Below are 52,476 nucleotides of genomic sequence, written 5' to 3' on the forward strand. Positions count from 1 at the left end.
ATCAGACTGATAACATCATGCTGGAAATTTTTTACCAAAAAGGTCAAATGTCACAGCAGCTGACGTTTTTCGCAATACATTGCAGACCATGTGAAAAGTGCCACAGGGTTGAGCCATGATTCGGACATGAAGCGTGGGGTTAGGGTTAGGGTCAGAGTTGAGCTGGGAGTAGACATGACGCTTGGGGTTAGGGCCTCAACACTAGACATAACCCTAACCTCAATCCAATAAACAAATGAATGAACATGCCCCTCCTCCCATTAGATGGCAGAAAGGTAGGCCTCACTTGCAGTCTGGCCTAGAGTTAATGTGCTTTTGAGTGACATCGGCAGGACGGCTGAGGCTGGTTCCACCTGAAGGCCACAATCAGCTCCTTTTGTTTTTCTGACGTTGAGGGAGAGGTTGTTTACCTGGCACCACGCCTTCAGAGTGCCTACCTCCTCCCTGCAGGTCGTCTTGTCTTTGTTGGCAATCAGGCCTACTACTATCTAGTCGGGGAACTGTGTGAGGCCACGCAGTCGTGGGTATACAGGGACTTCAGGAGGGGACTGAGGACGCAGCCTTGTGGAACCCCCGTGTTGAGAATCAGTGTAGAGGATAGAATTGTTGCCTACCTTCACCACCTAGGTGCATAGGAAGGAGTTCAGATCCCGGGGCCGTGAGCTTTGTTGGGAGCTTAGAGGACACTATGGTATTGAAGGCCGAGCTGTAGTTGATGAACAACATCCTCACATATGTAATCCTCTTGTCCAGGTGGGTGAGGGCAGTGTGCAATGTAATGGCGATTGGCAGTGGATCTGTCAGGGCGGTATGCGAGTTGGAGAGGGTCTCTCGCGCTCTCATGACGACCCCCGTTAACTGGGATTGAGTTAGCTAACCGGGCCTTGCTCACAACCGATCGTGACCTTATAGGGATAGACCCTGTGTTGAGGTTGAGCTTCCTGTGGCAACAGGATGTGTTTTTAATTCATCCTCAACGTGGTGCTTCATTCTCTCCCTGCAGTTACACAAAAACACCGTCTTCCATCCTCTGTGAAAAAAAGTACATTTTTAAACATTGAAACTCAGGACATCATTAAAGAGTGTCCCCTGGAGGCTATATGTGGGATTTCATTTTCCTTCCATTTCAGGAACTGACTTAAATGGGGGGTTTTGAAGGGTTTAAAAGGTGTTCCCAAATTGTACATATTTGTGACCTGGGGACCGTCATGACCTGGCATATGTGATTTGAATCAGTCAACCTAAAAGCAGTTTTGACCCCCCATTGAACACAATGGTCTTGCAGTTTTGACCCCCCATTGAACACAATGGTCTTGCAGTTTTGACCCCCCATTGGAACACAATGGTCTTGCAGTTTTGACCCCCATTGAACACAATGGTCTTGCAGTTTTGACCCCCATTGAACACAATGGTCTTGCAGTTTTGACCCCCATTGAACACAATGGTCTTGCAGTTTTGACCCCTCCCATTGAACACAATGGTCTTGCAGTTTTGACCCCCCCATTGAACACAATGGTCTTGCAGTTTTGACCCCCATTGAACACAATGGTCTTGCAGTTTTGACCCCCATTGAACCCAATGGTCTTGCAGTTTTGACCCCCCCATTGAACACAATGGTCTTGCAGTTTTGACCCCCATTGGTCTTGCAGTTTTGACCCCCATTGAACACAATGGTCTTGCAGTTTTGACCCCCATTGAACACAATGGTCTTGCAGTTTTGACCCCCCCATTGAACACAATGGTCTTGCAGTTTTGACCCCCCCCATTGAACACAATGGTCTTGCAGTTTTGACCCCCATTGAACACAATGGTCTTGGTTTTGACCCCCCATTGAACACTTGCAGTTTTGACCCCCATTGAACACAATGGTCTTGCAGTTTTGACCCCCATTGAACCCAATGGTCTTGCAGTTTTGACCCCCATTGAACACAAATGGTCTTGCAGTTTTGACCCCCATTGAACACAATGGTCTTGCAGTTTTGACCCCCATTGAACACAATGGTCTTGCAGTTTTGACCCCCATTGAACACAATGGTCTTGCAGTTTTGACCCCCATTGAACCCAATGGTCTTGCAGTTTTGACCCCCATTGAACACAATGGTCTTGCAGTTTTGACCCCCATTGAACACAATGGTCTTCAGTTTTGACCCCCATTGAACACAATGGTCTTGCAGTTTTGACCCCCATTGAACACAATGGTCTTGCAGTTTTGACCCCCATTGAACACAATGGTCTTGCAGTTTTAGATATTAAGAGCCTTGTTATGAATTCTTGAATGAATTCTGAAGAGGATAGAAAACCACATTTCTTTATATTGACTTGAAACTGACAGGCAGACAGACAGAGGTGAGAGAGAAGAGGGAGAGAGGGAGAGAGAGGAGGGAGAGAGAGGAGGGAGAGAGAAGGGAGGGAGGAGAGGGAGAGAGAGATTAGAGGAGGGAGAGGAGGGAGAGAGAAGAGGGAGGGAGGAGAGGGAGAGAGCGATTAGAGGAGGGAGAGGAGAGAGAAGAGGGAGGGGGAGGAGGGAGAGAGAGAGGGAGAGAGATTAGAGGAGGGAGAGAGAGATTAGAGGAGGGAGAGGAGGGAGAGAGAGAGGAAGATGAGATAAATGAGAAAAAGGTCTGTGACATCTTTTCCCATTGAATACAATGTATTAATAATCGTCAACCCTGTGACATATATATTTTCCCATTGTATATAATCAATTGAGAAAACGTCAGCTACTTTGACAAACACCTTTTAGCAAAAACGTGCCATGAGGACGTTTTCCTATGATATCATGTTGGATCACCACACAGCTCCTTCAGCCTTCAACGGTCTAGGAAACACACTGTACAGTTTTCCCTTGCTCTATTTCTCGTGTTTCTATGTGTGGTCCTTTAGAAGTTGTGAGGAGACGTCCTGTTGTCTCCTTGACAACAGGGCGTTGCGTAATGTTAACCACTTTACAAATGGTGTTGTTGCTACGTCCTGAAAGCTGACCTCCGACCCCTCGCAGGGATACCCACATGTTTACAGAGAACCCTCGATAGTAGAAACAGGATTGGTCCTGAATACCATTAGATTCTTTATATAGTGCACTACATCTGATCAGATTCCCGGGTCTAAAGTAGTGCACTACATCTGATCAGATTCCCGGGTCTAAAGTAGTGCACTACATCTGATCAGATTCCCGGGTCTAAAGTAGTGCACTACATCTGATCAGATTCCCGGGTCTAAAGTAGTGCACTACATCTGATCAGATTCCCGGGTCTAAAGTAGTGCACTACATCTGATCAGATTCCCGGGTCTAAAGTAGTGCACTACATCTGATCAGATTCCCGGGTCTAAAGTAGTGCACTACATCTGATCAGATTCGGTCTAAAGTAGTGCACTACATCTGATCAGATTCCCTGGGTCTAAAGTAGTGCACTACATCTGATCAGATTCCCGGGTCTAAAGTAGTGCACTACATCTGATCAGATTCCCGGGTCTAAAGTAGTGCACTACATCTGATCAGATTCCCGGGTCTAAAGTAGTGCACTACATCTGATCAGATTCCCGGGTCTAAAGTAGTGCACTACATCTGATCAGATTCCCGGGTCTAAAGTAGTGCACTACATCTGATCAGATTCCCGGGTCTAAAGTAGTGCACTACATCTGATCAGATTCCCGGGTCTAAAGTAGAGCACTACATCTGATCAGATTCCCAGGTCTAAAGTAGTGCACTACATCTGATCAGATTCCCGGGTCTAAAGTAGTGCACTACATCTGATCAGATTCCCGGGTCTAAAGTAGTGCACTACATCTGTTCAGATTCCGGGTCTAAAGTAGTGCACTACATCTGATCAGATTCCCCGGGTCTAAAGTAGTGCACTACATCTGATCAGATTCCTGGGTCTAAAGTAGTGCACTACATCTGATCAGATTCCCGGGTCTAAAGTAGTGCACTACATCTGATCAGATTCCCGGGTCTAAAGTAGTGCACTACATCTGATCAGATTCCCGGGTCTAAAGTAGTGGAATAGGCTGCAGTTTAGGACACACGGACAGTCTGGCCAACATAACTACTAACTATCTCTGCTCATAATGCATGTTGCAGTACATTTTCCATCTGATGTGTTCCTGACAGTTGACCGCTGGGAAACGCTATGTTCCCTCAATCAGAAAGGAGGACAAATAACAGACTTCAAGAAGAGGTACTGAGAATCAGACGTTCCTGGAAATCCTTGTGGTCTTGGATCTATCCAGGATAAGTGAACATGACAGATGTTTAAGTCATTATTTTTCCATCAACTCAAACACTTTCAAAGTTTTCTAGACGTCATTTGTTCAGATGAGCTGAGCCTGTAAACGCTAGCAGCCCCTTCACGTCTCCTCAGTCTATTTATACCAGTTTGTATTCCATCTCTTTGCCTACTACACTAAGCTGTATCCGAGAAGAGAGAGAAAAAGAAAGAGAGAGTGAGAGAGTGAGAGAGAGAGAGAAAGAGAGACAGAGACAGAGAGACAGAGAGAGAGAGAGAGAGAGAGAGAGAGAAAGAGTGAGAGAAAGAGAGAGCTGAGCAAAGAAAAGAGTCCCCTCATCCAGCTGGTCCTGGGGCTGAGTTCACAAACATGTTCTACTAACACACTGAAGCTTCAGGACCAGAACATCCAATCAACCAGAATAAAACAAATTACAACACAGTCAAAACAAAACTACATTACCTTTGGGGAAACACAAGCACAAAGCAAAAGGCTGTGCTATCTGGCCCTAAATTGACAGTACACTGTGGCTAACTATTTGGCCATGATTACTGATCAAAACCTTAGAAAACCTTTACAAAGTACAGGCTCAGTGAGCACAGCCTTGCCATTGAGAAGGGTAGATACAGTAAAACCTGGCTCCCTGTAGAGGAAAGGCTGTGCAACCACGGCACCACAGCAGAACCTGAGACGGAGCTGCATTTCCTGACAAAATGTAAAAAATATAAAACAATTAGAGAGTGTCATTTCCCCAAATTTGAAACCCTTATTCAAGGTTTCAAAGACCTCTCTGATGAGGATAGGCTACCCGTCCTGTTGGGGGAGGACGCAAAGAGCTGTGGGTTGCAGCGCACTACAGTATATAGCGGGTAAGATATTTAGTGAACAGGATAATATAATCACATCACCTCCACCCTACCTGACACCCTAGACCCACTCCAATTTGCCTACCACCCAAATAGGTCCACAGACGACCCAATCTCAACCACACTGCACACTGCCCTATCCCATCTGGACAAGAGGAATACCTATGTAAGAATGCTGTTCATCGACTACAGCTCAGCATTTAACACCATAGTACCCTCCAAACCCTGGGTCTCGACCCCGCCCTGTGCAACTGGGTCCTGGACTTTCGGACGGGGCGCCCCCAGGTGGTGAAGGTAGGAAACAACATCTCCACCCCGCTGATCCTCAACACTGGTGCCCCACAAGGGTGCGTTCTGAGCCCTCTCCTGTTACTCCCTGTTCACCCATGACTGCGTGGCCACGCACGTCTCCAAATCAATCATCAAGTTTGCAGACGACACAACAGTGGTAGGCTTGATTACCAACATCGACGAGACGGCCTACAGGGAGGAGGTGAGGGCCCTCGGAGTGTGGTGTCAGGAAAATAACCTCACACTCAACGTCAACAAATCAAAGGAGGTGATCGTGGACTTCAGCAGAGGGAGCAGCCCCCCCCCCTTATCCACATCGACGGGACAGTAGTGGAAATGGTAGTAAGTTTTAATTTCCTCGGCGTACACGTCACGGACAAACTGAATTGGTCCACCCACACAGAGAGTTTTGTAATATACTAGTATATATATAAACTCAGCAAAAAAATAAATGCCCCTTTTTCAGTACCCTGTCTTTCAAAGATCATTCGGAAAAATCCAAATAACTTCACAGATCTTCATTGTAAAGGATTTAAACACTGTTTTCCCTGCTTGTTCAATGAACCATAAACAATTAATGAACATGTACCTGTGGAACGGTCTTTAAGACACTAACAGCTCACAGACGGCAGGCAATTAAGGTCACAGTCATGAAAGCTTAGGACACTAAAGAGGCCTTTCTACACCAAAATAAAGATTCCCAGGGTCCCTGATCATCTGTGTGAACATGCTGCAAGGAGGCATGAGGACTGCAGATGTGACCAGGGCAATAAATTCCCAATGTCCGTACTCTGAGACGCCTAAGACAGCTCTACAGGGAGACAGGATGGACAGCTGATCGTCCTTGCAGTGGCAGACCACGTGTAACAACACCTGCACAGGATCGGTACATCTGAACATCACACCTGCGGGACAGGTACAGGATGGGAACAACTGCCCGAGTTACACCAGGAACGCACCATCCCTCCATCAGTGCTCAGACTGTCCGCAATAGGCTGAGAGAGGCTGGACTGAGGGCTTGTAGGCCTGTTGTAAGGCAGGTCCTCACCAGACATCACCGGCAACAACGGCAACAACTATGGGCACGAACCCACCGTCGCTGGACCAGACAGGACTGGCAAAAGTGCTCTTCACTGACGAGTTGCGGTTTTGTCTCACCAGGGGTGATGGTCGGATTCGGTCGGGTTCGGTCGGATTCGTTAAATCTCGTTTTTCAACCACTCCACAAATGTCTTGTTAACAAACTATAGTTTTGGCAAGTCGGTTAGGACATCTACTTTGTGCATGACTCAAGTCATTTTTCCAGTAATTGTTTACAGACTATTATTTACAGACAGATTATTTCACTTATAATTCACTGTATCACAATTCCAGTGGGTCAGAAGTTTACATACACTAAGTTGACTGTGCCTTTAAACAGCTTGGAAAATTCCAAAAAATGATGTCATGGCTTTAGAAGCTACTGACTTTGAGAGAATTTGAGTCAATTAGAGGTGTACCTGTGGATGTATTTCATTACCTTCAAACTCAGTGCCTCTTTGCTTGACATCATGGAAAAATCAAAAGAAATCAGCCAAGAACTCAGAAAAAACATTGGAGACCTCCACAAGTCTGGTTCATCCTTGGGAGCAATTTCCAAACGCCTGAAGGTACTACGTTCATCTGTACAAACACTAGTATGCAAGTATAAACACCATGGGACCACACAGCCGTCACACCACTTAGGAAGGAGATACGTTCTGTCTCCTAGAGATGAACGTACTTTGGTGCGAAAAGTGCAAATCAATCCCAGAACAACAGCAAAGGACCTTGTGAAGATGGGGTGAGGGTTAGGGTGAGGGTGAGGGCAAGGGTTAGGGTAAAGGTGAGGGTGAGGGTTAGGGTGAGGGTTAGGGTGAGTGTTAGGGTGAGGATTAGGGTGAAGGTTAGGGTGAGGGTGAAGGTTAGGGTGAGGGTTACTGTCTGTCTGTCTGTCTGCCTGTCTGTCTGTCTGTCTATATGCCTGTCTGTCTGTCTGTCTGTCTGTCTGTCTGTCTGTCTGTCTGTCTGTCTGTCTGTCTGTCTGTCTGTCTGTCTGTCTGTCTGTCTGTCTGTCTGTCTGTCTGTCTGTCTGTCTGTCTGTCTGTCTGTCTGTCTGTCTGTCTGTCTGTCTGTCTGTCTGTCTGCCTGTCTGCCTGTCTGTCTGTCTGTCTGTCTGCCTGCCTGCCTGTCTGTGTTGATGTTCTTGTTTATGTAAGTGGCCACACCACAAGAGGTTACATGAAAAAGCGTGATTCAGTCAAGTGAAGAAACTCTCTGTCAATGTTTGGCCAGCAGCTGTGTGGTCAGATGGATGCCGTAACAAAGACACTATAAACACCAAGCCTCTGTCCTGTCTCAGTTAATCAACGTGAGTTCAAACCAACAGCGTTTTCATCGCTGATCACTCACCAAAACAATCAGTGGTCGCTGTTGTCTGGACACACTCTTTCATCTCTCCCCTCCTCTCCCCCCCTCCCTCTCATCTCCTCCCCTCTCCTCTCTCCCCTCTCCCATCTCCTCTCCCCTTTCTTCTCTCTCCTCTCCCTTCTCTTCTCCTCTCCGCTCTCCCCTCTCCCCTCTCCTATATTGGTCCCCACTGGCTTCAAAGAATACACAGAATCTCTGACGGTTCTTGGAAGACTGGCATCTAGGAAGAGGGGACCCAGACCTGGGTCGATTTAGGGGGCGGAGCTCTATAGCGTGGGGGTTATTTATTTGAATGGGCATACAGAGTAAACTCATTCTCATGAGTCCCAAATGGCAAACGATTCACTAGTTAGTGGCACCTATTTTCCTATGGGCCCTGGTCAAAAGTAGTGCATTTTATAGGGAAAAGGGTCAAATTTGAGACGTGTACATTTTGCCAAAGTTCTACTTTTTATTTTCTTTGAACCTTTATTAAACGAGGCAAGTCAGTTAAGAACAAATTATTATTTACAATGACGGCAAAGGAACAGTGGGTTAACTGGCCTAGGAACAGTGGGTTAACTGGCCTAGGAACAGTGGGTTAACTGGTCTAGGAACAGTGGGTTAACTGGCCTAGGAACAGTGGGTTAACTGGCCTAGGAACAGTGGGTTAACTGGTCTAGGAACAGTGGGTTAACTGGTCTAGGAACAGTGGGTTAACTGGTCTAGGAACAGTGGGTTAACTGGTCTAGGCACAGTGGGTTAACTGGTCTAGGAACAGTGGGTTAACTGGTCTAGGAACAGTGGGTTAACTGGTCTAGGAACAGTGGGTTAACTGGTCTAGGAACAGTGGGTTAACTGGTCTAGGAACAGTGGGTTAACTGGCCTAGGAACAGTGGGTTAACTGGCCTAGGAACAGTGGAACAGTGGGTTAACTGGTCTAGGAACAGTGGGTTAACTGGTCTAGGAACAGTGGGTTAACTGGTCTAGGAACAGTGGGTTAACTGGTCTAGGAACAGTGGGTTAACTGGCCAAGGAACAGTGGGTTAACTGGTCTAGGAACAGTGGGTTAACTGGTCTAGGAACAGTGGGTTAACTGGCCAAGGAACAGTGGGTTAACTGGTCTAGGAACAGTGGGTTAACTGGTCTAGGAACAGTGGTTTAACTGCTCTAGGAACAGTGGGTTAACTGGTCTAGGAACAGTGGGTTAACTGGTCTAGGAACAGTGGGTTAACTGGCCTAGGAACAGTGGGTTAACTGGTCTAGGAACAGTGGGTTAACTGGTCTAGGAACAGTGGGTTAACTGGTCTAGGAACAGTGGGTTAACTGGTCTAGGAACAGTGGGTTAACTGGTCTAGGAACAGTGGGTTAACTGGTCTAGGAACAGTGGGTTAACTGGTCTAGGAACAGTGGGTTAACTGGTCTAGGAACAGTGGGTTAACTGGTCTAGGAACAGTGGGTTAACTGGTCTAGGAACAGTGGGTTAACTGGCCCTAGGAACAGTGGGTTAACTGGCCCTAGGAACAGTGGGTTAACTGGCCTAGGAACAGTGGGTTAACTGGCCTAGGAACAGTGGGTTAACTGGCCTAGGAACAGTGGGTTAACTTGCCTGTTCAGGGGCAGAACGACAGATGTCAGCTCGGGGGTTTGAACTTGCAAGCTTCTGTTTACAAGTCCAACACTCTAACCACTAGGCTACCCTGCCGCCCCTCCACTCTAACCACTAGGCTACCCTGCCGCCCCTCCACTCTAACCACTAGACTACCTGCCGCCCCTCCACTCTAACCACTAGGCTACGCTGCCGCCCCTCCACTCTAACCACTAGGCTACGCTGCCGCCCCTCCACTCTAACCACTAGGCTACGCTGCCGCCCCTCCACTCTAACCACTAGGCTACGCTGCCGCCCCTCCGCTCTAACCACTAGGCTACGCTCCTGCCCCTCCACTCTAACCACTAGGCTACCTACCGCCCCTCCCCTCCCCTCTAACCACTAGGCTACCCTGCCGCCCCTCCACTCTAACCACTAGGCTACCTACCGCCCCGCCCCTCCACTCTAACCACTAGGCTACCCTGCCGCCCCTCCACTCTAACCACTAGGCTACCCTGCCGCCCCTCTACTCGAACCACTAGGCTACCTACCGCCCCTCCCCTCCCCTCTAACCACTAGGCTACGCTGCCGCCCCTCCACTCTAACCACTAGGCTACGCTGCCGCCCCTCCACTCTAACCACTAGGCTACGCTGCCGCCCCTCCACTCTAACCACTAGGCTCCACTCTAACCACTAGGCTAAGCTGCCGCCCCTCCACTCTAACCACTAGGCTCCACTCTAACCACTAGGCTACCTACCGCCCCTCCCCTCCCCTCTAACCACTAGGCTACGCTGCCGCCCCTCCACTCTAACCACTAGGCTACGCTGCCGCCCCTCCACTCTAACCACTAGGCTAAGCTGCCGCCCCTCCACTCTAACCACTATGCTACGCTCCCGCCCCTCCGCTCTAACCACTAGGCTACCCTGCCGCCCCTCCACTCTAACCACTAGGCTACGCTCCCGCCCCTTCACTCTAACCACTAGGCTACGCTGCCGCCCTCCACTCTAACCACTAGGCTACCCTGCCGCCCCTCCACTCTAACCACTAGGCTACCCTGCCGCCCCTGCTGAGCGAAGCAAAGTAGGGTCAAACCATTCCCTCCCAACCTCGCCCCCGATCTTTCTTCAGTTATACAATGTTATGAGGCTTAATTAAGTGAACTCAGCTATGGAATTAGCACACCATGCTCCAAATACTAACTGACGGATTAGAAATGGGTGGTTAGGTTTGAGTATAAAGGTCAAAGATGGGCTCCTGGCATGTCAACAAACTGTCCCACCACTCCAGGACAGAAGGAGAGCTGTGTTTGGTGTTGGCTCCTCTCTCCTCTCCTCTCCTCTCCTCTCCTCTCCTCTCCTCTCCTCTCCTCTCCTCTCCTCTCCTCTCCTCTCCTCTCCTCTCCTCTCCTCTCCTCTCCTCTCCTCTCCTCTCCTCTCCTCTCCTCCCTCTCTCTCCCTCTCCTCTCCTATCCTCCCTCTCTCTTCTCTCCTCTCCTCTCCTCTCCTCTCCTCTCCTCTCCTCCCTCTCTCTCCTCTCCTCTCCTATCCTCCCTCTCTCTCCTCTCCTCTCCTATCCTCCCTCTCTCTTCTCTCCTCTCCTCCCTCTCCCATCTCTTTCTCCTCTCTCCTCTCTCCTCTCCCATGCCCTCTCTTCTCCTCTCTCCTCTGATTGCTGAGGCAAGAGATAACAAAAAGATTTTTAAAAAGTCAACTTTTAATATTACCAAAGTTAGGTGAACAACGAGTTAAAAAAAATACATTTTTTTTAACAATATTTTTAAGAATATTTTGTTATTGTAAAATTCACAGTTTTCAGTGATTGATGAAATAAAACTGGCATAGCTGATCTGATTGAAGAAGAACATTCAGTGGAGTGAAAAACAAAATACAAAGAACCGAACAACGACAAACTGTTTCAATTAAAAATAACAAATATAATTGAACATCTATAAGGTCCTTGAATTCAGGTGCTCCATGGGGATGTGACAGAATGGTGTATTTACAGAGCTCTGTGGTGCCAGCCGTGTTGGTGTCAGCCGTGTTGGTGCCAGCCGTGTTGGTGCCAGACGTGTTGGTGCTAGCCGTGTTGTGGCCAGACGTGTTGGTGCTGTTGGTGCCAGCCGTGTTGGTGCCAGCCGTGTTGGTGCCAGCCGTGTTGGTGCCATCGTGTTGGTGCCAGCCGTGTTGGTGCCAGACGTGTTGGTGCTAGCCGTGTTGTGGCCAGACGTGTTGGTGCCAGCCGTGTTGGTGCCATCCGTGTTGGTGCCATCGTGTTGGTGCCAGCCGTGTTGGTGCCATCGTGTTGGTGCCAGCTGTGTTGGTGCCAGCCGTGTTGGTGCCATCGTGTTGGTGCCATTGTGTTGGTGCCATCGTGTTGGTGTCTGCCATGTTGGTGCCAGCCGTGTTGGTGCCATCGTGTTGGTGCCATCGTGTTGGTGCCAGCCGTGTTGGTGCCATCGTGTTGGTGCCAGGCGTGTTGGTGCCATCGTGTTGGTGCCATCGTGTTGGTGCCAGGCGTGTTGGTGCCAGACGTGTTGGTGCCAGCGAAACCATACAGCATATTAAGGTGCTAACATGTCGTCCGTTCTAAAAGTTGGGACAAACTCTCTAAATATATGTTTCTGTGTGCCAGCTATGTTGGTGTCTGCCGTCTACTGGGAGGGGAAGCCACTCAAATACTCATCTTCAATGACCCCCTTCAATATGAACACCAATATAATGAGCCCTTCAATATGAACACCAATATAATGAGCCCTTCAATATGAACACCAATATAATGAGCCCTTCAATATGAACACCAATATAATGAGCCCTTCAATATGGACACCAATATAATGAGCCCTTCAATATGAACACCAATATAATGAGCCCTTCAATATGAACACCAATATAATGAGCCCTTCAATATGAACACCAATATAATGAGCCCTTCAATATGAACACCAATATAATGAGCCCTTCAATATGGACACCAATATAATGAGCCCTTCAATATGAACACCAACACAAAAACCACAATATTCAAACAACAATAGACAACAACACGATGAGCGTGTTTTACCTGACGTAAGTGGGTCCTACAGCTACCACTTTTTACCTAAAAAAACAAACACACATCTCATTGTTTTACTTCTTTATCTTCTCCACGTTGTTGTTGCTGTTGATGTTGTTGTTGTTGTTGTTGTTCTCTTTCCTCAGCGCTCGTGGGATGATCTTCTTCTGGACAAATAGTCTCTGGAGGAACTTGTCTGAGAGTCTCAGAGGGAAATAGCTATAAACGAAGTACATGAGGCCCACGCCGGGCCCAGCGTAGTATCGGACCAGGGGCCGGGGGAGAGCAGCGCCTCGCTGATGGTGTTGATGACTGGTGACAGGTCCTCGTTAGCCGACTGGGCGAAATGTTGGAAGAGCTCCTTGGTCTCGTGCGTGTAGTCTTCCCGTACTCCTCCAGCAGGCCTGCGGACAGGTTGTGGATCAGGCTCTTGTACTGACTCTCCCAGTACTCCTGGTTACCGGACTGACCTGGGATCAGAGGATATAGAGGGTTTGAGTTAACAGGGAGTTTCCTTTACACCGTAGGTTCGATATCTTATTCCAGTACTCCTGGTTAATGGACTGACCTGGGATCAGAATATATAAAGGACTGAGTTAACAGGGAGTTTCCTTTACACCGTAGGTTCTCTCCCAGTACTCCTGGTTAATGGACTGACCTGGGATCAGAATATATAAAGGACTGAGTTAACAGGGAGTTTCCTTTACACCGTAGGTTCTCTCCCAGTACTCCTGGTTAATGGACTGACCTGGGATCAGAATATATAAAGGACTGAGTTCTATATCTTATCCCAGTACTCCTGGTTAATGGACTGACCTGGGATCAGAATATATAAAGGACTGAGTTCTATATCTTATTCCAGTACTCCTGGTTAATGGACTGACCTGGGATCAGAATATATAAAGGACTGAGTTCTATATCTTATTCCAGTACTCCTGGTTAATGGACTGACCTGGGATCAGAATATATAAAGGACTGAGTTCTATATCTTATTCCAGTACTCCTGGTTAATGGACTGACCTGGGATCAGAATATATAAAGGACAGAGTTCTATATCTTATTCCAGTACTCCTGGTTAATGGACTGACCTGGGATCAGAATATATAAAGGACTGAGTTCTATATCTTATCCCAGTACTCCTGGTTAATGGACTGACCTGGGATCAGAATATATAAAGGACTGAGTTAGTTTAAATTTAGAGAATGATTTAATACGTAGGTAAGAGCAATACATCATTCTTGCTAATAAGGTGCTAATAACACGCTAATAAGGTGCTAATAACATGCTAATAAGGTGCTAATAACATGCTAATAAGGTGCTAATAACACGCTAATAAGGTGCTAATGAGACGCTAATAAGGTGCTAATAACATGCGAATAAGGTGCTAATAACATGCTAATAGGGTGCTAATAACATGCTAATAAGGTGCTAATAACACGCTAATAAGGTGCTAATAACACGCTAATAAGGTGCTAATAACATGCTAATAAGGTGCTAATAACACGCTAATAAGGTGCTAATAACATGCTAATAGGGTGCTAATAACACGCTAATAAGGTGCTAATAACACGCAAATAAGGTGCTAAAACATTCTAATAAGGTACCAATAACATGCTAATGAGACGCTAATAAGGTGCTAATAGCATGCTAATAAGGTGCTAATAACATGCTAATAAGGTGCTAATAACATGCTAATAAGGTGCTAATAACACGCTAATAAGGTGCTAATAACATGCTAATAAGGTGCTAATAACACGCTAATAAGGTGCTAATAACACGCTAATAAGGTGCTAATAACACGCTAATAAGGTGCTAATGACATGCTAATAAGGTGCTAATAACACGCTAATAAGGTGCTAATAACACGCTAATAAGGTGCTAATAACATGCTAATAAGGGGCTAATAACACGCTAATAAGGTGCTAAAAACATTCTAATAAGGTACCAATAACATGCTAATATGGTGCTAATAACATGCTAATGAGATGCTAATACGGTGCTAATAACACGCTAAAAAGGTGCTAAAAACATTCTAATAAGGTACCAATAACATGCTAATGAGACGCTAATAAGGTGCTAATAGCATGCTAATAAGGTGCTAATAGCATGCTAATAAGGTGCTAATAACATGCTAATAATGTGCCAATAACATGCGAATACGGTGCTAATAACATGCTAATAACATGCTAATAATGTGCTAATAACATGCTAATAAGGTGCTCATAACATGATAATAAGGCGCTAATAACATGATAATATGGTGCTAGTAACATGCTAATACGGTGCTAGTAACATGCTAATAAGATGTAAATATGTTAGTCTAGTTCCACACATGGCGAGCCAATCAGAAGAGACAGATTGAGGTACACCATGTGGTCACTACAATAAACGGCATCTCTCTAGCTCTCTGGCATTAGTCCCCATCCCTTCTAGCATCTCTCTGGCGTTAGTCCCCATCCCATCTAGCATCTCTCTGGCGTTAGTCCCCATCCCATCTAGCATCTCTCTGGCATTAGTCCCCATACCTTCTAGCATCTCTCTAGCGTTAGTCCCCATCCCATCTATTATCTCTCTGGCGTTAATCTCCATCCCATCTAGCATCTCTCTAGTGTTAGTCCCCATCCCATCTATTATCTCTCTGGCGTTAGTCCCCATCCCATCTAGCATCTCTCTAGCGTTAGTCCCGATCCCATTTATTATCTCTCTGGCGTTAGTCCCCATCCCATCTAGCATCTCTCTGGCGTTAGTCCCCATCCCATCTAGCATCTCTCTGGCATTAGTCCCCATCCCATCTAGCATCTCTCTGGCGTTAGTCCCCATCCCATCTAGCATCTCCCTGGCATTAGTCCCCATCCCATCTAGCATCTCTCTGGCGTTAGTCCCCATCCCATCTAGCATCTCTCTGGCGTTAGTCCCCATCCCATCTAGCATCTCTCTGGCGTTAGTCCCCATCCCATCTAGCATCTCTCTGGCGTTAGTCCCCATCCCATCTAGCATCTCTCTGGTGTTAGTCCCCATCCCATCTAGCATCTCTCTGGCGTTAGTCCCCATCCCATCTAGCATCTCTCTGGCATTAGTCCCCATCCCATCTAGCATCTCTCTGGTGTTAGTCCCCATCCCATCTAGCATCTCTCTGGCGTTAGTCCCCATCCCATCTAGCATCTCTCTGGCGTTAGTCCCCATCCCATCTAGCATCTCTCTGGCATTAGTCCCCATCCCATCTAGCATCTCTCTGGCATTAGTCCCCATCCCATCTAGCATCTCTCTGGCGTTAGTCCCCATCCCATCTAGCATCTCTCTGGCGTTAGTCCCCATCCCATCTAGCATCTCTCTGGCGTTAGTCCCCATCCCATCTAGCATCTCTCTGGCATTAGTCCCCATCCCATCTAGCATCTCTCTGGCATTAGTCCCCATCCCATCTAGCATCTCTCTGGTGTAGTCCCCATCCCATCTAGCATCTCTCTGGCGTTAGTCCCCATCCCATCTAGCATCTCTCTGGCGTTAGTCCCCATCCCATCTAGCATCTCTCTGGTGTTAGTCCCCATCCCATCTAGCATCTCTCTGGCATTAGTCCCCATCCCGTCTAGCATCTCTCTGGCATTAGTCCCCATCCCATCTAGCATCTCTCTGGCGTTAGTCCCCATCCCATCTAGCATCTCTCTGGCGTTAGTCCCCATCCCATCTAGCATCTCTCTGGCATTAGTCCCCATCCCATCTAGCATCTCTCTGGCGTTAGTCCCCATCCCATCTAGCATCTCTCTGGCGTTAGTCCCCATCCCGTCTAGCATCTCTCTGGTGTAGTCCCCATCCCATCTAGCATCTCTCTGGCGTTAGTCCCCATCCCATCTAGCATCTCTCTGGCGTTAGTCCCCATCCCATCTAGCATCTCTCTGGCGTTAGTCCCCATCTAGCATCTCTCTGGCATTAGTCCCCATCCCATCTAGCATCTCTCTGGCATTAGTCCCCATCCCATCTAGCATCTCTCTGGCATTAGTCCCCATCCCATCTAGCATCTCTCTGGCATTAGTCCCCATCCCATCTAGCATCTCTCTGGCATTAGTCCCCATCCCATCTAGCATCTCTCTGGCATTAGTCCCCATCCCATCTAGCATCTCTCTGGCATTAGTCCCCATCCCATCTAGCATCTCTCTGGCATTAGTCCCCATCCCATCTAGCATCTCTCTGGCATTAGTCCCCATCCCATGTGTTGGATGTGACAACTTTTGCATATTCCCCTGCCACTGTGTGTTACACCCAAACCCTTCCCCCTGCTCGCCCAGGTTCCCCTCACCTATCTAGTATGAGAAGAGTAGAATGGTGGCTGCAAGAACCCTGACCCCTGACCCTAACTTCTGACCTCTAACCTTTAACCCTTACCTGTCTTGTATGAGGATGGCAGTATGGTGGACACTTTGACCCCCAGGGTTCCATTTCGTGGCGCAGTGTGTTGATGAACAGGTTGAGAGCTGCCTTGGAGGCTCCGTACGCTGCTAGACAGGGGAACGGCTGCTCTCCTGGAGGGACACAGAGGGAGAGAGAGAGAGTGAGAGAGACAGAGAGAGAGATACAGAGATAGAGAGAGAGATACAGAGATAGAGAGAGAGAGAGAGAGACAGAGAGAGAGAGAGTGAGATACAGAGAGACAGAGAGAGAGAGAGAGACAGAGAGAGAGAGAAAGAGACAGAGAGAGGGAGACAGAGCGAGACAGGGAGAGACAGAGGGAGACAGAGAGAGACAGAGACAGAGAGAGAGAGAGACAGAGAGAGACAGAGACAGAGAGAGACAGAGAGACCACAACGTCAGTATTTAATATATCTAAATAGATATTTGTTTCAGAGGGTTGAAGGGACTGGGACGTTCTAGTCATATCACGTTCTATTATCTTAAAAGAACTGATAAAATGTAATTTACACACTTTGCCCTTCGATTAATGCTTATTTATATGGACAACATTAAAAGACGTCAGTAAAGATAAGAAAAGAACACTGGTTCATACATATGAAGGTGGAGGAGGAGATGGAGGAGGAGATGGAGGAGGAGATGGAGGAGGAGGAGGAGGAGGTGGAGGAGGAGAAGGTGGAGGAGAAGGTGGAGGAGGAGATGGAGGAGGAGATGGAGGAGGAGGAGGTGGAGGAGGAGGAGGAGGAGGAGGAGGAGATGGAGGAGGAGATGGAGGAGGAGATGGAGGAGGAGGAGGAGGAGGGGGAGGAGGAGGAGGAGGTGGAGGAGGAGGAGGAGGAGGAGGAGAAGGTGGAGGAGGAGATGGAGGAGGAGATGGAGGAGGAGGAGGTGGAGGAGGAGGAGGAGGAGGGAGGGAGGAGGGGGAGGAGGAGGAGGAGGAGGTGGAGGAGGAGGAGGAGGAGGAGAAGGTGGAGGAGGAGATGGAGGAGGAGATGGAGGAGGAGATGGAGGAGGAGGAGGAGGTGGAGGAGGAGGAGGAGGAGGAGGTGGAGGAGGAGGAGGAGGTGGAGGAGGAGGAGGTGGAGGAGGAGGTGGTGGAGGTGGGAGGAGGTGGAGGAGGGAGGTGGAGGAGGAGGTGGAGGTGGAGGTGGTGGAGGAGGAGGAGGAGGAGGTGGAGGAAAAGGAGGCAGGGGAAAAGGAGGAAAAGGAGGTGGAGGAGGAGGTATAGGATGAGGAGGAGGAGGAGGAAGAGGTGGAGGAGGAGGTAGAGGAGGTGGGGGGTGGAGGAGGTGGTGGAAGAGGTGGAGGAGGAGGAGGTGTAGGAGGAGGAGGAGGAGGTGGAGGAGGTGGGGTGGAGGTGGAGGAGGTGGAGGAGGAGTAGGTGGAGGAAAAGGAGGTGGAGGAGGCTGAGGAAAAGGATGAGGTGGAGGAGGTGGAGGAAGAGGTGGAGTTGGTGGAGGTAGAGGTGGAAGAGGTGGTGCAGAAGGAGGTGGAGTTGGAGGGGGTGTGGAAGAGGTGGTGGAGGAGGGGGTGGAGAAGGTGGAGGAGGAGGAGGTGGAGGTGGGAGGTGGAGGTGGAGGAGGAGGAGGTGGAGGTGGAGGTGGAGGAGGTGGAGGAGGAGGAGGAGTAGGTGCAGAAAAAGAGGCGGAGGAAAAGGAGGAAAATGAGGTGGAGGAGGAGGTGGAGGTGGAAGAGAAGGAGAGGGGTGGAGGAGGTGGAGGAGGAGGTGGAGGAGGAGGTGGAGGTGGAAGGAGGAGGAAGAAAAGGAGAGGGGGGAGGAGGTGGAGGTGGAGGAAGAGGATAGTATCCTGGCCTACAGGATAGTATCTCTCCAGGAACAGGGTTGGAGAGCCCTGCCCTACAGGACAGTATCTCTCCAGGAACAGGGTTGGAGAGCCCTGGTGTAGGGATACTCTCCAGGAACAGGGTTGGAGAGCCCTGCCCTACAGGACAGTATCTCTCCAGGAACAGGGTTGGAGAGCCCTGCCCTACAGGACAGTATCTCTCCAGGAACAGAGTTGGAGGTGGAGGAGGAGGTGGAGGAAGTGGAGGTGGAGGAGGAAGAGGTGGTGGAGGAGGAAGAGGAGGTGGTGGAGGAGGTGGAGGAGGAGGTGGAGGAAGTGGAGGTGGAGGTGGAGGTGGAGGTGGAGGAGGCGGACGTGGTTGAGGAAGTGGAGGTGGGAGGAGGGGGAGGTGGTGGAGGAGGTGAAGGAGGGGGTGGAGGAAGTGGAGGTGGAGGAGGAGGTGGAGGAGGAGGTGGAGGAAGTGGAGGTGGAGGAAGTGGAGGTGGAGGAGGAGGAGGTGGAGGAAATGGAGGTGGAGGAGGAGGTGGAAGAAGTGGAGGTGGAGGAGGAGGAGGTGGTGGAGGAAATGGAGGTGGAGGAGGAGGTGGAGGAAGTGGAGGTGGAGGAGGAGGAGGTGGTGGAGGTGGTGAAGGAGGGGTTGGAGGAAGTGGAGGTGGAGGAGGAGCTGGAGGAGGAGGAGGTGGAGGAGGTGGTGGAGGAGGAGGTGGTGGAGGTGGAGGAGGTGGAGGAGGAGGAGGAGGTGGTGGAGGTGGAGGAAGTGGAGGTGGAGGTGGAGGTGGAGGTGGAGGAGGCGGACGTGGTTGAGGAAGTGGAGGTGGAGGAGGGGGAGGTGGTGGAGGAGGTGAAGGAGGGGGTGGAGGAAGTGGAGGTGGAGGAGGAGGTGGAGGAGGAGGTGGAGGAAGTGGAGGTGGAGGAAGTGGAGGTGGAGGAGGAGGAGGTGGAGGAAATGGAGGTGGAGGAGGAGGTGGAAGAAGTGGAGGTGGAGGAGGAGGAGGTGGTGGAGGAAATGGAGGTGGAGGAGGAGGTGGAGGAAGTGGAGGTGGAGGAGGAGGAGGTGGTGGAGGTGGTGAAGGAGGGGTTGGAGGAAGTGGAGGTGGAGGAGGAGCTGGAGGAGGAGGAGGTGGAGGAGGTGGTGGAGGAGGAGGTGGTGGAGGTGGAGGAGGTGGAGGAGGAGGAGGAGGTGGTGGAGGTGGAGGAGGTGGTGGAGGTGGAGGAGGAGGAGGAGGAGGTGGAGGAGGAGGTGGAGGAGGAGATGGAGGAGGAGGAGGTGGAGGAGGAGGAGGAGGAGGAGGAGATGGAGGAGGAGGGGGAGGAGGAGGAGGAGGTGGAGGAGGAGGAGGAGGAGGAGGACGAGGAGAAGGTGGAGGAGGAGATGGAGGAGGAGATGGAGGAGGAGGTGGAGGAGGAGGAGGAGGAGGGAGGAGGAGGTGGAGGAGGTGGAGGAGGAGGTGGTGGAGGTGGAGGAGGTGGAGGAGGAGGAGGTGGAGGAGGAGGTGGAGGTGGAGGAGGAGGAGGAGGAGGTGGAGGAAAAGGAGGCAGGGGAAAAGGAGGAAAAGGAGGTGGAGGAGGAGGTATAGGATGAGGAGGAGGAGGAGGAAGAGGTGGAGGAGGTAGAGGAGGTGGGGGTGGAGGAGGTGGTGGAAGAGGTGGAGGAGGAGGAGGTGTAGGAGGAGGAGTTGGAGGAGGGGGGTGGAGGTGGAGGAGGTGGAGGAGGAGTAGGTGGAGGAAAAGGAGGTGGAGGAGGCTGAGGAAAAGGATGAGGTGGAGGAGGTGGAGGAAGAGGTGGAGTAGGTGGAGGTAGAGGTGGAAGAGGTGGTGCAGAAGGAGGTGGAGTTGGAGGGGGTGTGGAGGAGGTGGTGGAGGAGGGGGTGGAGAAGGTGGAGGAGGAGGAGGTGGAGGTGGAGGTGGAGGTGGAGGAGGAGGTGGAGGTGGAGGAGGTGGAGGAGGTGGAGGAGGTGGAGGAGGAGGAGGTGGAGATGTAGGATGAGGTGGAGGAGGTGGAGGAGGTGGAAGGAGGAGGAAGAAAAGGAGAGGGGGAGGAGGTGGAGGTGGAGGAAGACGAGGTGGAGGAAGTGGAGGTGGAGGAGGAGGTGGAGGTGGAAGAGAAGGAGAGGGGGTGGAGGAGGTGGAGGAGGAGGTGGAGGAGGAGGTGGAGATGTAGGATGAGGTGGAGGAGGTGGAGGAGGTGGAAGGAGGAGGAAGAAAAGGAGAGGGGGAGGAGGTGGAGGTGGAGGAAGACGAGGTGGAGGAAGTAGAGGTGGAGGAGGAGGAGGTGGTGGAAGAGGTGGAGGAGGAGGTGGAGGAGGAGGTGGAGGGAGACAGGGGGAGACAGAGGGAGACAGGCAGAGAGCGACAGAGAGACAGACAGAGATACAGAGAGAGACAGACAGAGATACAGAGAGAGACAGACAGAGATACAGAGAGACAGAGAGAGAGAGAGAGACAGAGAGAGAGAGAAAGAGACAGAGCGAGAGGGAGACAGAGAGAGAGAGACAGGGGAGAGAGAGAGAGAGAGACAGATACAGAGAGAGACAGAGAGACCACAAAGTCAGTATTTAATATATCTAAATAGATATTTGTTTCAGAGGGTTGAAGGGACTGGGACGTTCTAGTCATATCACGTTCTATTATCTTAAAAGAACTGATAAAATGTAATTTACACACTTTGCCCTTCGATTAATGCGTATTTATATGGACAACATTAAAAGACGTCAGTAAAGATAAGAAAAGAACACTGGTTCATACATATGAAGGTGGAGGAGGAGATGGAGGAGGAGGAGGAGGAGGAGATGGAGGAGGAGGAGGAGGAGGAGGGGGGAGGAGGAGGAGGAGGTGGAGGAGGAGAAGGTGGAGGAGAAGGTGGAGGAGGAGATGGAGGAGGAGATGGAGGAGGAGGAGGTGGAGGAGGAGGAGATGGAGGAGGAGATGGAGGAGGAGATGGAGGAGGAGGAGGAGGAGGAGGAGGGGGAGGAGGAGGAGGAGGTGGAGGAGGAGGAGGAGGAGGAGAAGGTGGAGGAGGAGATGGAGGAGGAGATGGAGGAGGAGGAGGTGGAGGAGGAGGAGGAGGAGGAGGAGGAGGAGGAGGAGGGGGAGGAGGAGGAGGAGGTGGAGGAGGAGGAGGAGGAGGAGAAGGTGGAGGAGGAGATGGAGGAGGGAGATGGAGGAGGAGATGGAGGAGGAGGAGGAGGTGGAGGAGGAGGAGGAGGAGGAGGTGGAGGAGGAGGAGGAGGTGGAGGAGGAGGAGGTGGAGGAGGAGGTGGTGGAGGTGGAGGAGGTGGAGGAGGAGGTGGAGGAGGAGGTGGAGGTGGAGGAGGAGGAGGAGGAGGTGGAGGAAAAGGAGGCAGGGGAAAAGGAGGAAAAGGAGGTGGAGGAGGAGGTATAGGATGAGGAGGAGGAGGAGGAAGAGGTGGAGGAGGAGGTAGAGGAGGTGGGGGTGGAGGAGGTGGTGGAAGAGGTGGAGGAGGAGGAGGTGTAGGAGGAGGAGGAGGAGGTGGGAGGAGGTGGGGTGGAGGTGGAGGAGGTGGAGGAGGAGTAGGTGGAGGAAAAGGAGGTGGAGGAGGCTGAGGAAAAGGATGAGGTGGAGGAGGTGGAGGAAGAGGTGGAGTAGGTGGAGGTAGAGGTGGAAGAGGTGGTGCAGAAGGAGGTGGAGTTGGAGGGGGTGTGGAAGAGGTGGTGGAGGAGGGGGTGGAGAAGGTGGAGGAGGAGGAGGTGGAGGTGGAGGTGGAGGAGGAGGAGGTGGAGGTGGAGGTGGAGGAGGTGGAGGAGGAGGAGGAGTAGGTGCAGAAAAAAGAGGCGGAGGAAAAGGAGGAAAATGAGGTGGAGGAGGAGGTGGAGGTGGAAGAGAAGGAGAGGGGGTGGAGGAGGTGGAGGAGGAGGTGGAGGAGGAGGTGGAGGTGGAAGGAGGAGGAAGAAAAGGAGAGGGGGAGGAGGTGGAGGTGGAGGAAGAGGATAGTATCCTGGCCTACAGGATAGTATCTCTCCAGGAACAGGGTTGGAGAGCCCTGCCCTACAGGACAGTATCTCTCCAGGAACAGGGTTGGAGAGCCCTGGTATAGGGATACTCTCCAGGAACAGGGTTGGAGAGCCCTGCCCTACAGGACAGTATCTCTCCAGGAACAGGGTTGGAGAGCCCTGCCCTACAGGACAGTATCTCTCCAGGAACAGAGTTGGAGGTGGAGGAGGAGGTGGAGGAAGTGGAGGTGGAGGAGGAAGAGGTGGTGGAGGAGGAAGAGGAGGTGGTGGAGGAGGTGGAGGAGGAGGTGGAGGAAGTGGAGGTGGAGGTGGAGGTGGAGGAGGCGGACGTGGTTGAGGAAGTGGAGGTGGAGGAGGGGGAGGTGGTGGAGGAGGTGAAGGAGGGGGTGGGAGGAAGTGGAGGTGGAGGAGGAGGTGGAGGAGGAGGTGGAGGAAGTGGAGGTGGAGGAAGTGGAGGTGGAGGAGGAGGAGGTGGAGGAAATGGAGGTGGGAGGAGGAGGTGGAAGAAGTGGAGGTGGAGGAGGAGGTGGTGGAGGAAATGGAGGTGGAGGAGGAGGTGGAGGAAGTGGAGGTGGAGGAGGAGGAGGTGGTGGAGGTGGTGAAGGAGGGGTTGGAGGAAGTGGAGGTGGAGGAGGAGCTGGAGGAGGAGGAGGTGGTGGAGGAGGGGTGGAGAAGGTGGAGGAGGAGGAGGTGGAGGAGGTGGTGGAGGAGGAGGTGGAGGAAAAGGAGGCAGGGGAAAAGGAGGAAAAGGAGGTGGAGGAGGAGGTATAGGATGAGGAGGAGGAGGTGGAAGAGGTGGAGGAGGAGGAGGTGTAGGAGGAGGAGGAGGAGGAGGAGGTGGAGGAGGGGGTGGAGGTGGAGGAGGTGGAGGAGGAGTAGGTGGAGGAAAAGGAGGTGGAGGAGGCTGAGGAAAAGGATGAGGTGGAGGAGGTGGAGGAAGAGGTGGAGTAGGTGGAGGTAGAGGTGGAAGAGGTGGTGCAGAAGGAGGTGGAGTTGGAGGGGGGGTGGAGGAGGTGGTGGAGGAGGGGGGTGGAGAAGGTGGAGGAGGAGGAGGTGGAGGTGGAGGTGGAGGTGGAGGAGGAGGAGGTGGAGGTGGAGGTGGAGGAGGTGGAGGAGGAGGAGTAGGTGCAGGAAAAAGAGGCGGAGGAAAAGGACGAAAATGAGGTGGAGGAGGAGGTGGAGGTGGAAGAGAAGGAGAGGGGGTGGAGGAGGTGGAGGAGGAGGTGGAGGAGGAGGTGGAGATGTAGGATGAGGTGGAGGAGGTGGAGGAGGTGGAGGAGGTGGAAGGAGGAGGAAGAAAAGGAGAGGGGAGGAGGTGGAGGTGGAGGAAGAGGATAGTATCCTGCCCTACAGGACAGTATCTTGTTAGCACTATTATTTAGCTTCGCGTTTAGTTTGGTATTTTGTTGTTTTTGTTCGGTGATCATTTAATAAAGGAAGGAAAATGTATACCTATCACACTGCACCATGGTCCACTCACAACTGGTTTAAACCCCTGAACGGTGCGATCAGACAATATGGAAGGGTGTGTATGAGTATGTGGTGAATTGTATTTCTGAGTGTGTGTATGTGTCATTCACCCCACCTGCAGGGCTGGAGATTGTGACGATGCGTCCCTTGGCCTGACGCAGCAGAGGCAGGAATGTCTTGGTGACGTTCAGAGTCCCAAAGAAGTTCACCTCCATACAGCCACGGTAGTTAGACATCAGAGACAACTCTGCATCCCCGAAGTTAACACATACTCCTGCATTATTCACCAAGCCCCACAGGCCTAGAGAGAGAGAGACAGAGAGACAGAGAGAAAGAGAGTCAGAGAGACAGAGAGGCAGAGAGGCAGAGAGGCAGAGAGACAGAGAGTCAGAGAGACAGAGAGACAGAGAGAAAGAGAGTCAGAGAGACAGAGAGGCAGAGAGGCAGAGAGTCAGAGAGGCAGAGAGTCAGAGAGACAGAGAGTCAGAGAGAGAGAGACAGAGAGAGAGAGAGAGAGAGAGAGTCAGAGAGACAGAGAGACAGAGAGTTGAACCCGGAGAAGAGTCCCCTAAGCAAGCTGGTCCTGGGGCTCTGTTCTCAAACACGAACAGACCCCACAGAGCCAACACAATTAGACCCAACCAAATCAGGAGAAAACAAAAAGATAATTACTTGACACATTGGAAAGAATGAACAAAAAAACAGAGCAAACTAGAATGCTATTTGGCCCTAAACAGAGAGTACACAGCGGCAGAATACCTGACCACTGTGACTGACCCTAAACAGAGAGTACACAGCGGCAGAATACCTGACCACTGTGACTGACCCAAAACAGAGAGTACACAGCGGCAGAATACCTGACCACTGTGACTGACCCTAAACAGAGAGTACACAGCGGCAGAATACCTGACCACTGTGACTGACCCAAAACAGAGAGTACACAGCGGCAGAATACCTGACCACTGTGACTGACCCAAAATTAAGGAAAGCTTTGACTATGTACAGACTCAGTGAGCATAGCCTTGCTATTGAGAAAGGCTGCCGTAGGCAGACATGGCTCTAGATACCTCTGCCTAAACAAATGTAAATCCCAGAGGCTAGAGCATCTTGTTTAATCCTCTTCATTACTCGTAGTGCTAACAGCACCTGGCTCTGTGGTGAGTGTGCTGTTTGCAGCCAAGTGAAACATGAAGCTGACCCTTGATTGCCAGCCAGCCCCCCACACAGCCCACCCAGGAGATAGAATGTAGGAGAGTGTTTGACCTTAAATTCAAGTTCTTTGATTACTTCCTCCTCTGATACACTCCCACTAGTGGTCTCTCTCTCTCTCTCTCTCTCTCTCTCTCTCTCTCTCTCTCTCTCTCTCTCTCTCTCTGTCTCTCTCTCTGTCTCTGTCTCTGTCTCTCTCTCTCTCTCTCTCTCTCTCTCTCTCTCTCTCTCTCTCTGTCTCTCTGTCTCTCTCTGTCTCTCTGTCTCTCTCTCTCTCTCTGTCTCTCTGTCTCTCTGTCTCTCTCTCTCTGTCTCTCTGTCTCTCTCTCTGTCTCTCTCTCTCTCTGTCTCTCTCTCTCTCTCTCTGTCTCTCTCTCTCTGTCTCTATCTCTCTCTCTGTCTCTATCTCTCTCAATTCAATTCAATTCAATTCAAGGGCTTTATTGGCATGGGAAACATGTGTTAACATTGCCAAAGCAAGTGAGGTAGACAACATACAAAGTGAATATATAAAGTGAAAAACAACAAAAATTAACAGTAAACATTACACATACAGAAGTTTCAAAACAGTAAAGACATTACAAATGTCATATTATATATATATACAGTGTTCTAACAATGTACAAATGGCTAAAGGACACAAGATAAAATAAATAAGCATAAATATGGGTTGTATTTACAATGGTGTTTGTTCTTCACTGGTTGCCCTTTTCTCGTGGCAACAGGTCACAAATCTTGCTGCTGTGATGGCACACTGTGGAATTTCACCCAGTAGATATGGGAGTTTTTCAAAATTGGATTTGTTTTCGAATTCTTTGTGGATCTGTGTAATCTGAGGGAAATATGTCTCTCTAATATGGTCATACATTGGGCAGGAGGTTAGGAAGTGCAGCTCAGTTTCCACCTCATTTTGTGGGCAGTGAGCACATAGCCTGTCTTCTCTTGAGAGCCATGTCTGCCTACGGCGGCCTTTCTCAATAGCAAGGCTATGCTCACTGAGTCTGTACATAGTCAAAGCTTTCCTTAATTTTGGGTCAGTCACAGTGGTCAGGTATTCTGCCGCTGTGTACTCTCTGTGTAGGGCCAAATAGCATTCTAGTTTGCTCTGTTTTTTTGTTAATTCTTTCCAATGTGTTAAGTAGTTATCTTTTTGTTTTCTCATGATTTGGTTGGGTCTAATTGTGCTGCTGTCCTGGGGCTCTGTAGTGTGTGTTTGTGTTTGTGAACAGAGCCCCAGGACCAGCTTGCTTAGGGACTCTTCTCCAGGTTCATCTCTCTGTAGGTGATGGCTTTGTTATGGAAGGTTTGTGAATCGCTTCCTTTTAGGTGGTTGTAGAATTTAACAGCTCTTTTCTGGATTTTGATAATTAGTGGGTATCGGCCTAATTCTGCTCTGCATGCATTATTTGGTGTTCTACGTTGTACACGGAGGATATTTTTGCAGAATTCTGCGTGCAGAGTCTCAATTTGGTGTTTGTCCCATTTTGTGAAGTCTTGGTTGGTGAGCGGACCCCAGACCTCACAACCATAAAGGGCAATGGGCTCTATGACTGATTCAAGTATTTTTAGCCAAATCCTAATTGGTATGTTGAAATTTATGTTTCTTTTGATGGCATAGAATGCCCTTCTTGCCTTGTCTCTCAGATCGTTCACAGCTTTGTGGAAGTTACCTGTGGTGCTGATGTTTAGGCCAAGGTATGTATAGTTTTTTGTGTGCTCTAGGGCAACAGTGTCTAGATGGAATTTGTATTTGTGGTCCTGGTGACTGGACCTTTTTGGAACACCATTATTTTGGTCTTACTGAGATTTACTGTCAGGGCCCAGGTCTGACAGAATCTGTGCATAAGATCTAGGTGCTGCTGTAGGCCCTCCTTGGTTGGTGACAGAAGCACCAGATCATCAGCAAACAGCAGACATTTGACTTCGGATTCTAGCAGGGGAGGCCGGGTGCTGCAGACTTTTCTAGTGCCCTCGCCAATTCGTTGATATATATGTTGAAGAGGGTGGGGCTTAAGCTGCATCCCTGTCTAACCCCACGACCCTGTGTGAAGAAATGTGTGTGTTTTTGCCAATTTTAACCGCACACTTGTTGTTTGTGTACATGGATTTTATAATGTCGTATGTTTTACCCCCAACACCACTTTCCATCAGTTTGTATAGCAGACCCTCATGCCAGATTGAGTCGAAGGCTTTTTGAAATCAACAAAGCATGAGAAGACTTTGCCTTTGTTTTGGTTTGTTTGATTGTCAATTAGGGTGTGCAGGGTGAATACATGGTCTGTTGTACGGTAATTTGGTAAAAAGCCAATTTGACATTTGCTCAGTACATTGTTTTCATTGAGGAAATGTACGAGTCTGCTGTTAATAATAATGCAGAGGATTTTCCCAAGGTTACTGTTGACACATATTCCACGGTAGTTATTGGGGTCAAATTTGTCTCCACTTTTGTGGATTGGGGTGATCAGTCCTTGGTTCCAAATATTGGGGAAGATGCCAGAGCTAAGTATGATGTTAAAGAGTTTTAGTATAGCCAATTGGAATTTGTTGTCTGTATATTTGATCATTTCATTGAGGATACCATCAACACCACAGGCCTTTTTGGGTTGGAGGGTTTTTATTTTGTCCTGTAACTCTTTCAATGTAATTGGAGAATCCAGTGGGTTCTGGTAGTCTTTAATAGTTGATTCTAAGATCTGTATTTGATCATGTATATGTTTTTGCTCTTTATTCTTTGTTATAGAGCCAAAAAGATTGGAGAAGTGGTTTACCCATACATCTCCATTTTGGATAGATAATTCTTCGTGTTGTTGTTTGTTTAGTGTGTTACGCACGCCTCTAAGAAGAGGGAACGCAACACCCTGCTACAACTAAACTCTCTGTGAAGCGAAAAAGGTATGGACTGTAGGTGCGAGTAAAAATGACAACAGGCAGAATGTGGTACCGTTTACAAGGACTTTATTCCTTTACACGAATATGGGGAAAAGGGGCTGGACGGAACCAAAGCAAAGAAAGTAAATCTCAAAGCCCCCCTCTCCTATCTTACCTGCCTACCCACTACTTACCTAATTTAGCACCACCTGGTGCCCTAACCAAAATACAAGGGGTGGTCCGCCCAGGTCTTACCTAGTGTGTCTAGACAGCGAATATGCTACGGGTATATGTATGCCCGCGGGCCTCTTGCCTAAGCACTCCCTAGGTGCCTTCCCCTTCCCCCTGGGAACAAATGAAACAGAATATTAAACAATTTTAAACAAACTAAGAAACAAAAGGATGTCAAATAAGCTCTATCTGAGCAACAAACTCACAGAACATACCACTTTCCAACAAAATCAACCTCTATCACAATCAATCTCAGCAATCCCTACCTCCAGCAAAATCTCTACCTCCAAAAAGAAGAGATCTCCCCCTGAACAGAACACTGGCTTTTCGCCCAGGTCTTACCTCTCTCTCTCTCTCTCTCTCTCTCTCTCTCGCTCTGTATACCATATAGGAGATAGGGTGTCATTAGGTCAGGACTCCATATAGGAGATAGGGTGTCATTAGGTCAGGACTCCATATAGGAGATAGGGTGTCATTAGGTCAGGACTCCATATAGGAGATAGGGTGTCATTAGGTCAGGACTCCATATAGGAGATAGGGTGTCATTAGGTCAGGACTCCATATAGGAGATAGGGTGTCATTAGGTCAGGACTCCATATAGGAGATAGGGTGTCATTAGGTCAGGACTCCATATAGGAGATAGGGTGTCATTAGGTCAGGACTCCATATAGGAGATAGGGTGTCATTAGGTCAGGACTCCATATAGGAGATAGGGTGTCATTAGGTCAGGACTCCATATAGGAGATAGGGTGTCATTAGGTCAGGACTCCATATAGGAGATAGGGTGTCATTAGGTCAGGACTCCATATAGGAGATAGGGTGTCATTAGGTCAGGACTCCATATAGGAGATAGGGTGTCATTAGGTCAGGACTCCATATAGGAGATAGGGTGTCATTAGGTCAGGACTCCATATAGGAGATAGGGTGACATTAGGTCAGGACTCCATATAGGAGATAGGGTGTCATTAGGTCAGGACTCCATATAGGAGATAGGGTGTCATTAGGTCAGGTGTTCCACTGGTTCCACTGGCTGTTTGGCTGTGTGTGTGTGTGTTCCACTGTTCCACTGGCTGTTTGGCTGTGTGTGTGTGTGTGTGTGTGTGTGTGTGTGTGTGTTCCAGCGTCCTTGTGTGTGTGTGTGTGTGTGTTCCAGCGTCCTTGTGTGTGTGTGTGTGTGTGTGTGTATGTGTTCCAGCGTCCTTGTGTGTGTGTGTGTGTTCCAGCGTCCTTTGTGTGTGTGTGTTGTGTGTTCCAGCGTCCTTGTGTGTGTGTGTCCAGCGTCCTGTGTGTGTGTGTGTGTGTGTTCCAGCGTCCTTGTGTGTGTGTGTGTGTGTGTTCCAGCGTCCTTGTGTGTGTGTGTGTGTGTTCCAGCGTCCTTGTGTGTGTGTGTTTGTGTGTGAATACCTGCACGTATGTGTATCTGTGTGTATGGGGCCCTATGTCTCTTACCTCTGAGGCCCAGTTTGGCCTTGGTGTCTAGAAGAGCCTGTTGGACCTGCTCTGGCTGGGTGATGTCCACCTGTAGCAGGGTGAGACGAGAGGAGCAGGTCTTCTGGAGCTCCCTGGCTCCCTCCCCACACAGATCCAACACCGTAGCAAACACCTCAAAACCCTGGGCGTCCAGACGCCGCACTGCAGCCTTCCCGAAGCCTGTGTCACAGCCTGGGAAGAAAGGGAGGGAGGGAAGGGCAGGTCGGTGACTGTGATACTGCTAATCCAAGTCTGGATCATCAACAGAGATAATCAAAGGGTACTGAAGAGGAAGAGAGAGAGAGAGAGAGAGAGAGAGAGAGAGAGAGAGAGAGAGAGAGAGGGGGGGAGAGAGAGAGAGAGAGAGAGAGAGAGAGAGAGAGAGAGAGAGAAAGTGAAGGGAGAGGAGAGAGAGAGAGAAGGGAGAGGAGAGAGAGAGAGAGAGAAGGGAGAGGAGAGAGAGAGAGAAGGGAGAGGAGAGAGAGAGTGAGAAGGAGAGGAGAGAGAGAGAAGGGAGAGGAGAGAGAGAGAGAGAGAGAGAGAGGAGGTAGAGGAGAGAGAGAGTGACAGAGAGAGAGAGAGAGAGAGAAGGGAGAGGTGAGAGGAGAGAGAGAGAGAGAGGAGAGAGAGAGAGAGAGAGAGAGAGAGAGAGAGAAGGGAGAGGTGAGAGGAGAGAGAGAGAAGTGAGAGGAGAGAGAGAGAGAGAGAGAGAGAGAGAGAGAGAAGGGAGAGGTGAGAGGAGAGAGAGAGAGAGAGAGAGAGAGAGAGAGAAGGGAGAGAGAGAGAGAGAGAGAAGGGAGAGGAGAGAGAGAGAAGTGAGAGGAGAGAGAGAGAGGAGAGAGAGAGAGAGAGAGAGAAGGAGAGGTGAGAGGGAGAGGAGAGAGAGAGAGAGAGAGAAGGGAGAGGAGAGAGAGAGGAGAGGAGAGGAGAGAGAGAGAGAAGGGAGAGGAGAGAGAGAGAGAGAGTGAGAGAAGGGAGAGGAGAGAGAGAGAGAGAGAGAGAGGAGGGAGAGAGAGGACTGTCACTTTTTAGCATACATTATGAAATTCTGAAAAGGTGAAATGGCTTTGTCTTTGCTCTTTGTTTTGGGGTTAATGAACTGAACGACTAGAGAGTAGTACGTGGGGTCACAGTCATTCTGTAAACTATGGAAGAACAGGAAAGGTGTCCTTCACATCTCATTCTACAGTACAACTCAAGCCATGACCTGTGGACCCTAGGCAGCCGTCCTCTCACCATAGAATCAGGGAATCAGATCAGGCAGTAGAACCTCTATGCTCTCCACACTATCTACGTTCTACAACAACAAAAATTGTCAATGTTAATGTTTCCCGCTGACCTTTACAAAGATCCACAAATGCCAGATATTCCCAAGAATGAAATATCATGCCAAGTTACCAAACCAAACATTTGGTGAATCACTTAATAACTACTATAAAACCACAACTCAATACAGAGGTAGAGTTGACAAGCTTCTGGGACCTTTCTACTCAAAATGTTTTTTTTTTTAAATCACAGATTGATGGGTTTAGGATTGTGCTCCGTTTATCTGTCTGAAAAAGGGGTCAGTCAGTCGGTGAAATGTCACGGGGGATACGAATCTCCTCCCGGCTTCAGTCGCGGTAACAGCCACCGTTTTGACATCAACTGTCTATCGTGGTCTATAAAACACATTTAATGATCTCTGTTGTTGTTGTTGTTGTTGTTGTTTTACAAACTTCCTGAAATATCTAAACAGAAGATGGCGTGAGGACGCAGGAATGTAGGAATGCAACGGAACATGTGGAGTAGAGAGAGAGAGAGGGGAGACGGCATGGAGGGGAGACGGCGTGGAGGGGAGAGAGAGAGAGGGGAGACAGCGTGGAGGGGAGACGGCGTGGAGGAGAGAGAGGGGAGACGGCGTGGAGGGAGAGAGAGGGAGACAGCGTGGAGGGAGACGGCGTGGAGGGGAGACGGCGTGGAGGGGAGAGAGAGAGGGGAGACGGCGTGGAGGGGAGACGGCGTGGAGGAGAGAGAGGGGAGAGGCGTGGAGGGAGACAGCGTGGAGGGGAGACGGCGTGGAGGAGAGGGGAGACGGCGTGGGGAGAGAGAGAGAGAGAGGGAGACGGCGTGGAGGGGGAGACGGCGTGGAGGAGAGAGAGGGGAGACGGCGTGGAGGAGAGAGAGCGTGGAGGGGAGACGGCGTGGAGGGGAGACGGCGTGGAGGGAGAGAGAGAGAGGGGAGACAGCGAGAGGGGAGACAGCGTGGAGGGAGAGAGCGTGAGAGGGGAGACGGCGTGGGGAGGGAGAGAGAGAGAGGGAGACGGCGTGGAGGGGAGACGGCGTGGAGAGGCGGCGTGGAGGAGAGAGAGAGAGAGGGGAGACGGCGAGGAGGGAGACGGTGTGGAGGGGAGATGGCGTGGAGGGGGAGAGCGAGAGAGGGGGAGACAGCGTGGAGTGGAGAGAGAGGAGAGGGGAGCGTGGAGGAGAGAGAGAGAGAGGGGAGACAGCGTGGAGGGGAGAGCGTGGAGGAGAGACGGTGTGGAGGGAGAGCGTGGGGAGACGGCGTGGAGGGAGAGAGAGGAGAGAGCAGCGTGGGGAGACGGCGTGGAGGGGAGACGGCGTGGAGCAGAGACGGAGTGGAGGGGAGACGGCGTGGAGGGGAGACAGCGTGGAGGGGAGAGAGAGGGGAGACGGCGTGGAGGGAGATGGCGTGGAGGGGAGAAAGCGTGGGGGAGACAGCGTGGAGGAGAGAGAGAGAGGGGAGACGGCGTGGAGGGGGAGAGAGAGAGGGGAGACGGCGTGGGGGGGAGAGAGAGAGGGGAGACGGCGTGGAGGGGAGACAGCGTGGAGGGAGAGAGAGAGGGAGATGGCGTGGAGGGGAGAGAGAGAGAGGGGAGACGGCGTGGAGGGGAGAGAGAGAGAGAGAGAGGGAGACGGCGGGAGGGGAGGGGAGACGGCGTGGAGGGGAGAGAGAGAGGGGAGACGGCGGGGAGATGGCGAGGGGAGGGGAGACGGCGTGGAGGGGAGAGAGAGAGGGGAGACGGCATGGAGGGGAGACGGCGTGGAGGGGAGAGAGAGAGGGGAGACGGCGTGGATGGGAGATGGCGTGGAGGGAGACGGCGTGGAGGGGAGACGGCGTGGAGGAGAGACGGGTGGAGGGGAGACGGCGTGGAGCAGAGACGGCGTGGAGGGGAGACGGCGTGGAGGAGAGAGCGTGGAGGGGAGACGGCGTGGAGGGGAGACGGTGTGGAGGGGAGATGGAGTGGAGGGGAGAGAAAGGCGTGGGGGGAGACAGCGAGAGGGAGGCGTGGAGAGAGAGAGAGAGGGGAGACGGCGTGGAGGAGAGACGGCGTGGAGGAGAGAGCGGGGGAGACGGTGTGGAGGAGAGAGAGAGAGGGGAGACGGCGGAGGGAGACGGCGTGGGAGGAGAGAGCGTGGAGGGAGACGGCGTGGAGGGGAGAGACAGTGTGGAGGGGAGACGGCGTGGAGGGGAGACGGCGTGGAGGGGAGACGTGTGGAGGGGAGAGAGAGAGGGGAGACGGCGTGGAGGGAGGGGAGACGTGGAGGGAGACGGTGGAGGGGAGAGAGAGAGAGGGGAGACGGCGGAGGGGAGAGAGAGAGATGGGAGAGGGAGCGTGGAGGAGAGAGAGAGAGGGGAGACGGGGTGGAGGGGAGACGGCGTGGAGGGGAGACGGCGTGGAGGAGAGAGAGAGAGGGGAGACGGCGTGGAGGGGAGACGGCGTGGAGGGGAGAGAGAGGAGAGGGGAGAGGTGGAGGAGGGGGGGAGAGAGATGGAGGGGAGACGGCGTGGGAGGAGAGAGAGAGAGGGGAGACGGCGTGGAGGGGAGACGGTGGGGAGACGGCGTGGAGGGGAGACGGCGTGGAGGGGAGACGGCGTGGAGGGGAGAGAGAGAGAGGGAGACGGCATGGAGGGGAGACGGCGTGGAGGGGAGAGAGAGAGAGGGGAGACGGCATGGAGGGGAGACGGCGTGGAGGGAGAGAGAGAGGGGAGACGGCATGGAGGGGAGACGGCGTGGGGGGAGACGGCGTGGAGGGGAGAGAGAGAGAGGGAGACGAGCATGGAGGGGAGACAGCGTGGAGGGGAGAGAGTGTGGAGGAGAGAGAGCGTGAGGGGAGACGGCGTGGTGGAGGGGAGAGGGGAGACGTGGAGGGGAGACGGCGTGGAGGGGAGACGGCGTGGAGGGGAGGCGTGGGAGGGGAGAGAGAGGGGAGACAGCGTGGAGGGGAGACGTGGCGGGAGGGGAGAGACGGCGTGGAGGGGAGACGTGTGGAGGGGAGGAGTGGAGGGTGGAGGGGAGAGAGAGAGAGGGGGAGACGGCGTGGAGGGTGGAGGAGACGGCGTGGAGGGGAGACAGAGAGAGGGAGACGGTGGAGGGGAGACGGCGTGGAGGGGAGACGGTGTGGAGGGGAGAGAGAGAGAGGGGAGACGGCATGGAGGGGAGACGGCGTGGAGGGGAGACGGCGTGGAGGGTGGAGGGGAGAGAGAGAGAGGGAGACGGCATGGAGGGGAGACGGCGTGGAGGGGAGAGAGAGAGGGGGAGACGGCATGGAGGGGAGACGGCGTGGAGGGGAGAGAGAGAGAGGGGAGACGGTGTGGAGGGGAGACGGCGTGGAGGGGAGACGGCGTGGAGGGGAGACGGCGTGGAGGGGAGACGGCGTGGAGGGGAGAGAGAGGAGGGGAGACGGTGTGGAGGGGAGACGGCGTGGAGGGGTGGGGAGGGAGACGGCGTGGAGGGGAGAGCGTGGAGGGGAGACGGCGTGGAGGGGGAGACGGTGTGGAGGGGAGACGGCGTGGAGGGGAGACGCGTGGAGGAGGTGTGGAGGGGAGAGACGGCGAGGGGAGTGGGGAGACGGCGTGGAGGGTGGAGGAGAGAGAGCGTGGAGGGGAGACGGCGTGGAGGGGGAGAGAGTGTGGAGGGGGAGACGCGTGGAGGGGAGACGGCGTGGAGGGGAGACGGTGGAGGGGAGACGGTGTGGAGGGGAGACGGCGTGGAGAGAGAGAGAGAGAGGGGAGACAGCGTGGAGGGGAGACGGCGGAGGGGAGACGGCTTGGAGGGGAGACGGCGTGGAGGGGAGACGGCGTGGAGGGGGAGACGGCGTGGAGGGGAATTGAACTGTCTTTACAGCGGTTCTTTTCATTACTGACTGATTACTGGTTAAACTAGTGAACCTTTAACCCGAGGAAGTTGACCAATCACTTAGCACGCCTCCCAAATGGCACCCTATTTCAGATTTAGTGCACTACTTTTAACCGGAGCCCTATATACCCTGGTCCAAAGTAGTGCACTATATAGGGAACAGGGCTCTGGTCTATAGTAGTACCACTATATAGGAATAGGGCTCTGGTCTATAGTAGTACCACTATATAGGGAATAGGGCTCTGGTCCATAGTAGTACCACTATATAGGAATAGGGCTCTGGTCTATAGTAGTACCACTATATAGGGAATAGGGCTCTGGTCTATAGTAGTACCAATATAGGGAATAGGGCTCTGGTCTATAGTAGTGTACTATATAGGAATAGGGCTCTGGTCTATAGTAGTACCACTATATAGGAATAGGGCTCTGGTCTATAGTAGTACCACTATATAGGAATAGGGCTCTGGTCTATAGTAGTCTACTATATAGGGAATAGGGCTCTGGTCTATAGTAGTACCACTACAATGGGAATAGGGCTCTGGTCTATAGTAGTACCACTATATAGGGAATAGGGCTCTGGTCTATAGTAGTACCATATATAGGAATAGGGCTCTGGTCTATAGTAGTACCACTAAATAGGGAATAGGGCTCTGGTCTATAGTAATACCACTATATAGGGAATAGGGCTCTGGTCTATAGTAGTACCACTATATAGGAATAGGGCTCTGGTCTATAGTAGTACCACTATATAGGAATAGGGCTCTGGTCTATAGTAGTACCACTATATAGGAATAGGGCTCTGGTCTATAGTAGTGTACTATATAGGGAATAGGGCTCTGGTCTATAGTAGTACCACTATATAGGGAATAGGGCTCTGGTCTATAGTAGTACCACTATATAGGGAATAGGGCTCTGGTCTATAGTAGTACCACTATATAGGGAATAGGGCTCTGGTCTATAGTAGTACCACTATATAGGGAATAGGGCTCTGGTCTATAGTAGTACCACTATATAGGGAATAGGGCTCTGGTCTATAGTAGTACCACTATATAGGGAATAGGGCTCTGGTCTATAGTAGTACCACTATATAGGGAATAGGGTGCCATTTTGAGAAGCCTCAGTGATTGGCTCAGCTCTCATGCAGAATGGTGAAAACGAGACGCCTTGTGAACTCAGCCAACCCACATGGTGTGAAGCAATAGACAGTCCGAGGTTTTCGTCAAAAAACATACAAGAAAAATATATATATATTTCCCGAAACAAATCACAGCCATTCGGGACACATTTTGTAATAAATATGCACGCGTGTAATTTCTGATACTCACAGAGGGACATTTTCGATCGATTTCAGCAACAACAAGACTTTAAACATTGGACTGGCAGACAGACAGAAACACATTGGATCCATCTGTGAGACAGTGTAAGGGTCCCAAATTACACCCTATTCCCTATTTGGTGCACTACTTTGGACCAGAGCCCTATGGCACCGTATTCCCTATTTGGTGCACTACTTTGGACCAGAGCCCTATGGAGATAGGGAGCCATCTGAGAGGCAGACGAGGTCTCCTGGTAACAGTTACTGCAGCACTAACAAAGCTGTTGTAAGAGACGCCAAGCCGCACAGCTTGCCTCGCCTTGGCCACAGGGCACACCCCTCCTCTTTCAGCTTCATCTCCCTCTCTCCCTGTCTTCCTCTGTCCCACTCTCCCTGTCTTCCTCTGTCACTCCTCCTCTTTCAGCTTCATCTCCCTCTCTCCCTGTCTTCCTCTGTCCCTCTCTCCCTGTCTTCCTCTGTCCCTCTCTCCCTGTCTTCCTCTGTCCCTCTCTCCCTCTTCCTCTGTCCCTCTCTCCCTGTCTTCCTCTGTCACTCCTCCTCTTTCAGCTTCATCTCCCTCTCTCCCTGTCTTCCTCTGTCCCTCCTCTCCTTTCCCTTCATCTCCCTCTGTCTTCCTCTGTCCCTCCCTTTCACCTTCATCTCCCTCTCTCCCTGTCTTCCTCTGTCCCTCCTCCTCTTTCACCTTCATCTCCCTCTCTCCCTGTCTTCCTCTGTCCCTCCTCCTCTTTCACCTTCATCTCCCTCTCTGCCTGTTGTCCTCTGTCCCTCCTCTCTCCTTTCACCTGCATCTCCCTCTCTCCCTGTTGTCCTCTGTCCCTCCTCTCCTTCCACCTGCATCTCCCTCTCTCCCTGTCTTGCTCTGTCCCTCCTCCCTTCCTCCTCCCCTTTCACCTGCATCTTGAGTGAGGAGAGGCACTGAACCGACACACACAGTCTCTGGTGTTAATGACACTTCCATGATCTCCCCTTTCCTCCTCCTTCCTCTCTCCTATCTCCTCCCTCCTCTCTCCTCTCTCCTCTCTCCATCTCCTCCCTCCTCCCTACTCATTCCTCCCACCTCCCTCTTCCTCCCTCCCTTCATCTCCCTCCCTTCTCCGCCCTTCATCCCTCGGATGCTCCTACAAACCTGTTATCTCAGTCGAAGGGGGGGGGAGATTTATGTCGTGCTGCTTTAAAAACCCTTCTTCCTCTCTTAAAAACAAACAGGTGTTTTGAGGCTGAGTTCCTCTATAAAGCACCTTGTGAAAACGGCTGATGTAAAAAGGGCTTTAGAAATACATGTGATTGATTGATCTTAGAACAGATCGTAGAACAGATCTTAGAACAGATCTTAGAACAGATCTTAGAACAGATCTTAGAACAGATAGTAGAACAGATCTTAGAACAGATCGTAGAACAGATCATAGAACAGATCGTAGAACAGATCGTAGAACAGATCGTAGAACAGATCTTAGAACAGATCTTAGAACAGATCTTAGAACAGATCTTAGAACAGATCTTAGAACAGATAGTAGAACAGATCTTAGAACAGATCATAGAACAGATCAGTAGAACAGATTGTAGAACAGATAGAACAGATCTTAGAACAGATCTTAGAACAGATAATGTAGAACAGATCTTAGAACAGATCTAGAACTGATTAGAACAGATCATAGAACAGATCGTAGAACAGATCTTAGAACAGATCGTAGAACAGATCTTAGAACAGATCTTAGAACAGATCTTAGAACAGATCATAGAACAGATCATAGAACAGATCGTAGAACAGATCATGTAAACTCATTTAAATCCCACCTCTTTCTCTCTTACGTCATGTGTCTTGTCCTGCATGTAGGATATATCTCTAATGGTACCCTATTCCCTATGTAGTGCACTACTTTAGACCAGGGCCCTATGGTAGTGCACTACTTTAGACCAGGGCCCTATGGTAGTGCACTACTTTAGACCAGGGCCCTATGTTAGTGCACTACTTTAGACCAGGGCCCTATGGTAGTGCACTACTTTAGACCAGGGCCCTATGGTAGTGCACTACTTTAGACCAGGGCCCTATGGTAGTGCACTACTTTAGACCAGGGCCCTATGGTAGTGCACTACTTTAGACCAGGGCCCTATGGTAGTGCACTACTTTAGACCAGGGCCCTATGGTAGTGCACTACTTTAGACCAGGGCCCTATGGTAGTGCACTACTTTAGACCAGGGCCCTATGGTAGTGCACTACTTTAGACCAGGGCCCTATGGTAGTGCACTACTTTAGACCAGGGCCCTATGGTAGTGCACTACTTTAGACCAGAGCCCATTTGGGATGCAACTTTTTTACTTATTTATGTTTATTGTTTTGCATAAAATCTAAATCTGTGTCCTATTCCGTGTCCTGGCCGTGTCCTGGTCGTGTCCTGGCCGTGTCCTACCCCGTGTCCTGGCTGTGTCCTGGCCGTGTCCTATCCTGTGTCCTGGCCGTGTCCTGGCCGTGTCCTATCCTGTGTCCTGGCCGTGTCCTGGCCGTGTCCTATCCTGTGTCCTGGCCGTGTCCTGGCCGTGTCCTGGCCGTGTCCTACCCCGTGTCCTGGTCGTGTCCTGGCCGTGTCCTACCCCGTGTCCTGGCTGTGTCCTGGCCGTGTCCTATCCTGTGTCCCTGGCCGTGTCCTATCCCGTGTCCTATCCCGTGTCCTGGCCGTGTCCTGGCCGTGTCCTATCCCTTGTCCATCCCGTGTCCTATCCCGTGTCCTATCCCGTGTCCTGGCCGTGTCCTGGCCGTGTCCTATCCCGTGTCCTGGCCGTGTCCTGGCCGTGTCCTATCCCGTGTCCTATCCCGTGTCCTGGCCGTGTCCTGGCCGTGTCCTATCCCGTGTCCTATCCCGTGTCCTATCCCGTGTCCTATCCCGTGTCCTGGCCGTGTCCTGGCCGTGTCCTCCCGTGTCCTCCCGTGTCCTATCCCGTGTCCTGGCCGTGTCCTGGCCGTGTCCTGGCCGTGTCCTATCCCGTGTCCTACCGTGTCCTGGTCCCGTGTCCTATCCCTTGTCCTGACCGTGTCCTGGTCGTGTCCTGACCGTGTCCTATTCCTGTGTCCTGGCCGTGTCCTGGCTGTGTCCTGGCCGTGTCCTATCCCTTGTCCTATCCCGTGTCCTATCCCGTGTCCTATCCCGTGTCCTATCCTGACCGTGTCCTCCGTGTCCTATGGCCGTGTGTCCTATCCCGTGTCCTGGCCGTGTCCTATCCCTGTGTCCTATCCCGTGTCCTATCCCGTGTCCTGGCCGTGTCCTATCCTGTGTCCTGGCCGTGTCCTATCCCGTGTCCTATCCCGTGTCCTGGCCGTGTCCTCCCGTGTCCTGGCTGTGTCCTATCCCGTGTCCTATCCCGTGTCCTATCCCGTGTCCTGGCTGTGTCCTGACCGTGTCCTGGCTGTGTCCTATCCCGTGTCCTACACCCCTTGTCCTGTCCTGTCCTGGCTGTGTCCTGACCGTGTCCTGGCTGTGTCCTGGCCGTGTCCTGGCCGTGTCCTGACCGTGTCCTATTTCCGTGTCCTAACTAACACCACCTGGCTGTGTCCTATCCCGTGTCCTGACCGTGTCCTGGCTGTGTCCTGACCGTGTCCTGGCTGTGTCCTGACCGTGTCCTGTCGTATCCTGGCTGTGTCCTATCCCGTGTCCTATCCCGTGTCCTGGCCGTGACCGTGTCCTGGCTGTGTCCTGACCGTGTCCTGGCTGTGTCCTGACCGTGTCCTGGCCGTGTCCTGACCGTGTCCTGGCGTGTCCTGGCCGTGTCCTGGTGAGTGTCCTGGCTGTGTCCTGACCGTGTCCTGGCTGTGTCCTGACCGTGTCCTGGCTGTGTCCTGACCGTGTCCTGGCCGTGTCCTGACCGTGTCCTGGCTGTGTCCTGGCCGTGTCCTGGCTGTGTCCTGATCCCGTGTCCTGGCCGTGTCCTGACCGTGTCCTGGCTGTGTCCTGACCGTGTCCTGGCCGTGTCCTGACCGTGTCCTGGCTGTGTCCTGACCGTGTCCTGGCTGTGTCCTGACCGTGTCCTGGCCGTGTCCTGACCGTGTCCTGGCTGTGTCCTGACCGTGTCCTGGCCGTGTCCTGACCGTGTCCTGGCTGTGTCCTGACCGTGTCCTGGCTGTGTCCTGACCGTGTCCTGGCCGTGTCCTGACCGTGTCCTGGCTGTGTCCTGACCGTGTCCTGGCCGTGTCCTGGCTGGCCGTGTGTCCTGCAGGTACGTAGGTGTGTATTTCTTGTAACTAACACCACCTGGCAGTGAACAGTGATTATATAAAGAGAATGTACTATTGTGGTGTGTGTGTGTGTGTGTGTGTGTGTGTGTGTGTGTGTGTGTGTGTGTGTGTGTGTGTGTGTGTGTGTGTGTGTATGTGTGTGTGTGTGGATATTTATGTTATATTTCTGGAAGCAGGTTTCTCTGTATCTCTCTTCTTGGGACTCGGCAACACTGGACCTCCTCCAAGGACAGGAGGGAAGGAGGGAGTCAACAGCCCAGAGCCCAGCCGACTGATGGAGCAGGGAAGGAGGGAGTCAACAGCCCAGAGCCGAGCTGACTGACGGAGCAGAGAAGGAGAGAGTCAACAGCCCAGAGCCGAGCTGACTGATGGAGCAGAGAAGGAGAGAGTCAACAGCCCAGAGCCCAGCCGACTGACGGAGCAGGAAGAGGGAAGGAGGGAGTCAACAGCCCAGAGCCGAGAGCCAGAGAAGGACTGAGTCAACAGCCCAGAGCCCAGAGCTGATGGAGGAGGAGAGGAGAGAGAAGGAGGGAGAGTCAACAGCCCAGAGCCGACTGATGGAGCAGGAAGGAGGGAAGGAGGGAGTCAACAGCCCAGAGCCCAGCCGACTGATGGAGCAGGAAGGAGGGAAGGAGGGAGTCAACAGCCCAGAGCCACTGACTGGAGCAGGAAGGAGGGAAGGAGGGAGTCAACAGCCCAGAGCCCAGCCGACTGATGGAGCAGGAAGGAGGGAAGGAGGGAGTCAACAGCCCAGAGCCCAGCCGACTGATGGAGCAGGAAGGAGGGAAGGAGGGAGTCAACAGCCCAGAGCCCAGCCGACTGATGGAGCAGGGAAGGAGGGAAGGAGGGAGTCAACAGCCCAGAGCCCAGCCGACTGACGGTGCAGGAAGGTGGGAAGGAGGAGGAGTCAACAGCCCAGAGCCCAGCCGACTGATGGAGCAGGAAGGAGGGAAGGAGAGAGTCAACAGCCCAGAGCCCAGCCGACTGATGGAGCAGAGAAGGAGGGAAGGAGAGAGTCAACAGCCCAGAGCCCAGCCGACTGATGGAGCAGGAAGGAGGGAAGGAGAGAGTCAACAGCCCAGAGCCCAGCCGACTGATGGAGCAGGAAGGAGGAAGGAGAGAGTCAACAGCCCAGAGCCCAGCCGACTGATGGAGCAGGAAGGAGGGAAGGAGAGAGTCAACAGCCCAGAGCCCAGCCGACTGATGGAGCAGCCCAGAAGATGGAAGAGAGGAGTCAACAGCCCAGAGCCCAGCCGACTGATGGAGCAGGAAGGAGGGGACAGGAGCCCAGAGTCAACAGCCCAGAGCCCAGAGCCGACTGATGGAGCAGGAAGGAGGGAAGGAGAGAGTCAACAGCCCAGAGCCCAGCCGACTGATGGAGCAGGAAGGAGGGAAGGAGGAGTCAACAGCCCAGAGCCCAGCTGACCGGAGCAGGAAGGAGGGAAGGAGGGAGTCAACAGCCCAGAGCCCAGCCGACTGACGGAGCAGGAAGGAGGGAAGGAGGGAGTCAACAGCCCAGAGCCCAGCCGACTGATGGAGCAGAGAAGGAGGGAAGGAGAGAGTCAACAGCCCAGAGCCCAGCCGACTGATGGAGCAGGAAGGAGGGAAGGAGAGAGTCAACAGCCCAGAGCCCAGCCGACTGATGGAGCAGGAAGGAGGGAAGGAGAGAGTCAACAGCCCAGAGCCCAGCCGACTGATGGAGCAGGAAGGAGGGAAGGAGAGAGTCAACAGCCCAGAGCCCAGCCGACTGATGGAGCAGAGAAGGAGGAAGGAGAGAGTCAACAGCCCAGAGCCCAGCCGACTGATGGAGCAGGAAGGAGGGAAGGAGAGAGTCAACAGCCCAGAGCCCAGCCGACTGATGGAGCAGGAAGGAGGGAAGGAGAGAGTCAACAGCCCAGAGCCCAGCCGACTGATGGAGCAGAGAAGGAGGGAGTCAACAGCCCAGAGCCCAGCTGACTGGAGCAGGAAGGAGGGAAGGAGGAGTCAACAGCCCAGAGCCCAGCCGACTGATGGAGCAGAGAAGGAAGAGGAGGGAGTCAACAGCCCAGAGCCCTGAGCAGGAAGGACTGAAGAGCAGAGAAGGAGGGAAGGGAGAGAGTCAACAGCCCAGAGCCCAGCCGACTGATGGAGCAGAGAAGGAGGGAAGGAGAGAGTCAACAGCCCAGAGCCCAGCCGACTGATGGAGCAGGAAGGAGGGAAGGAGGAGTCAACAGCCCAGAGCCCAGCCGACTGATGGAGCAGAGAAGGAGCAGGAAGGAGAGAGTCAACAGCCCAGAGCCCAGCCGACTGATGGAGCAGGAAGGAGGGAAGGAGAGAGTCAACAGCCCAGAGCCCAGCCGACTGATGGAGCAGGAAGGAGGGAAGGAGAGAGTCAACAGCCCAGAGCCCAGCCGACTGATGGAGCAGAGAAGGAGGGAGTCAACAGCCCAGAGCCCAGCTGACTGATGGAGCAGGAAGGAGGGAAGGAGGGAGTCAACAGCCCAGAGCCCAGCCGACTGATGGAGCAGAGAAGGAGGGAAGGGGAGTCAACAGCCCAGAGCCCAGCCGACTGACAGAGCAGAGAAGGAGTGAAGGAGAGAGTCAACAGCCCAGAGCCCAGCCGACTGATGGAGCAGAGGAAGGAGGGAGTCAACAGCCCAGAGCCCAGCTGACTGATGGAGCAGGAAGGAGGGAAGGAGGGAGTCAACAGCCCAGAGCCCAGCCGACTGATGGAGCAGAAGAAGGAGGGAGTCAACAGCCCAGAGCCCAGCTGACTGATGGAGCAGGAAGGAGGGAAGGAGGGAGTCAACAGCCCAGAGCCCAGCCGACTGATGGAGCAGGAAGGAGGGAAGGAGAGAGTCAACAGCCCAGAGCCCAGCCGACTGATGGAGCAGGAAGGAGTGAAGGAGAGAGTCAACAGCCCAGAGCCCAGCCGACTGATGGAGCAGAGAAGGAGGGAAGGAGAGAGTCAACAGCCCAGAGCCCAGCCGACTGATGGAGCAGGAAGGAGGGAAGGAGAGAGTCAACAGCCCAGAGCCCAGCCGACTGATGGAGCAGAGAAGGAGGGAGTCAACAGCCCAGAAGGAGGAAGGGAGAGTCAACAGCCCAGAGCCCAGCCGACTGATGGAGCAGGAAGGAGGGAAGGAGAGAGTCAACAGCCCAGAGCCCAGCCGACTGATGGAGCAGAGAAGGAGCTGGAAGGAGAGAGTCAACAGCCCAGAGCCCAGCCGACTGATGGAGCAGGAAGGAGGGAAGGAGAGAGTCAACAGCCCAGAGCCCAGCCGACTGATGGAGCAGGAAGGAGGGAAGGAGAGAGTCAACAGCCCAGAGCCCAGCCGACTGATGGAGCAGGAAGGAGGGAAGGAGAGAGTCAACAGCCCAGAGCCCAGCCGACTGATGGAGCAGGAAGGAGGGAAGGAGAGAGTCAACAGCCCAGAGCCCAGCCGACTGATGGAGCAGGGGAAGGAGGGAGTCAACAGCCCAGAGCCCAGCTGACTGATGGAGCAGAAGGAAGGAAGGAGAGTCAACAGCCCAGAGCCCAGCCGACTGATGGAGCAGGAAGGAGGAAGGAGAGAGTCAACAGCCCAGAGCCCAGCCGACTGATGGAGCAGGAAGGAGGGAAGGAGAGAGTCAACAGCCCAGAGCCCAGCCGACTGATGGAGCAGGAAGGAGGAAGGAGAGAGTCAACAGCCCAGAGCCCAGCCGACTGATGGAGCAGGAAGGGGAAGGAGGAGTCAACAGCCCAGAGCCCAGCTGACTGATGGAGGGAAGGAGAGAGTCAACAGCCCAGAGCCCAGCTGACTGACGGAGCAGGGAAGGAGGGAGTCAACAGCCCAGAGCCCAGCTGACTGACGGAGCAGGGAAGGAGAGAGTCAACAGCCCAGGGCCCAGCTGACTGATGGAGCAGAGAAGGAGTGAAGGAGAGAGTCAACAGCCCAGAGCCCAGCCGACTGATGGAGCAGGAAGGAGGGAAGGAGAGAGTCAACAGCCCAGAGCCCAGCCGACTGATGGAGCAGAGAAGGAGTGAAGGAGAGAGTCAACAGCCCAGAGCCCAGCCGACTGACGGAGCAGGGAAGGAGGGAGTCAACAGCCCAGAGCCCAGCTGACTGACGGAGCAGGGAAGGAGAGAGTCAACAGCCCAGGGCCCAGCTGACTGATGGAGCAGAGAAGGAGTGAAGGAGAGAGTCAGCAGCCCAGAGCCCAGCTGACTGATGGAGCAGGAAGGAGGGAAGGAGAGAGTCAACAGCCCAGAGCCCAGCCGACTGATGGAGCAGAGAAGGAGTGAAGGAGAGAGTCAACAGCCCAGAGCCCAGCCGACTGACGGAGCAGGGAAGGAGGGAGTCAACAGCCCAGAGCCCAGCTGACTGACGGAGCAGGGAAGGAGAGAGTCAACAGCCCAGGGCCCAGCTGACTGACGGAGCAGGAAGGAGTGAAGGAGGGAGTCAACAGCCCAGAGCCCAGCTGACTGACGGAGCAGAGAAGGAGGGAGTCAACAGCCCAGAGCCCAGCTGACTGACGGAGCAGAGAAGGAGGGAGTCAACAGCCCAGAGCCCAGCTGACTGACGGAGCAGGAAGGAGTGAAGGAGGGGGTCAACATCCCCAGAGCCCAGCTGACTGACGGAGCAGGGAAGGAGAGAGTCAACAACAGTGTCTGACCTCTAACAGTGAACGTGCTGCACTATATAAGGAATAAGGTGTAATTTGGGATCAGATTTTAGTGAGAGCTTTAAACCACAGATCCCTGATCAGCTTTAGGAATAAGGTGTAATTTGGGATCAGATTTTAGTGAGAGCTTTAAACCACAGATCCCAGATCCCAGATCAGCTTTAAATGTTCAGAGTTCAAAGAAGCAGGGTGGTGAGTCAGAAACGTTGGCAATCTCATATCTGCTAGCTGAAGCTGACACATTGTTGGCATGCGAGCGCCGCTGGTAACAGGAACTCCAGAGCCTCCTCCCTGCTTCACCTTGTCAACCCTGAGCTTGAGGCGTTCGCGATCCATGTAGATCTACTACAGCTGAAACTAGAGTGATTCACCTCAGCCCAATCCTTAGAGTGATTCACCTCAGCCCAATCCTTAGAGTGAATCACCTCAGCCCAATCCTTAGAGTGATTCACCTCAGCCCAATCCTTAGAGTGATTCACCTCAGCCCAATCCTTAGAGTGATTCACCTCAGCCCAATCCTTAGAGTGATTCACCTCAGCCCAATCCTTAGAGTGATTCACACCAGTCCTGTCCTTAGAGTGATTCACCTCAGCCCAATCTCAGCCTTAGAGTGATTCACCTCAGCCCAATCCTTAGAGTGATTCACCTCAGCCCAATCCTTAGAGTGATTCACCTCAGCCCAATCCTTAGAGTGATTCACCACAGCCCAATCCTTAGAGTGATTCACCTCAGCCCAATCCTTAGAGTGATTCACACCAGCCCTGTCCTTAGAGTGATTCACCACAGCCCAATCCTTAGAGTGATTCACCCCAGGTTCTCCCCTCCCCACCCCAGCCCTGTCCTTAGAGTGATTCACCACAGGTTCCCCCCTCCCCCCTCTGACCAGGGCCCATAGGGAATAGGGAGTCTTCTGACCAGGGCCCATAGGGAATAGGGAGTCTTCAGACCAGGGCCCATAGGGAATAGGGAGTCTTCAGACCAGGGCCCCATCAGACCAGGGCCCATAGGGAATAGGGAGTCTTCAGACCAGGGCCCATAGGGAATAGGGAGTCTTCAGACCAGGGCCCATAGGGAATAGGGAGTCTTCAGACCAGGGCCCATAGGGAATAGGGAGTCTTCAGACCAGGGCCCATAGGGAATAGGGAGTCTTCAGACCAGGGCCCATAGGGAATAGGGAGTCTTCAGACCAGGGCCCATAGGGAATAGGGAGTCTTCAGACCAGGGCCCATAGGGAATAGGGAGTCTTCAGACCAGGGCCCATAGGAAATAGGGAGTCTTCAGACCAGGGCCCATAGGGAGTCTTCAGACCAGGGCCCATAGGGAATAGGGAGTCTTCAGACCAGGGCCCATAGGGAATAGGGAGTCTTCAGACCAGGGCCCATAGGAAATAGGGAGTCTTCAGACCAGGGCCCATAGGGAATAGGGAGTCTTCAGACCAGGGCCCATAGGGAATAGGGAGTCTTCAGACCAGGGCCCCAGACCAGGGCCCATAGGGAATAGGGAGTCTTCAGACCAGGGCCCATAGGGAATAGGGAGTCTTCAGACCAGGGCCCATAGGGAATAGGGAGTCTTCAGACCAGGGCCCATAGGGAATAGGGAGTCTTCAGACCAGGGCCCATAGGGAATAGGGAGTCTTCAGACCAGGGCCCATAGGGAATAGGGAGTCTTCAGACCAGGGCCCATAGGGAATAGGGAGTCTTCAGACCAGGGCCCATAGGGAATAGGGAGTCTTCAGACCAGGGCCCATAGGGAATAGGGAGTCTTCAGACCAGGGCCCATAGGGAATAGGGAGTCTTCAGACCAGGGCCCATAGGGAATAGGGAGTCTTCAGACCAGGGCCCATAGGGAATAGGGAGTCTTCAGACCAAAGGGAGGCACCATCTCACAGGGCCCCTCAGACCAGGAGGACCAGGGCCCATAGGGAATAGGGAGTCTTCAGACCTAGGGAATAGGGAGTCTTCAAGGAGGCACCAGGCACCATCCAGACCACCCTTCAGATCAATGGAGGCACCATCTCACACCCCTCAGACCAAAGGAGGCACCATCTCACACCCCTCAGACCAAAGGAGGAACCATCCCACACTCCTCAGACCAATGGAGGCACCATCCCATACCCCTCAGACCCCACGCTGGTCCGTCCTGAGCCCACTGGACCGCAGCCACCACATAACTACAGGTGTGTGTTGACCCAGCTGGTTCCCCGCCCCCACACACACGCACGCACACACACACACACACACACACACACACACACACACACACACACACACACACACACACACACACACACACACACACACACACACACACACACACACACACACACACACACACACACACACACACACACACACACACACACACATGGCCTGGCTGATCGGTCCTTGTTAATCTCTGTTAGTGTTTCTCGTGGCGAGCGGTTGGCAGTTGCGTAACAACATTCCCAGCGCTCACCTCATCGTCTTCCATTGGAACGGCCGTTCCCTTTTGGACCCCCCCCCCGTGTCCGATAATGTGTCCCAGGAAAAGTAGGTTGCAACTGAACACCGTTCCCCATCAGCTCATTTACGCTGAAGCCTCCATTGAAGCTCTGGTTTCCTGAGGGATCCATAAGAAATGGGTCACGGCCAACAGCAAGGGGTTGAGCCCTATTGGTCAACACAGGGCATTCTGGAAAGGATTCAGACCCCTTCATTTTTCCCCCACATTTTTTAAAAGTTACAGCCTTATTCTCAAAGGCCTTAAACATTTGTTTTCTCATCAATCTACACATAATAAGGCATAATGACAAAGCAAAAACTGTTTTTTTTTTAAATGTTTGCAAACGTCTTCAAAATAAAAAAAAACTGAAATACCTCATTTACATAAGTATTCAGACCCCACCTTATTTACATAAGTATTCAGACCCCACCTTATTTACATAAGTATTCAGACCCCACCTTATTTACATAAGTATTCAGACCCCACCTTATTTACATAAGACCCCACCTTATTCAGACCCCACCTTATTTACATAAGTATTCAGACCCCACCTTATTTACATAAGTATTCAGACCCCACCTTATTTACATAAGTATTCAGACCCCACCTTATTTACATAAGTATTCAGACCCCACCTCATTTACATAAGTATTCAGACCCCACCTTATTTACATAAGTATTCAGACCTCACCTTATTTACATAAGTATTCAGACCCCACCTTATTTAGTTAACCAGTGGGTAACTTATCCAATTAACCCACTGTTCCTAGGCCAGTTAACCCACTGTTCCTAGACCAGTTAACCCACTGTTCCTAGGTTAACCCACTGTTAACCCACTGTTCCTAGGCCAGTTAACCCACTGTTCCTAGGCCAGTTAACCCACTGTTCCTAGGCCAGTTAACCCACTGTTCCTAGGCCAGTTAACCCACTGTTCCTAGGCCAGTTAACCCACTGTTCCTAGACCAGTTAACCCACTGGCCAGTTAACCCACTGTTCCTAGGCCAGTTAACCCACTGTTCCTAGACCAGTTAACCCACTGTTCCTAACCCACTGTTCCTAGGCCAGTTAACCCACTGTTCCTAGACCAGTTAACCCACTGTTCCTAGGCCAGTTAACCCACTGTTCCTAGGCCAGTTAACCCACTGTTCCTAGGCCAGTTAACCCACTGTTCCTAGACCAGTTAACCCACTGTTCCTAGACCAGTTAACCCACTGTTCCTAGACCAGTTAACCCACTGTTCCTAGACCAGTTAACCCACTGTTCCTAGGCCAGTTAACCCACTGTTCCTAGACCAGTTAACCCACTGTTCCTAGACCAGTTAACCCACTGTTCCTAGCCAGTTAACCCACTGTTCCTAGGCCAGTTAACCCACTGTTCCTAGACCAGTTAACCCACTGTTCCTAGACCAATTAACCCACTGTTCCTTGACCAGTTAACGCACTGTTCCTAGGCCAGTTAACCCACTGTTCCTAGACCAGTTAACCCACTGTTCCTAGACCAGTTAACCCACTGTTCCTAGGCCAGTTAACCCACTGTTCCTAGACCAGTTAATCCACTGTTCCTAGACCAGTTAACCCACTGTTCCTAGGTCTGTTCCTAGACCAGTTAACCCAATGTTCCTAGGCCAGTTAACCCACTGTTCCTAGACCAGTTAACCCACTGTTCCTAGGCCAGTTAACCCACTGTTCCTAGGCCAGTTAACCCACTGTTCCTAGACCAGTTAACCCACTGTTCCTAGGCCAGTTAACCCACTGTTCCTAGACCAGTTAACCCACTGTTCCTAGGCCAGTTAACCCACTGTTCCTTGACCAGTTAACCCACTGTTCCTAGACCAGTTAATCCACTGTTCCTAGACCAGTTAACCCACTGTTCCTAGGTCATTGAAAATATGAATTTGTTCTTAACCTTCTTGCCTCGTTAAATAAAAGTTAAACAAAGGTCAAATAATGGTTAAATAAAAACAAATAAAACAATAACATTCTTAAATGGAGGAAGTTTGGAACCACCAAGACTCTTCCTAGAGCTGGCCACCCGGCCAAACTGACCAATCGGGGGAGAAGGGCCTTGGTCAGGGAGGTGACCAAGAACCCGATTTTCACTCTGACAGAGCTCCACAGTTTATCTGTGGAGATGGGAGAACCTTCCAGAAGGACAACCATCTCTGCAGCACTTCACCAATCAGCCCTTTGTGGTAGAGTGGCCAGATGGAAGCCACTCCTCAGTAAAAGGCACATGACAGCCCGCTTGGAGTTTGCCAAAAGGCACCAAAAAGACTCTCAGATCATAAGAAACAAGATTCTCTGGTCTGATTAAACCAAGATTGAACTCTTTGGCCTGAATGCCAAGTGTCACGTCTGGAGGAAACATGGCACCATCCCTACCGTGAAGCATGGTGGTGGCAGCATCATGCTGTGGGGATGTTTTTCAGAGGCAGGGACTGGGAGACTAGTCAGGATTGAAGGAAAGATGAACGGAGCAAAGTACAGAGAGATCCTTGATGAAAACCTGCTCCAGATGGCTCAGGACCTCAGACTGGGGCGAAGGTTCACCTTCCAACAGGACAATGACCCTAAGCACACAGCCCAGACAATGCAGGAGTGGCTTTGGGACAAGTCTCTGAATGTTCTTGAGGGGCCCAGTCAGAGCCTGGACTTAAACCCGATCGAATATCTCTGGAGAGACTTAGAAAGAGCTGTGCAGCGACTCTCCCCATCCAACCTGACAGAGGTTGAGATGATCTGCAGAGAAGAATGGGAGAAACTCCCCAAATACAGGTGTGCCAAGCTTGTAGCGTCAAACCCAAGAAGACTCAAGGCTGTAATCGCTGCCAAAAGTGCTTCAACAAGGTACTGAGTAAAAGGGTCTGAATACTTATGTAAATGTGATATTTCCGTTTTTTATTTTATTTTTATACATTTGCAAACATTTCAACCTATTTTTGCTTTGCCATTGTGGGCTATTGTGTGTAGATTGATGAGAGGATAAAAACAATTTAATCAATTACAGAATAAAACTGTAATGTAACAAAAAGGGGTCTGAACACTTTCCTGAATGACAGCGTATGTACGGAATAAGATGCCTATTTCTCTGTGTGGATGTGTGGATGTGTGGATGATTGGATGATTGGATGTGTGGATGTTTGGATGTGTGGATGTGTGGATGTGTGGATTTGGATTTGGATGTGGATGTGGATGTGTGGATGTGGATTTGGATGTGTGGATGTGTGGATGTGTGGATGTGGATGTGTGGATGTGTGGATGTTTGGATGTTTGTATGTGTGGATGTGTGGATGCTCTGAGACAGTGAGGAGCAGACAGCTGCAGAAGGTTTCTCTCTCTCTAGTGTAAGGATTCCCCCCCCCGTGGACCCCTCGTTATAATCTCACTGCAGCTCAACTTTCTATCAGTTAATTTCAGAGACTGATACTGTAGAGACACTTTCTCTCTATAGTGACCAGGGGTAGAATACTAAACCCTAAACCCTAAACCCTAACATTAACACTAGTTGTAGCTGTAACTCTAGCAGGCTGTTGCATATGTTATCTGTTGTGTTTCATAGTTATTTGATCTTGTGACCGTCTATAGATCATCTATAAGGAGAATGTCTAAATAAAGGGCGAACAAATCGGGGAAAAGAAAGATCACCCCAAGGACTTGTTGATACGTGCCGGATCACTGGGCTGGGCGGTCAATGTTAAAACAAGTTACAATCCACGGACCATAAATCAGATTCCATGGACCATGAATCAGATTCCATGGACCCTAAATCAGATTCCATGGACCCTAAGTCAGATTCCATGGACCCTAAATCAGATTCCATGGACCCTAAATCAGATTCCATGGACCCTAAATCAGATTCCATGGACCCTAAATCAGATTCCACGGACCCCAAGTCAGATTCCATGGACCCTAAATCAGATTCCATGGACCCTAAATCAGATTCCATGGACCCTAAATCAGATTCCATGGACCCTAAATCAGATTCCATGGACCCTAAATCAGATTCCATGGACCTAAATCAGATTCCATGGACACTAAATCAGATTCTATGGACCCTAAATCAGATTCCATGGACCCTAAATCAGATTCCATGGACCTAAATCAGATTCCATGGACCATGAATCAGATTCCATGGACCCGATATCAGGTTCCATGGACCTAAATCAGATTCCATGGACCCTAAATCAGATTCCATGGACCATGAATCAGATTCCATGGACCATGAATCAGATTCCATGGACCCTAAATCAGATTCCCTGGACCCTAAATCAGATTCCATGGACCATGAATCAGATTCCATGGACCCTAAATCAGATTCCCTGGACCCTAAATGAGATTCCATGGACCCTAAATCAGAATCCATGGACCCTTAGACAGATTCCATGTTCCCATAATTCTAGGGACTATCACCTAGGATACGTTCCAATGCTTTGTGGTGTATTTGGATTGATTAAAAATCTCCATCAGTCAGCAGCTGCGTTTCCTGGGGTCCAAACAAGATGAAGGAAATTGCTGTACTACATACAACACATTATTACACCACTACTCTACCACAGTATAGTATAACACTAAGCCTGTACTATACGCCTGTACTCAGTGGAGACTACAGCATAGCATGACACTAAGCCTGTACTGAGTGGAGACTACAGTATAGTATCACACTAAGCCTGTACTATAAGCCTGTACTCAGTGGAGATTACAGTATAGTATCACACTAAGCCTGTACTCAGTGGAGACTACAGTATAGTATCACACTAAGCCTGTACTCAGTGG

At 51.8% G+C, this 52,476-nt stretch overlaps 1 pseudogene; it reads right to left on the reverse strand.

Moving 5' to 3' along the window:
• Positions 1–11,095: 11,095 nt before the first annotated feature.
• LOC121843320 lies at positions 11,096–45,559 on the reverse strand (annotated as a pseudogene).
• Positions 45,560–52,476: the final 6,917 nt, after the last annotated feature.

This window comes from Oncorhynchus tshawytscha, unplaced genomic scaffold (assembly GCF_018296145.1).
Source record: "Oncorhynchus tshawytscha isolate Ot180627B unplaced genomic scaffold, Otsh_v2.0 Un_contig_5579_pilon_pilon, whole genome shotgun sequence".
Taxonomy (NCBI): Eukaryota; Metazoa; Chordata; class Actinopteri; order Salmoniformes; family Salmonidae; genus Oncorhynchus; species Oncorhynchus tshawytscha.